Source organism: Pelodiscus sinensis, chromosome 2, assembly GCF_052426305.1.
Source record: "Pelodiscus sinensis isolate ZL-2025 chromosome 2, ASM5242630v1, whole genome shotgun sequence".
NCBI classification, from domain to species: Eukaryota; Metazoa; Chordata; order Testudines; family Trionychidae; genus Pelodiscus; species Pelodiscus sinensis.
Window position 1 is genome coordinate 60,864,576 of NC_143053.1, and position 72,089 is coordinate 60,936,664.

The window sequence follows — 72,089 nt, forward strand, 5'->3', positions numbered from 1 at the left end:
GAACTACTAAAACAGCTTCAAAATCCTTACTGCTGATCGCTGCATTTAATTACAAATAGGAACATTTGGAGATAGGTCACCATAAAACCCTTCTGTTGTCAAATGAGCTCAAATCTGATTTTTGTAATTATGTTTTTATACCACAGATCCTGTTGAATAGCTATAGGGAATACAATTTTAATAAATACTGATTAAATGCAGGTACATCTAGCTTCCTAAGAATATTTATGAATGTTCTTCACCACTTAAATCAAGGTATCATTACTATTTTTGGTTTGGTCAGTGCTGATTGTTCAACCTTAGTGCAAATAAGCTGAATAACTTTATGTGCCATGAAATATTGTTTTTTTCCCAGTGAAGCATAAAAGCACTGGATTTCAATTATTCATTATATCCTAGAACTGGGTATAGTACTGCAATCCTCTAGTACTGAAGCACTTTCATTATACCACTACGTGTCAAACTGAATACCATATCATAATTAACCCTCTTAAGGCAGAGTTTTAGTCTAAGAAATCACAACTTTTCTAGATTTTTTTCTCCTTTTCTATTATAATAATCTATTTCTAAGATCACATGAGTAATGGAAAAACAATGCTCTTCATTAATTTCAAAATGAAAATGATAAAAATACCAATTAATAAATGTATTTAAAAAGCATTTTAAATCAGTAACATATATAGTATATAAAACCCTAAAGCCCTTTATTTTCAGTTTTTACAGATTTTTTTTTCCTGAAAAGTTCCTGGGTTTTACAAAAACTATGAAATACTTTACATGAGGTAGCTATGGTTATATTTGTACTAAATTAGCCTAAGTGTAAATGTGTGGCATTATATAAGGAAATTAAGTGGCATGTTCATACATACACAATAGATGTGTATATGTACTGTTAATGTACAGTTCATTAAATAAACCACATCATTAATTGCTTGTGTTTTCAGTAGTCTCACTTTTTCTATTTGTTACTTTTTTCTAACTTCCTGTCTGCCAATGTGAACTGTGGTATGTACCCAGAAAAATGTGAAATTCATTTTTGCACTGATTTTCAACTATTTTTAATTATAGTAAAAAACATAAATTCCCAGGAAATTTTAAATAAAATTAAAACGGAAAATGAAGGGTCTTGAGAATATACTAAGAGAAATTACACTTTTGTATTCAGATATGTTTCTATTTTATTATAGATACTGTGTAGAAAGCTTTCTAAATAAATATGAATAGTTGAGGGAGTGGATTGATAAGCCTTTATTGATATGTAATATATTTAGTAAAGTAGATGACTAGCAAAAATAAAATAGATTCATGATTTCCAATATATTTACATTCAATATAGATTGAGCCTAATTTTGATTTACATTCATATTAGATCAAGAATAACTCTAGTAAAGACAATGGCATTATATTGATATAAAACCAATCTAAGTGTGAGATCAGATTTAGAATCACTTTGACTCAATAGCTATATTATGCATCTATCTCAGTGTATTTGTTGTTGGTTGACACACTAGTCCCTTGCTTTTGGGGAGAGATAAATTCCTTAGATAGACAAGATATGACCCTGCCGCAAGGATCTTGCAGTTTAAATATTGTCACAAAATATAAACAAAATTTCATGATGCTTGAACATTTTTGTATTTTATTTCAGTTGAAAGAGTATAATTTCAATGGGATGAGATGTATCTTCATGAGAAATTGCTACAGAGGGTGTGAACTAGAACCCATTTTACAAGGCAAATTAAAGAAACAGCCCTATTAGCTAAGCGTTTGAGTGGAGTACTTAATCCACAGCACTTCAGAAGTAGTTACATCCTGCTCATCTTGAGATACAGCTCACTAACTCAGGAACAAGCTCCAGTTCTAGCACAGATGTACCTGAATCTAGATTCCATCAGTGTAATAAAAGGATATACTATGCTTCCAGTGCAAAATTGTCACCAGAAGAGCATTTTAGTATTGGGGGGGAGGGATAGGGGTATTCAATGTATGATATTTGTATTAGAATTAAAGGATAAAGACTCATTTAAATCACATAATAGCTCAAATCCTGAAATCCTTACTCAGGCAAAAATTTCAGTATAGCTTTTCCTTAGAACTACTGAATAAATAACGTGAATCAGGATTTTAGGTATTAGCCTAAACTGAATTAAAGGTTTATGAGTATCAACAAAGTGTTTCCCTATACCCACGCAGCCTTTGGTCCCTGTACATAAGTCTTCTGAATAGTAATGCATATGCAACAAGGGTTACATAACTACTGCCTATAGATCCAAGCTACCCATTCATATGAAAGGCATGTATCTAATATAAATCTGAGTAGGTGAAAGAACAAATACTAGTTGCAAACTGATTTTTTGGGGTTGATTCTGGTCTCACTTGAACCAGCTGTACCACTATAACTCCACTGACTCTTTTGGAGTTAATCTTGAATTGCACGGGAAAAAGTAAGAAGAGAATCACCCCCCTATGTTGTTGTTTGGCTTAGGCCAGAGTTAAATATTGTTTGTAGGCCTTATAAAATGCTTCTTTCTTGTGTGAATACTAATTGCTCAATCCACCAGTCTGCCCTCACCCCACCCTTTTTTCTGAAATTTCTTAGTTTCAAAGGTGGTCACAGAACTATTCATATTTTAAGGAGTAAACAAGGAACAAGTTGGCTATTCAACTGTATTTGAACTTCACACTTTGGAGCACCTTATGTTTATTGCTATATTTCTCTCAAGTATTTTTATTCCTAATAAAGGTGGAATATAGCTTGTACTGAAGCTTTGGAGGCAATTTCAATATTGACAGCAAAGTAAAAGATTTTCAGAGTTCCTAGTTGTCATAAATCTATCAACAAATAAAAGTTCTGAACTGTGACTTTTAGCTGCCAAGGGCTTAGAAGATTCATGTTACACTTCAATGGTACTTTGCTTCCAAAATTCCAGTTATTGAGCACATGCCCATGGTCATAGTTTTATAATAATGCAGTTTGTGTACTGTAGAATATCATATTGCCATATTGCTGGTGACTGTGCTTTATGAGATTTGCCTCAAGAATGTTGACTCCGTCCCTTCAACTGCAACACAAAATATCACATGAAGAAATTAGCCCTAAGGAATATATTTAGAAGGAAATTCAGTATGATGTTTTGCATCATAATTGTTACATTTTTAATGTAATAATAAATAATACCACAAAATCAAAATAATCTCTTTGTCACCTGCCAAAGGGTATGACTGCATTTCAGAAATCTTTCTTCTGTTTTCTGTTGACAAGGAAGATGCTTGCATTCATATTAATGGCTGATCTGCTAAACATTTTGTAGTCATCATGTTATTTGTCTAATGTATATCAAAAGAGGTCCATCTCTTTACAGGGGAGAGGGCGGTCTTTAAATGTGATTGCAGAACAGATAATAACGAATAGTGCAAATGGTCTCAAACTAAAACCCACAAAGAAAACATCCCTGAAGTTGGGGTAGATTCATTTTGTGAGTTTGGCCTCTTGACTCCTTGATTTCTTGTCTCCTTGAGAATCTGTACACTATGGGACTATTCCAGAACACTGATTACTTTTGTATTTTTACTCTGGAAATTGAGTGCCAAATCTTGAATCCTGTACGTGGGGCTCTATGCTCCCCTCCAAGCTCATGTGCAGAGACAAAACTGCAAGGAGTTGTGCATATATGATATCTCTATCCTTTCACCCAAACCCATAGGCCATAGGTTGTTGCACCAGAAATATGCAAATAAGGATATGGGTGGAATATCGCCGAGCCTCATTTGCATACCTAATGAACCAGCATATTTGCAGAAGAGGCTCTTGCGCCAGAAGGAGCGTGTACACTGCCCCTTCTTGCGCAAGAAAAACCCACTTGCGCAATGCCGCTACACTGATTATTTTCAGGAATAACGGCATTGCGCAAGAGGGTTTTTCTTGCGCAAGAAGGGGCAGTGTAGACAGCTCCTTCTGGTGCAAGATCCTCTTCCGCAAAAAATGGCGGCTCATTAGATATGCAAATGAGGCTCAGTGATATTCTACGCTTAGCCTCATTTGCATACTTCTGACACAACAACCCGCCAGTGTAGACATTGCCATAGTGTCATTCATGGCACAGGAAAGGCACTGCGAGCCAGCTAGATGTCACCCACTTCTCAAATTGCCAAAGACAGTATTGTATTGCTCTGCTGTACTTCTTATATTTTGGAAAGCTCTTATGGGTGGCAAGCGGTTGGTTCTGAGCAGTAGCAGACCTTGCATTTAGAAATAGGAGGGCGTGGTGATTATGTGGGATCATCATACAAATAATTAAACATTCAGATTAGCCATATCTTTGTGAAAGACAGTACAATTCCTAGTTCTCTGTGCAAACAATGCTGTTTGTGACCTTGGCTCCTTGCAAAGCAGGTAAATTACATCATCTATTGGTTTGTTCATGCCTTGTGTACACTTTCAGGGTATGTTTATTCTGTGGTGCTATTTGGGGTTATGTCCTGTATCCTAAAATAGCATTTTCTGCATCTTTACAGCATGCCCGCTATTTTGAAATGCAATCAAAATAACGGGTAAATCCCTGTAAATCCTGTTTTATGAGGATTGAGGAACTTGATGGAATAGTGGTCTATTTTGAAATTTGGCGCTGTGTAGACAGCACCAAATTTTGAAATAGATATCTCAAAATAAGCTATGCAATTTGTGTAGATGCACCCTCAGTAAATAAGTAACTGTGCTCAGAGACAGAGAATTCTTATCAATGTAGCTAGAGTTTCAGTAACTATATATTGGATATAGTCTCCTTTACTTACCAGCATCTTCTCTATTACTAGTACTCAGTAAAGACCTGATGTTTATGTGTATAATATGTTGTTCAAGTTGTAGTTGGTTTTGCTGAAGTACACAGACAGCACAGCAATAACATTGGAGGCAACTTTACTGTAAGTTCCAAATTAGTTATGTAGCTTCATGAGTAAAATATCCACAAAGGAAAGAAATGGTGAATGTCTGTAATGTTGCTCTACAGACATCAGTGGAACTGCTATTATATGACTATGTTGGCCGAGAGTTTTCAATGGTCAATATTATTTCCTATTCCTTTTGCTTTTGTAACCAGTTTGTTAAATTCATCTTCAGACTTTGGAAGTTTTCATTTCACTATTTCAGAATCATAGAATCGCATGGTTAGAAGGGACCTCAGGAGGTTCTCTAGTCCAATCCCTTGCACCCATGGCAGAACTAAGTAGTATTTAGACCATCCATGAAAGGCAATTGTCTAACCCAGTGGCACGAGTAACCTTAGGGGTACTTGAGAGATGTCTGCGGGGTACTTCAACACAACTGAAATTTGGAAAAAACTGAATTTTTGTTTTAAGTTTTACAACACTTTATTATTTGTGTACTTTTTACACCAAAAAATGTCATCACCCGGCTGGCTAAGAGTAAGTTGTTTTAAACAAATGTGTTCCAAAGGTAGAAAAAAAATTGTGTGTTTGAAAACTGTAGGTACTGGGGTACTTATATTCTTTTTTAAAGGGGGTACTTTATAAAAAAAAAAAAAAAGGTTAGACAAGTGTTTCTCAACCTGATCTTAAAAATCTTCAGTGATGGAGATTTTGCAACTTCCCTAAGCAATTTATCCCAGTGCTTAACTTTCCTGACAGGCAAGAACTTTTTCTTAATGTCCACCCTAAACCTGCCTTGCTGCAGTTTAAGCCCATTGCTTCTTCTCCTATCCTCAGAGGTTAAGAAATACAATTTTAAACTGCTGCTTGTAACAACGTTTTATGTATTTAAAAACTGTTATCATGTCCACTCTCAGACTTTAAACAAACCTGTCTTCTCAATATTTCCTCACAGGTTAGATTTTCTAGTTCTTGAATATTTTTATTCTTCTCTGAACTTCCTTCAGTTTCTCCCACATCTTTCCAGAAATGTATCACCCAGAACTGGAAACAGTATTCCAGTTGAACCCTAATTAGCATGGAATAGAGTAGAAGAATTACTTCTCATTTGTTGTTTATAACACTGCTGCTAATACATCTCAGAATAATATTTGCTTTCTTTGCAACAGTGTCACTCTGGTGACTCATGTGTAATTAGTGATCCACTAGGATCCCCTGATACTGTTCTGCAGTCATTTCCCTTTTTGGATGTGTGCAACTGATCCTTCTTAAGTGAAATACTTTGCATTTGTCTTTATTGAATTTCATCCTATTTACTTCATACCATTTATCCATTTTGCCCATATCAATTTGAATTTTGACCCTATCTTCAAAGCACAACCCCTCTCTGCTTGGGATGCCTCTATGCCATAATCTAAATCACTGACAAAGAGATTGAAAAGAATCAGACCCAGAACTGATCCCTTTGGAATAGCATTTGATATGCCCCTCCAGCTTGACTGTGAACCACATTTACTGCTTCTCTCATCCACAAGGCAGATTATTCTTTTAATTAAAGCTATTAGGTACGTTTGGCACTGTTTGTTCTTGACAAATCCATGTTATTGCTTATCACCTTATTATTCTCTAGGTGCTTACAAACTGATTCCTTTATTATTTATTTATTATTATCAGGGCTTGACAAACCCCGGCGAAAGCTACTAGCCAGCCCCGCACCGCGCATGCGCCACATTGGCACTGCGCATGCACAAAGCACCGGTGAATGGGGCGCACGGAGCGACCGGATGAAATCTACTCACCATGGGCGAGTAGATTCCGCAGTTTGTCAAGCCCTATTGATTCCATTATTTCATCCTTCGTGGAGTTCTTTGTCGACTCTGTGTTCTTGTTTATTCTTTGCTGTTTTACTGTGATCTGAAAGTATAGGTTATTAATATCACTAATATCCCAACTTCTGTGAATAGTGACCCAACAGAAGAACTATCCACCTTTCAACTGATTTACAAAACATGTAAATGGTATCATGAGCTTTTGTGGGCACAATGAAAGCTCATGATACCATCTACATGTTTTGCTAGTCTTTTAAGGTGCTGCTAGACTATTCGTTGTTTTTAAATTTTTCCAGTTGCAGACTAACTCGGGTACCCCTCTGAAGCTATTCAGCTGATGTTGCTCATCATGGAAATATTATTCTTCTGTAGTCTCTCTAACATTACTGATGAAGTGAGGTATAACAAATGTGCAGTCTGGTTCTCATATGCGCAGCAAAACATCTTGGCATTCAAGAACCGTTGAAGATGGTGCTAAGACAGCTGTTAATGGAGAAGGCCCAACAGACAGTCAGAGTTCCAGTAATGTAGCAGATGTAAGTGGGATGTAATTATCAACTATGTTGCAGTAGAATTCAGAGACCTATTGGAGCCCTATTGTTGTAAGCCCAGAACAGACACAGACATAGATGTGGATTCTGCCCCCAAAAGTTTGCTATTTAAAGTCAAGATGAAACAAATGAAAAACAATATAAGGGATTAGGCAAGGGAAGATAGCCTAGGGTAACAGCAATAAGACAAGCTTCTGGTTTTACATAAGCTTCCTCAGTCCATAGTTAAATAATATTGAATGATTTAAGATTATATTTTAGAGAAATTGCCAGTTAAGGAGTTCCCTGTCAATCCACAACCCTCTGGTCTCCTATGTTATATTTAGTCCATTTTGGAAAAAGCAATTCGGGGTGCTCTGGCTATTATTTTTATACTATTTTATTGATTAACTTATTTATAGAAACAGCAGTTGTTCAAAGACAGATGAAATGTTGGAGTAGGTAAATTCTGAGATGCTGAAGATGGGGTAACCCAAGAGGATACTGCATGTACTGAAATAGGAGCAGATGTTAATAGAGACAGCTTGTCTGGTTGTTTGGATGATGATTCTGTAGCATGTATTGACGGGGCAAGTTTGTCAGACAGACTATATGTGAAACTCAGCATAGCCTATCGTTGTTAGGGCAAGGTGATATTTTGTTGCCTTCCATTGTGAACTGATTTTTTTAAAAATGATTTAGAATGAACCAAAACCACATTAGCTAGTACTGTCCCTTCTTGAAAAGGAAAGATCCAGACGTAAAACTATTTCCCTTTTATAAACAAAGTGTGGCAGGAAACCAGACTCTAGGATTTTATGTCCTATGAATATAGTTATTCTGCTCAGTCACCATGTCAGCTAGACTAGGAGGGACTTACGAGGAGCTTACCAAGGAAGAATAATCCCTCTGGGCAAAACACAAGGTTGACAGGTCATTCAAGAAAAAGCCCCAAAAGCCAACATATTTTGGGAGAAAAGCTTGCTCAGATTATGACCTATGTTTTAATTTTACATCTAGATGAAAGAAAGCCCCAATAAGTAGTATCTAACATGGTAGGATACCACCTGGCTTACACCAACAATCAAATTTTAAAGTAATATCTAAACAATCCCACTTTAAAATGAAACATTCATTAGCATAACAAGAAGTGGCTTTTTAAAATAATCTAAATGCCCCTACAGATGTCCCTTTTCTTGTATGAATCCCCAATGATATTAAAGAATCCATGAGTTTTTCAAGACCAAAGACCTCTAATAGAAAAATGAGAAAGTTGGATGGAGTTGGACACACAGACGACTGAGGAATCGCACAGACAAGGGTCAGAAGGGTTAGTGTGGGTGGGACAGTAGGGTGGGGGCCCAGGAGCTAGTGAGGTGACAACATAGAGCCAAGGCTGAATGAGAACAGGGATTCGGGGCCACATACTGATGGGGAAGAGGGTACAGGACACGTAGGGATTGAGCAGCTATGCTTGGATGAATGGGGGGTGGAGGTGCAGGGACATGAAAGGACAGGGCAGATGTGTGTGAGAATTGGAGAGGCTAGGGGGTCAACCAAGTTCTGCCCAGGGGAAGTTCCCCACCTCTCTAACAAACTCTCCTCCCCCCCCAGGACAAAACCCTTTTCCATACTTCTCCTACTCACATCCCACAGCCCTCCAAGTTCACTCCCAGGCTCCTTCCCCGCAATTTCTTTTCTGTCCCTCACTCCATTTCCCCCTGAGTGCCCTATTTTTTTTTTTTGGCACAGAATTCCTCCAAGTGTGGTACCACGTTTCAGCCTGAACTTTCACTCAGATGTTCTCCCCCACCCCACTTTGGTCAGCTACTTTTGCTTAGTTGCTTTGTGGAAGAAAGGTATGACACAGGTGAGAAAGGTAACGCAAGTGGTGAGGTCACCTGAACTATATGGTTTTCATAGCATTGGGGGACTATGGAATATTTGAATATTTAAATGTGTGTATGTGTGTGTGTGCAAGTGCACATTTCATGTTGATTGGTCAATAAAAGCAGTTTAGCTGGTTTCACTTTTGCTTATAATCAGTTTCTTATCAATTTTACTTGCTGGCACTAGGGCAATATTCTACTTTTTATATTGCAAGCACTGCAGAGGAATATTCTAGATACAGTTATGTACATTTCTATGATGCTTCTTGTTAGCATTGAATCCACACAAACTGGTTTTCACTGAAATAAAAAAAACATTATTTTTGTTGATACTAGATTTTGTAAAACTGTTCTTACAAAACCTCAGTATTGCTCCTAAATTAATCTGAGAATCATATTTGACCTCTTTCTCTTTTTCCTCCTACATGAAAGCTGTTGCCAAACCTGCTCTATCTGTTCTTCCATTAAAACACCTCCAATATTTGTCCTTCCTTTTCCTCATGATTCTCAAACTCCTGTCTATGCCTGGGCCATTTTGATTTAATTTCTGTAATAGCCTTCTTTCCATCATCCTTGCATCTTCTTCTCACTACCTTGTAGTCCATATAAAATCTCATTGCTAACATCTTTTTCCTCGCTTACTGTTACCTATTTCCTCCATTCGTGTTCTCCCATTCTTCTCATTGTGTCTGTCTAAACTGTCCCTTGTGCTCAGGATAAACTTAAAAACCAACAAATGGTCTGTAGCACTTTAAAGACTAACAAAACATGTAGATGGTATCATGAGCTTTCGTGGGCACAGACCACTTCTTCAGATGACCAGAGTTTTGAGTTTAGGATATGCAGACCCAAAATAAATAGGGGAAAAGTGGGAAGGAAAAAAAGGACCCTCTGTCCCTTCTCCCCTATTTATTTTGGGTCTGCACATCCTAAACTCAAAACTCCAGTCATCTGAAGAAGTGGGCTGTGCCCACGAAAGCTCATGATACCATCTACATGTTTTGTTAGTCTGTACAGGATAAACTTAAAAAACAACAAATGGTCTGGTAGCACTTTATAGACTAACTCGGCTACCCCCAGAACCTCGTGCTCAGGGCAGTCTTCCAGTTACTGGGTGCCAGCCAGCCACCTTCTCATCATTCAAATCCTGCCTTAGAACTCATCCTCTGTGAACGTGCAAATAAGTGCTTACCAAGTATAAAATATGTATTATAAACTGTATGACAGAAGAAATACAGAAGGCAATGTACATGGTTAATTAGACCACAACTTCATTCACTTAAAGTATCTGTAAGCACCTGGCAATAGATTGTACAGAAGGGATGTTAAAATTCGGTTAAATAGGTAACTGTGTCACTTCTGAAAATCTCAGAGGTGACTCGGTTATGCATTGTGCTTACACAAACTTATATAAGCTTTATATTGCAGAGTCGGCAGCAAAGCCTCCATGGGAGTGGGGCCAATAACTCCTGCCATTCTGGCTTCCAGCAAGGCAGCTTCCCTGCCGCAGAGAAGCCACCTTCCCAGGAGCCAGGTGGGCAGTTCCTGTCAGCTCTGCTCTCTGGGATGTGGGCAGGCTGCCCTTGCCTAACATAGCTGCCTCCCTGGGTACTGGGTGAGCGTAATTGACACTGATAAGCAGTTTATCAGTTAAGTAGTTAGTCAGTTACACTCTACCATCCTTATTGTACAGTGCAGCTCATCATCCTTTTCTTAATAATTTCCAAGTAATCCCTGACCTGGTCCTACCCATCTTGTGGCTGGGCCCCATTACCAACTCCACTGAGAGTTAAGGGGACACAAGAGAGGTAGTTGACTCCCTGGTTTAAAGATATAGAAGATCCATTCCTCAACTCCTTAATGACTTCTTTGCCTTAAATGTTCTTCCAATCCATTTTAGCTGATAGCTATACCTGTTCCACACCGAATACGTTCATTGGACATCTGCCCATAAATGTTATATATTAAGTTGTGACATTAAACCTAATCTCCTGCCACACTTCACATGGCCCCACATCTACTGTGAGGAAGGTGAAAAAACAGGCCCTGCTTTGGCTAATCCGTCAGAGAAGGAAAACCTCCTTTTCTGCCACCAAAGAAATAGGGGCATTTGCATAATGCCCACAGATGATTATGGAGGGACCTGCTTCTCTCTCAGATTTCCAAGATGGGTGTTGTCAGCCCAGTCCAGGCCAGCAAAGACTTTTCCAGAGCTGCAACCCACTCTTCTGTTAACAGGAAGGGCCGTGCTCCCCCTGACTCTTCCAGCAGCTTTCTGCTCTTCCCTGCTCTATCCAGTTAGACTTTCTCCTTATTCCCCCTCTGCTACCAGTTGCACAGGAACTCTTAATAGGGTAACAACCCCTTTTGTTTTGGCTAGTGGAACAAGGACCGACTGCCTACAACACCTCAGAGATAGACAACATGTACCAATCAGCATGTGCAATACATAACTTATGTAGGTGGCTCCTCTTAGAAACAACGCGTCTCCACCTGGCAATATGGTCTCTCTTGGTTTCCTCTTGTGTCCCACTTCCCTGCGTGTGCCTATTGTCATTTTGATTATCAGTCTAACTTGGACTCTGCTGTTGGAAATAGGTGGGCTAGTGAGGATCCTTACACCCCATCTAGACAGTCTCATCGATGTGAATCTCACTCCACGATGGTGCAAAGGTCTGTACTACCACATCTATTTGGCTTGTCAGGGCCTTAAGATAAAAGCTCCTGAGGGCTTTGATATTTACATGTAAAGTGTTGTGCATACCTAACTTTACTTCAGTGGAAACCAAGTGTTTCTATGTGCAAGCCATGGCATAGACACTAAAAAAAAATGGAGCTGAAGTCTATTAGAATTCATTAGCATCAGCTGGCATTTTCAATGGTATAGTCTAATTTGCCTATTTCATTTATACTACTGTGTGTTTACATATATGACTAATTACATATAGGCTTTTAAAATCTTATTTATATTTATACTGAATGTTGCCTTTCCCAGAATGTTTCTGTCCTTTCATATTGCTTTATGTTGTGTCCCTTGAGCCTATTCTCTGTAAGTGTGAAAACTCAGGAGGAGAGTTCACAGCACGTTGATGGCCTGGAGATTAAAAGTCTGTCTAAGGACATTTCAAAGTTGTAAAGGTATTATTCTCACATGTACTTGCTTCTCAGAGGGTGTGAACAACAGCTACTCATCAAGCTGGTGTAGTGTGAAATAGTTTCCTGTGAAATGATGTGCAGACATATGCAGAAAGCCACATGTACCCTACATGCACAGACTCCGTCCCTGACTTAAGAGCATTGGAATTGCTACTAAAAGAGTGAAGCAGGGCTATTGGGCATCCAGCATTTTAACTATGGGTATGTCTACACTACAAAGTTAATTTGAACTAACGGACGTTAGTTCGAATTAAGTTTGATAGGTGCTACACTAGTGCTCCGCTAGTTCGAACTTAATTCGAACTAGCGGAGCGCTTAGTTCGAACTAGGTAAACCTCATTCTACGAGGACTAAGCCTAGTTCGAACTTCCTAGTTCGAATTAAGGGGTGTGTAGCCCCTTAATTCGGACTAGTGGGAGGCTAGCCCTCCCCAGCTTTCCCTGGTGGCCACTCTGGCCAACACCAGGGAAACACTATTGCCCCCCTCCCGGGCCAGGTGCAAGCCTGCCAGCACCCAGCCAGCAGATCCTGCACCTGGCATGGCTCGAGCCACCCACCCGATGCCCCCCAGCCCTCCCCCTCTTCCCGGGACCAGGCTGGCGGCTCCCGGGAGCTTGCCTGGGACCGCAAGAGGCAGGCACCCGCCTGGGCTAGTGCGGACATCGTGGACCTTGTCCACGACCTCGGCACTAGGCACAGGAAAGTGGCCGGCTTGGGCAGGAGAGCTGCCAGCCTGGCCACCCAGGAGCAGGTGTGCATGAAAATCAAGGTGGTCCACTGAGACCCCCGACCCTGAGCCCTGAGCTTACAATGGCCGTCCTGGGTCAGACCAAAGGTCCATCTAGCCCAGTAGCCTGTCTGCCGACAGCGGCCAACCCTAGGGACCTTGGAGGGGATGGACCGAAGACAGTGACCAAGCCATTTGTCTCGTGCCATCCCTCTCCAGCCTTCCACAAACTTTGGGCAGGGACACCACTCCTACCCCCTGGCTAATACCACTCCATGGACCCAACCTGCATCACTTTGTCTCACTTCTCTTTAAACTCTGTTCTAGTTGTAGCCTTCACAGCCTCCTGCAGCAAGGAGTTCCACAGGTTGACTCTTTGCTTTGTGAAGAAGAACTTTCTGTTACTAGTTTGAAGCATGCTACCCATTCCTTTCCTTTGGTGTCCTCTAGTCCTTCTATTATGGGAACTAATGAAGAACTTTTCTTGATGCACCCTCTCCACCCCACTCATGCTTTTATAGACCTCTATCATATCCCCCCTCCATCTCCTCTTTTCTAAACTGAAATGTCCCAGTCTCTTTAGCCTCTCTTCATATGGGACCTGTTCCAAACCTCTGATCATTGTAGTTGCCCTCCCCTCTCCCACCCTCTCTCTTCCGCTCTCCCACCTCCTTTTCCCAGTCTCCCCCAGTTTTGTTCAATAAAGAGAGATTCTGTTTTTGAGCACAATTGTCCTTTATTTTATACATCAGGAAGGGGGGCTAGGGAAGGGTAAGTGGAAGGAGGTGAGGGGGGAATGGGGTACGAGCCCCCGATGGGGAGGACTGGGCTGGGTCTGCTGGCTTCTGGGGGTGGAAGCTCTCCTGCAACCCCCCAATTGCCCCCTCTCCCCAGATGGCAGCCTGCGGCAAGTGCAGCTGGGCTGATGGCCGAGTGCTGTGATGTGCCCAGTGTGGGCACTCAGGGCACTCCAAGCCAGGACTGCTTTGCAAGCGGGGAACCCCTGAAAACTGTCTGTCCGGGGTGGGGTTCGGGTCCCTTTAAGCACAGCCCTCGGCTAGCCTGAGACAGCAGTTCCATGCTCTAAGTCCTCATCTGATGCCCTGCCGGCACTGCTTCCGGCCATCCTTAACCCCGGTTCAGGGTCCACTTAATGTGGACATGCTAGTTCGAATTAGCAAAATGCTAATTCGAACTAGTTTTTTAGTCTAGATCCGTTAATTCGAATTAGCTTAGTTCGAATTAACTAATTCGAACTAAGTTAGTTCGAATTAGCCCTGTAGTGTAGACATACCCTTCCAGTGTAGGATCTGCTGTGCAGCAGTGCAGAATGCCACTGCCAAGGTACCAGACTAGTGCTGCTTTCACTCCTCCCTCCCCCCATAGCATGTAAAGAAAAGACAATGTAGTCATATAGGGTATGTCTACACTACAGCGCTAATTCGAACTAACTGAGAGTGCCTGGGTGTGCTGCGCCCCTGGGCACCCAGCGCATGCGCGGCCCCACCCCTGAGGCATTGGTGCATGTGCAGCCCTGCCCTCGCCTGGTCTGGCAGCCCCACGTGGCGCCCCCTACAATCGGGCACCCCGGGCAGTAGCCCGGTCAGCCTGTAGCTTGGGCCGGCTCTGCCAGGGTGGTTGGGCAACTCAAGCCCCAGACTCTGCTGTGCTGGGTATCTTGACCACCGGGGCCTTGGACCCTGCCACATTGGACCGGTGGCTGTTAGCACACAGCTGGGCCACAGCTGTATGCTAACTGGGCTGATGGGTGAGAATCACTGTTTTATAAATCAATACAGAAATGAAATGTAAGTACTACTGACATTTAGAAAGGAAGAAAAATTATTTTAATGTACCAATTTATATCTTTGACTTCTGATGACAGTTGGCATTCAAAATAATTTTGTTACCTTGATTATGTTACTTTTGTTATACACTGAATCTTCAAACAATCTTTGGTTTAAATTTGATTCCGAGCAGTGGTCTCCTCTTATATTTCTCCATTATCCCAGTAGATTTCTTGGCTGTTTGGTGCTGGCAGCTCAGCCTGGTTTTGTCATTTTTTAAATTTTAATATTTTTTGTAGTCTTCTTTGGTTGCATATTGCCTGCTACCCTGTGTTCTGCCATGCAGTCTGCCCACCCCTTTCACATGGTTCCAGGCGGGAATAATGAAGAGAGAGCATTTCAATAAAGACAAATCTGAATGCTTCAAGAAGTTTAAACAAAGTTGCTGTGCCATAGAACATAATGGAAAATGGTGTGTTGAAAACCTTTGCTCCATGCTTTAGCCATTTTCTCATGTTGTTTGATGAGCTCCATCTTGCAGTTTTTGTCCATTTATGTGCATGTCACTCTGGAGTTGCTCAGTCCATGTGATGTCTATAACAAATTCAGTTTCTTGTTCTCAAGGGCTCAGTAAAGGAAATGAAATCAAGCTGGAAAAGGCAATCTGAGACTTTAAAGATGCTGATGTCTGGGATTCTATCCACTCTCTCTGATAGCTTATGATGCATGTCTATTGGGATGCATTCTACATGTATGGTCTTAATGGTCCTTTAATTGTCTAGGATACTCGGATACTGATAAGCTGTACTGACACTGCAGCCAAAATTCTGTTATTAGTACCCGTTTCCAGAAGACAAAACTTGACAGAAAGTTTGGTTTGAGACAAAAACAACTAATGCCAAACAAGTGGTTCTCAAACTATGGGGCTGGCCTCCCAAGGGAGCCATGGGACTGTGCCAAGGGAGCTGTGTGTGTGGTTTTATTTTTTTAAAGAACTCTGGCTGTCAGCACCTAGGTAGCTGGAGCTTGTTCAAAAGAGCCGTGCACACCCAGATGGTGGGGATAAAGAGGAAAATGGAGCCCTGTGGCAGAGGCTCTGCCACCTACACCAAGCTTGGGGTCTCTTCCCTGCCCCAGTCCCCCAGCTGGAGTCAGCAGGACTTCAGCTGTCAGCCCCAGGATGACAGCAGCAGCAGCACAGAAGTAAGGGTGACAATGGCGCACTATGATGTCTGTGAAAAATGATATTGATGAATATAGCTCTTCACATTGCCACTCCTACTTCTGTGCTGCTACTAGCAAGGTGCTGCTGTTCTCCGTTCTGCCTTCAGAGCGAGGTGGCAATATATGTACTTGTGAGGGAAGAGGCAGAAACAACTACAGACGTAAAAAAGGAGGGGGCTGATTAAATAAATTTGAGAACCACTGTGTTAGAGTGTTTATGCCCTTCCAAGCTGGACCAAGAAAATGAAACAAAGCTTGAAATAACATGCCCTGAAACTCCTCTGTTATCTGCATACCTGTGTGTGATTGCTCACTTAAGTCAAAATTTGATTTCCCGTTACCCTTCTAGCTATTGGGTATTGCCACTTAGCCGGCAGAGTTAAGGAGTAAAAAGCTTAACTAGTTTTAAGAGGAATCTTGATAAATGAGCTTATATTTTGGACTGGGATTATTGCCTGTGATACCAAGGGTCTGGACTTGATGACCCAGGAGGTCCTTCAGGTTCTATGTCCCCTCTTCCTCTGCGTAATTGGGTGGATTGGATGCAAAACGTAGGTCAGTACAGATGGGTGAGTTCCATTTTGCAGATGCAATTTGTACCCCAGAACTTGCCTCAGCAATTCACCTGGACTGATGGATTAGAAAAGTTGCACCTCTGACTACCTTGCTTGTGACTACAAAGGAGAAAGTCCTCTGACTTTGACCTGCAAAAATGCAAGTGCAGTTTTATGAGTGTAATTTACATACTCAAACTTGGAGGCTAGATTTTAGCTCAGATGAAAATACATCCCCTAACATCCAAAGATTTGAAATTGAATGTAGCTGTGGCGGGGTGGCCCCGCCCCTCCCGGAAACCGCCGGGACGCCGCAATCGCGGGGGAAGGACTCACCCCCCGGAGGGGAGCAGAGCACCGCCCGCCGTCCTCAAGCGGGGGCGCCGGCACACCGGCCGGGTAACGAGCCGGGGCCGGCAGGCAAGGCAGGGGCGGGGGTGCCGGCATACCGGCCGGGTGACGAGCCGGGGCCGGCCGGCAGCGCCGAAAGGGGGCGGAGCCGAGCAGGCGCGGGGGAGCTGTCAGTAGGAGGACGGCCCTGGGAGGGGCCGGAGTCTGATGAGGGGGGTGACGTCATCTGCCTGCGCCCGGCGGGCAGTTTAAAAAGCGGCAATATAGCAGCCATAAGGGGGGACGCCGAGGAGACGTACCCCCCCCGTAAGCCCGCGAGCGGGCGGCAGTATTGGAGGCCCTGGGCAGGGTCAGAGGAAGGGCCGAGGTGAGCCTATGAGACCCGGGGGAAGAAGCAGCCCAGGGCGGGGACGCGGACCCTGAGGGCAGGGGAGTTTAGGGGTCTCGACCCCCCCTGCTAGGTGGGGGAGTCTTTTCCCCGACCTTAGGGCCCTGGGCTGGGGTCCGGAGAGAGGGCGGGCCCGGACCCCCTTCCCCCAACCGCCTAACCAAACCCAGCAGAGTCGGGCGCGTTAAGGCGCCAACATTCAGAAAACCGAGGGGGGCGGACGTAAGCCCCTCCGCACAGGGGGAGACCCCTACACGTGGTGGAGAATGTGGGCATAGTGGACCCCGAATCGGGGGTTCGGATAAGAGGAAGGATTAATGAAGTCTTGATTGCCAGGAGACAATGGAAGCCAACAAAATTCTGGAATGGTGGACCGAGACCCAGAAGGTACAACAGCAGCAGCAGATGCAGGCGCTGCAACAGCTCCTCAACCAGCTCCAGGAGCGTCAGGAGCAGATGGCGCGAAGCGCACCAGTGACGGTACCGGGGACAGTAGCAGGGTCTGGAGGAGGAGAGGGGGTCGGCACCCAATTGCCCATACGGCTAACGAAACTAGGGCCGGAAGATGACCCCGAGGCATTCCTGGTTACGTTCGAGAGGGTGGCCGCTGCCGCAAAGTGGCCACCCGAGCATTGGGCCACCCTCCTCGCACCGTACCTGTCAGGGCCGGCCCAGCTAGCATACCGAGGGATGTCCGCCAGCGATGCCTTATGTTACTATAAGGTTAAAGAGGCTATTCTGGACCAATTGGGGGTGACTCCCGAGACCCACCGCCGGCGGTTTAGGGAGGCCAGGTACGACTCCCGCGAGCGACCACGGGCGGTGGCACAACGGGTTAAGGAAGCAGGGATGAGATGGCTGGAACCAGAGACGAAGACGGGGGCTCAGGTGGCGGACCTCGTGATACTCGAACAATACGTCAGCATCCTCCCCGCGGAGGGGCAGCGGTGGGTACGGCGGCACCTTCCGGAGACTTTGGATGAAGCGGTGACCCTCATGGAACACTACTTAGCCGCAGAGGGGCCAGAGGGGAAAGGAACCGCTGGGGCACCGAGAGAACCCCGAAGGAACGAGGCGGGGATGGGTAAGCCCACGGGAGCCCCACGGGCTGCGGAAAGCGCCGGGAGTTCCCTAGGCCCCCTCCCGACGAGGAGGTTGGCACCCCGGTGGAACCGGCCGACCGGTGAGGCCAGGGGGGACCGGGCGACCGAAACGGGACCGGGCACCCCGCCACCCGAGGGAGCTCCGAAGGTGGTCTGCTACCAGTGCGGCCAAGAGGGCCATTATAAGCGGGACTGCACCCTGATGGACTGCACCTTCGGGCAGAGGCGTGCTGGGAGCACGGACAGGAAGGCGGCCGGCGCAGCTCAGGTAATTAAACGTCTGTGGGTTAATGGGAACCCGGTGGAGGCCGTCCTCGACTCGGGATGCGGGCAAACCATCGTTCGAAGGGACGTAATACTCCCAGGGCGGGCCCGGGGTGCCCCCATAGCCCTCCGGTGCGTCCACGGAGATATTCATTACTACCCTACGACCCGGGTACGGATAGGGGACGGGGAGTTGGAAGGAGATTGTGTAGTCACCGTCGGCCCTAAGTTAGCGTACCCCCTCCTGCTGGGGCGGGACTGGCCCGGCCTGAAGCGACTCCTAGGACAGTGGGACAGCGGAACCCAGCCTAAAAGGGAGCCAGAAACAGGGCAGGGGACCTTGGTAGCCCAAGGAGAGCAAGATGAGGGGGGGGCCGAGCCAGCAAGGACTCCGGACGCCGGGACACCGCCCGCCAGCCGGCTTGATGTAGAAGAAGGGGACTTCCTCACTCAACAACGCGAGGACCCCACACTACGGGCGGCCTGGGAGCAGGTGTGCACTACAAGCGAGCCACAGGAGGGGGACCCACCCATCCAGCCGGACGGGCCGCGATTCGAGGTAAAAGACGACCGCCTGTACCGGGTGGCGTCGGGGGAACTCCCTGGGGAAGAAAGGTGGCAGCTGTTGGTCCCAAGACCGTACCGGTGGAAGGTCCTGGAATTGGCCCACGAACACCCGTGGGCCGGGCACCTGGGCAGGGAAAAAACACAATAGAAAATACTCCAGAGATTCTATTGGCCGGGGGTGTACCAGGAGGTTAAGAATTTCTGTAACTCCTGCCCCCAGTGTCAGCGGACAGCCGGGGGCCGGGTCCCGCCAGCTCCCCTGGTGCCCCTGCCGGTGGTAGGGACCCCCTTTGAGAGGGTAGCATTAGACCTGGTAGGTCCGCTCGAGAAATCTGGGCGTGGACATAATTACATCTTGGTCATCGTAGATTACGCCACCCGGTGCCCCGAGGCAGTGCCCCTGAAAAGAGCCACCGCCCCCGCCATAGCGGAGGCATTAGTTAAGCTATTCTCATGGGTCGGGCTACCCAGGGAGTTACTGACAGACCAGGGGACGAATTTAACGTCAAAGGTTATGACGGAACTGTGTAAGGTCTTGCAGATCAGGAAGCTCCGGACGTCGGTATATCACCCCCAAACCGATGGGCTGGTGGAACGATTTAACCGCACATTGAAGGGGATGCTGCGGAAGTTCGCACAGGATGAGCCCCGGGAATGGGATAAGCTGCTGCCGGCACTGATGTTCGCCGCCAGAGAGGTACCGCAGGCATCGCTCGGGTACTCCCCCTTCGAGCTGTTATACGGGCGGCGACCACAGGGGATCCTGGACCTCGTAAAGGAGGGATGGGAGACGTCAGTGTCACCTGCCTTGGGGGCCGCCCAGTACGTACAGAAACTGAGGGGAACCCTCCACGACCTAGCGGGCCGGGCCCGAGCGAACCTAGAGAAGGCTCAAGAGGGGCAGAAGGCCTACTATGATAGAAAGGCGCAGGTGAGGGAGTTCGAACCAGGCGAACAGGTTCTACTATTGCTGCCCAGCGGGGAGTCTAAGCTCCTGGCCCACTGGCAGGGACCTTTCCGGGTAATCAGGAAACTTGGCCCGGTCGACTATGAGGTTCGGGTAGACGGGAACCGCCGGGCAACCCAAATTTATCATGTCAACCTCTTAAAGAAGTGGCATCCACGGGAGGCCCTCCTGATCGACCCTCGGGACACTGACATTGAATTGGGGCCGTGGGGGGAGCCGGAGGTGAGGATCGAGGGCATACAGGTCGGAGAAGAGCTCCCGGGCCCAAGGCGAGAACAGTTGCACCACCTGCTCGACCAGTTCAGAACGGTACTAACCAGCCGACCCGGACAGACCTCGTTGGTACAACACAAGATCGAGACTGAACCCGGCAGAGTGGTAAGAGATAATATGCGCCCCCTTCCCCGGAAGTTATGGGGCACGGTGAAAGAAGAACTCCAAGCCATGTTGGAGTGGGGGGTCATACAGGAATCGCGTAGTGAATGGCGAAGCCCCATTGTTTTGGTACCCAAAACAGATGGATCGACGAGGTTCTGCATTGACTTCCGCAAAGTCAACGCGATCTCGCGATTTGATGCATACCCCATGCCGCGGATAGATGAGTTACTGGGACGCCTGGGGAGGGCCGCCTATTTGTCGACCCTCGACTTAACGAAGGGATATTGGCAGATCCCCCTCTCCCCCGAAGCCCAGGCGAAAACGGCGTTCGCCACCCCCTTTGGGTTGTACCAATTCAAAAACATGCCGTTCGGACTGCATGGGGCCGCGGCGACTTTTCAGAGACTCATGAACCAGGTCTTAAGGGACCATCAGGACTACGCCGCGGCTTACATTGACGATATCGTGATATTCAGTGACTCCTGGGAGAAACACTTAGAGCACATTACGAGCGTATTAAGGGCACTGAGGGAAGCGGGACTCACGGCCAACCCAAAGAAATGTCAATTTGGGAGGGCCGAAGTTTCGTATCTGGGGTACACGGTAGGGAGAGGGAAGCTGAAGCCTCTAGTAGATAAGGTCCAGGCGGTACGGGAACACCCCACCCCAACGACAAAAAGGAAGGTACGACAGTTCCTGGGATTGGCGGGGTATTATAGACGGTTTATCCCGAATTTTTCCTCCGTGGCCGCCCCACTGACAGACCTTACAAGGAAAGGACAACCCGAGAGGGTGAAGTGGACCACGGCGTGCGACGACGCGTTTCAGGAGCTGAAAGACCGGTTGATCCGGGCCCCGGTGCTGGCCCAGCCCGACTTTAACAAACCTTTTACCTTGCAGACTGACGCGTCAGAAGTGGGGTTAGGGGCGGTACTGACGCAAGAGGAGGAGGGACAGGAGCACCCCATCCTCTATCTGAGTCGTAAACTGTTCCCTCGGGAGAAGGGGTATGCGACGATTGAAAAGGAGGCATTGGCCCTCAAGTGGGCTGTCGATTCACTAAGATACTTTCTTCTAGGCGATGAATTTACCGTGGTGACGGACCACGCCCCGCTGCAATGGATGCAGCAGATGAAGGACACGAACCCACGGATTTTGAGATGGTACCTCAGCTTACAGCCATACAAATTCCGAGTCGTGCACCGCCCGGGGTCCGCCAACGGGAACGCAGACTGGCTGTCTCGGTCGGCGGGAAACACAGAAACCAGAACTGCGAGTATGGCACTAGACTTAAGGGGGAAGGTGTGTGGCGGGGTGGCCCCGCCCCTCCCGGAAACCGCCGGGACGCCGCAATCGCGGGGGAAGGACTCACCCCCCGGAGGGGAGCAGAGCACCGCCCGCCGTCCTCAAGCGGGGGCGCCGGCACACCGGCCGGGTAACGAGCCGGGGCCGGCAGGCAAGGCAGGGGCGGGGGTGCCGGCATACCGGCCGGGTGACGAGCCGGGGCCGGCCGGCAGCGCCGAAAGGGGGCGGAGCCGAGCAGGCGCGGGGGAGCTGTCAGTAGGAGGACGGCCCTGGGAGGGGCCGGAGTCTGATGAGGGGGGTGACGTCATCTGCCTGCGCCCGGCGGGCAGTTTAAAAAGCGGCAATATAGCAGCCATAAGGGGGACGCCGAGGAGACGTACCCCCCCCGTAAGCCCGCGAGCGGGCGGCAGTATTGGAGGCCCTGGGCAGGGTCAGAGGAAGGGCCGAGGTGAGCCTATGAGACCCGGGGGAAGAAGCAGCCCAGGGCGGGGACGCGGACCCTGAGGGCAGGGGAGTTTAGGGGTCTCGACCCCCCCTGCTAGGTGGGGGAGTCTTTTCCCCGACCTTAGGGCCCTGGGCTGGGGTCCGGAGAGAGGGCGGGCCCGGACCCCCTTCCCCCAACCGCCTAACCAAACCCAGCAGAGTCGGGCGCGTTAAGGCGCCAACATTCAGAAAACCGAGGGGGGCGGACGTAAGCCCCTCCGCACAGGGGGAGACCCCTACAGTAGCCCTTAGAATTGAGCTGAGACAACATGGTTTCCAAGTATATGTAAGTGCTAATTGACTCTCAGAATTTGGATCATGTCAGAAGAACCCAGGAAACTACAGACCGGTCAGTTTAACGTCTGTCCCAGGGAAGATAATGGAGCGGGTAATTAAGGAAATCATATGCAAACACTTGGAAGGTAATAAAGTGATAGGGAATAGCCAGCATGGGTTTGTGAAGAACGAGTCATGCCAAACTAATCTGATAGCTTTCTTTGATAGGATAACGAGCCTTGTGGATAAGGGAGAAGTGGTGGATGTCATATACCTAGACTTTAGTAAGGCATTTGATACGGTCTCGCATGATATTCTTATTGATAAACTAGGCAAATATAACTTAGATAGGGCCATGATAAGGTGGGTGCATAATTGGCTGGATAACCGTAGTCAGAGAGTTGTTGTTAACGGTGCTAAATCCTGCTGGAAAGGGATAACAAGTGGAGTTCCGCAAGGGTCTGTTTTGGGACCCGTACTGTTCAATATCTTCATCAATGATGTAGATATTGGGATAGAGAGTACGCTTATTAAGTTTGCAGATGATACCAAACTAGGTGGGGTTGCAACTTCTTTGGAGGATAGGGACATAATTCAAAATGACCTTAGCAAGTTAGAGAAATGGTCAGAGGTAAACAGGATGAAGTTTAATAAAGAGAAATGCAAAGTGCTCCACTTAGGAAGGAACAATCAGTTCCATACATACAAGATGGGAAGCGACTGTCTAGGAAGGAGCATGGCGGAAAGGGATCTAGGGGTCATAGTGGACCACAAGTTGAATATGAGTCAACAGTGTGACGCTGCTGCAAAAAAAGCAAATATGATTCTAGGTTGTATGAACAGGTGTGTTGTAAGCAAAACTCGTGAAGTCATTCTGCCGCTCTACTCTGCACTAGTTAGGCCTCAGCTGGAGTACTGTGTCCAGTTGTGGGCGCCACATTTCAAGAAAGATGTGGAGAAATTGGAAAGGGTACAGAGAAGAGCAACAAGAATGATTAAAGGTCTAGAGAACATGACCTATGAAGCCAGGCTTCATGAACTGGGCTTGTTTAGTTTGGAAAAAAGATTCAGGGGGGACATGATAGCGGTTTTCAAATATCTAAAAGGGTGTCACAAGGAGGAAGGCGAAAATTTGTTCCTCTTGGTTTCTGAGGACAGGACAAGGAGTAATGGGCTTAAAGTGCAGCAAGGGAGGTTTAGATTGGACATTAGGAAAAAATTCCTAACTGTCAGGGTGGTCAAATATTGGAATAAATTGCCAAGGGAGGTGGTGGAATCTCCCTCTCTGGAGATATTTAAGAACAGGTTAGATAGATATCTGTCAGGGATGATGTAGACGGAGCTTGGTCCTGCCTTGAGGGCGGGGGGCTGGACTTGATGACCTCTTGAGGTTCCTTCCAGTCCTATGATTCTATGATAACTTCCACACTAATTCAAGTTTTCTCATAGACTTCAGTGAGTCTACTTCTGTGAGTATACTGAAGAGGATTTGGTCCTTAGTGTAGACAACACATATCATAACAATGAGCTCTAATCGAGCTGCAATGTCCAATCAGTTTGCCTATGTCCCACAGTGATAATTACTAACACCTTACTAACAGCAATGGTGCTGCTTAAGCTGATCAAGGAATTTCTTTCTGAAGTTGCCATTTCATTCTTCATTGATTTTGTGTAGTGCAACCAATTCTAGCCTTTTAGTGGAAGGCTTCCTATTTGGATTACTTGGTTGATCTAAAGACTTCAAAAAGGGAGTGGCCATTCCCAATGGTTGTTTTGAATCTGCCAACATTAACTTATTAATCAGTGAGTTAACACAGCCAGCAAAGCTGTCCATGCCAGGTGGAGAGATTTGCTCTGCCTGAATACTGTCAGACAAGGAGAAAAGGGGCGTCATGAGAATGGATGAAATGCAATATTCGTCCATTGGATGCAGAGATTTAGTGCACCACAGAATGTGAAAAGAAGGATGATATGTTTCTTGTGGGGCAGCAGTGTAATGAAAGCACTCAATTCCGGATAGTCTATAAGACTTGATCATCCCTCGCCCTAATGTGGCTCTGTGGGGAAGTACTGGTAAGTTTTTCCTCCACCTGATTAAATGCTGCATGAAAGCTTTCTGGAGTGCAGCTATGAGTGCAGGTGAGATAAGGGAGCTATACGTCCAGTGCTCTTTCTGTGAGCAAGGAAGTGGATATGGGTAAGGAATGGGCAGAGCTATAGCTATTCCCCACCCATACCCCCATCATCAGCTCTGTCTATGCGGAGGGTAGGAGAGAAAGTGATTCTGAATCTCAGTTCCTTCCCGGTATGTCTTGTAAAGCAAGGCATCTGCATGACACAGCTAAAATGGGGGTCAACTGAAAGATTACCTCTAGCCCATGAACTGGGAGTAAAGTGATTTACCTAGATAGCTGCAAAAACATACTTCTGATACTTGGTATTTAAAATTGTTCTACTTAGATTAGGAATCGAGTTGCCTGGAAAATCCCTGGAACATAATATTTACCAGATGTTCTCAGCTCTTCTACTCTGGTATCCCACCATGCCTCTGATGGTGCCTACTGTGTTGCCAACTCTTGCAATTTTATTCTGAGTCCTTGTGATGTTTGGTGAGTTTTTTCACCGCCCTAGTTTTAGAATAATGTGATTTACATGATAAAATCTTAGCTTTTATTTAAAAGCAAGTTTCTAACACTCATGATTTAGGCAACAGGCCTGAGCGTATGAGCCAGAAGGGCTCAAAACCACACAGAATGCCAATAAAAAGCACCCACGACTTACTGGTTTTAAAATCTCGTTATTTTAAATCCAATATATGGATGCTGGAGTAGGGATGGGGCTAGGACAAGTCATGAACAATTTTAAACCTTTGAGGTTGGCAATACTGAGTCCTTGATATTTCAGGGAAGTTCCCTTTTATTGAAGTTCTCCATCAGAAGCTAGAGATGGAAAAAAGATGTGTCAGGTCATCTAATCCATTCCCTTCTGAAGCTGAATGGTTTTCTATAGGGTATTCTTTAACGTTTTGCTCAGTTTTAAATGACTGAAGAGATGGCAAGCAAGCATCCAACACTTGTTTTCTTTATGGAGATAATTAATAATAGTGAATTTTATTAATAGACCTTTTAAAAGTGGCAAGTTTCATCAAATGTATTTAATCACCCCTCAAGTACTGTGATGTTCTGGGTGCTACCCAGATCCAGTCAATAAGCATTTTTGTGAGTGCCTGCCCTCTAAATTAATGCCACACAGCTATGTTTCAGATTGCTGACACCGATAGCCATCTCTCAAACATAAGGGCTCACCCCATCTCTCACCAGTCTAGTTACTCTTTGGAGCATAAGAGTAAGAACCTTTCAGTCCTGAGTCGTCTTCTCTCTCCTCTCCCCCAATTCCAGTTTGCTTTTGCACATGATGCTCTCTAAAGCTTGCACACCAGAGACCTGCCTGGGGTAAAATTAATCAAAACATTTATTTAATTGAAAGTCCCCAGATTCAAAGATGAAATAGTAAGAGAAAGCAAACATAGACAAGTTCCATAGAAAATAAACATGCAAAAATGTAACATCATGCTTTACAATTCATAGTCATTAAAATCCCCTTTTAAATACAAATTCTGCATTGCATTTGAATAGTTTCTGAGCATGCCCCTAAATCCAGCAATCACAGACAGTTTCCTGCCTAGAGACTGTCCCTCAGTTTCTGGATTCCAAAACTCAGTTTCTAGCCTCCTTCATAACAGGCTTTTTCCCCTTTTACCACCTCTCCCTTCTCTCCTGGCATACTGATTAATGCGTATTCCAAGGGGAAGAAAATTTCCTCTTCCCTTGGTAGCTGGAATGTCTGAGTCTTTCCAGTACCACTAAAGGTGCATCATTGTTCACTTGTTTTGATCCTTTGACCTTTACATCTGTCCCTGTTATATCCTTGGTTGTTTCTGGGCCTGGTGGATCTTCCCCAAAGGCTAGGAGAGAGTCATTTAGCTGTGGATTAGCTTACGCCCACCCACTTTGTGGAAACCAAAAAGGATTGTCTTTTCCTGAGTTGCACACTGGATTGTTATTTGAGTCCAGTTTTGTGTAAGCACCTGGTCTGGGAAGTGCCTCTCCCCGTCTGATCACTGCCCTGCTGTGAGAAGGAGAAGAAGTTTATGCGCACAATTCTGTCTGTGCACCATGATCTGTATACATAGCTCATAATATCCATCAAGTCCAGAACGTTACAAGCTTTCATAAAGAACCTTACTTGATATATTTTATAGTACACAAACATTATTTACAATCCGTTGATTTAGCTACTCTTATGTGGGGTTTAAAGTTCCTGCTTTTGCCCTGGGGTGTCCGGAACCTGATTGTCACATACATCAGGGATGTGTCTACACTAGGCCACTTATTCCGGAAAATCAGCTGCTTTTCCGGAATAAGCTGCGAGCTGTCTACACTGGCCCTTGAATTTCCGGAATAGCAACGATGCTCTACTGTACAAAATCAGCCGCTATTCCGGAAACACTATTCTGCTCCCGCTCGGGCATAAGTCCGTATTCCAGAAAAGCTTTTCCAGAAAAGGGACAGTGTAGACAGCTTTTCCGGAAAAGCAGAAGAACGGAAAAAAGCGGTTTGGACGGCGGGAGACCCCGTAGAAGCCGCGGTCTTCCGGGTAACCCGAGGTCTTAAAGAGCACAGACGCTACTGGCCGCATGTGGCAGGAGCCTGCAGGAGACCACCCTTCCCAGCTCTGCCACGTGCCAACTGTGCTGCCCAGCCACCTCACAGCGCAGGCATGGCAGCTCCGGGTGGTCAGCCACCGTCACACGGGGCAGGGGAGGAAGCCCCCAGGGGCCGCAAACGCAGGGCCCCATCCTGGACCCCCAGGGAGCTGGAGACCCTCCAGGACTTGTGGGAGGAGGAGGAGGGTCTCCATGACCTGCAGTTCCGCCGCCGGAACGCAGACGTATACAGCCATCTGGCACGGAACCTGGCCCAGCAAGGACACCCCAGCCGCAGCTGCGAGCAGGTGCGGTCGAAGGTGAAGGAGTTGCGGCTGGGGTACGTGCGGGCCTCGGAGGGGAGGGTAGCAGGACCCGATGCCTGCCCCTATTTTGAGCGGCTGAACTAATTTCTGGGCCAGCCAGCCCTGCAAGCCCCAGCTGTCCCTGTGGACACCTGCCCGCACCCCCCCATCAACCGTCCCACTGAGCTGGAGGAGGGAGAGGACAGTGGCGGCGCTTCAGGAGAGGAGGCCAGCGTTGCCACCCAGCAGGCCCCCTCCAGCAGCTCCTCTGAGGCCGGGGAGGAACCCACTGGTGAGTCTTTGCAGGTTACACTCCCGGGGGGCGGAGGGCGGGGGGCGGAGGGCGGGGGGGGGGGGAGAGCCAGGTGCCCGGAGGGGGGAGGGGGAGAGCATGTCACTCAGGCCACGTGAGCTGCACGCTGCATAGCATGAGGCAGTTAGCAGCACGTGCAACCACGTGCAGCCTGGTGACCGAGCGGCAGGTGGCTGTGGCAGGCAGCTGCAGGGCACGCCTAGGACCGTGCTGCTCACACACATTTGGTGGGACCAGGGGGAAGGGTGGATGCTGGCTGGAACCGGCCAGGGCCCCAGGGACTCAGCCCAGAGCCCGCAGCTGCAGCAAGGGGTGCAGCACAGGGAACGGCACACTGTCCCATGCCTCGCTGTGAGGCACAGCCAGCTGCTCCTGGGAAAAGCGCAGTGTCACAGTCCTGTGACCGTGGACCCCCACCAAGCCCCTCACCTGCTCCCGGTGCCTTGGCAGGTTCCCCGAGGGAAGTCCCCACTGTGGCCACACCTGTCCCTGGGCTACTGGGCTTGCGGGAGGGATAGTGGGAGGGAAAAGGGCCCCTGAGTTTTGCTGCAAGGATGGGACATCCCCCCACCCAGTCACTCTTCTGGTTCCGTCCAGGAGATATCCCATGCGAGGGGATCTGAGAGCTCAGACCACCATTGACAGATGTGCTCCCAGGCACTGCGTGGGGATGCATCTCGCTCCCTGTCAAACACCAGTGATTAGCCCAAAGCTTTTCACAGTCTCCACCGGCAGGAAGTTCCACAGGTGAACGCAGCACAAGCACCCTCCCGCCCTCCACGGGGCCAGGATACAGACCGGTGCTTACAGTACCGGAGGGGGGACCCTACTCCAGGGGCGGTCCTCCTTGCCAACATACAACACGGGAGCAGGAGGGGAACCGAGTGGGCCCAAGCCACACAACTGTGCGGTCACCTGGGCTCCGGGGTGGAGGGCATGAGGTGTGGGGACAGTGGATGGCCTGCCTGACTGACCCGTCCTTTGTTCTCTTCCCTGCAGCGGGACCCAGCACCAGACCCGCGACTCCAGCAGCAGCGGCACCCCAGCTGCCCAAGCCCGGAGGCCGAGGCTCCGACACCGGGACCAGCTGCTCCGCCATCACGTCACCGCGGTGGAGGGGATCCAGACCTCAATTGCGGAGCAGGTGCAGGGGGACCAGGAGTGGCGGCAGGAGGGCTGGGCTGCCTTCCTGGAGGAATGCCAAGGGATGCGCACCACAATGGGCACCCTGACGGCACATTTAGTGCATGCCATTCACTATGGCATGGCCGGACCGCATGCCCCCGCCATCCCTCCTGGAGCACAGTCCATGCCCCCTCCTATCCCTGCTCCTCTCCCAGCCCCTGCCCCTGCCCCTGCCCCTGCTCCTCTCCAGCCCCTGCTCCTGCTCCTGCTCCTGACCCTGCTCCTGACCCTGACCCTACTCGTGCTCCTACTTGTGCTCCTACTTGTGCTCCTTGGCCACCTCATCGTGCAGCCTGCCCTGACGCGGTCTGCCCAGTGTGGGCAGGTCCGCCCCTGGAGGGGCGCTCACAGGGGCCACCCGTCCCAGTAACTGCCCCCCTTCCTCTCCCAGTTAAAGGTCCCCCCCCGTTCCAGTTAAAGGTCCCACCCCCGTTCCAGTTAAAGGTTCCCCCCCCTCCTTTGTAAATAAAAAGTTCTGTTTTCATTTGAATCTTGTGTGGTTATTGTGTTCCTCTAGTAACTGTAAGAAATGATGTGAGATGTCAATTAGCCACTTCAATTTAACAGGGTTACAAACTGTGGACAACAAATTCATGACTCTATCACGGGGGGGGGGGGGGGGGGCTTTTTCAGTGGTCATTGGTTTGTGGCGCATAAAGAAATACTGAGAGTTTTCAGTAAAGATGTAAACCACAAACTATATTTACATAGCAACAAACAAGCACAAATGGTTAAAAGATGCACAGTACAGATTCTGAAACATAGTCTAGGCGCAGGGAGGACGATTGGTGGTGTTGCTGGCCACCTCAATTCTTTGGTCCTTCCGGGCCTCAGGAGAGGAAGAGCCAGGAGATCCGTCAAAGATGGCACTGATGTGAGCCTTCCGCACAAGTCCCAAATCCTGTTGGCCGTTCTTCAGGACGGCGATGGTGGCCTAAACCCTAGCCTAACTTAAAAGAAAAACCCTAACTATGCCCGATGCACCCGACGAAGTCACTATGACAGCCGATGTGCTGTGACCCGACGCTTTACAATTGGGGGGGGGGGAGGTAAGGGGAGGAGGTGGGGAAGGGTAGGGGATGGGCGGGAGTAGTCTGAGGTAACCCAGGCGACCCTACTATGGGGCTTGGGCAAACATGTCCACCAGGGCCTCTCTAATGTGCACCGCCTCCTGGCGCGCCTGGCGGATGGCAGCTGTGTCGGGCTTGTCCAAGGTCTGTGCCTCGGCTGCCACCCATGCAGGGAGGAAGGCCTCCCCACTGCGCTCCACAATGTTGTGGAGCACGCAGCACGCGGCCAGTACCTCCGCTGCATTCTGCTCACCCATGTCGAGACGGGTGAGCAAACAATGGAAGCGGGCTTTTAAGCGTCCAAAGGCCAGCTCCACTGGGTTTCGGGCCCGGTTGAGGCGGTCGTTGAACCGGGCCCGGTTCTGGTCCGGCTGCCCCGTGTAGGGCCGCATGAGCCAGGGCATCAGGGGGTAGGCCGCATCCCCGACAACGCAGATGGGCATAGGCACATCCCCGACAGTCAAGTCCCGCTGGGGGAAGTATGTGCCCGCCTCCAACCTCTGAAATAGTCCTGAGTTCTGGAGGATGCAGGCGTCGTGTGCCCGGCTGGACCAGCCCCCATAGATGTCCACGAAGCAGCCCCAGTGATCCACGAGGGCCTGCAGAACGATGGAGCAGTACCCCTTTCGGTTCATGAAATGGGGCGCTCGATGCTCCGGGGCCCGGATGGGGATGTGGGTGGCGTCCAGGGCTCCCCCGCAGTTGGGGAACCCGAGGGCAGCGAAGCCAGCCATGGTATCATCCACGTCGCGCAGGCGGATGATTCGCGGGAGCAGGACATCATTGATGGCGTGGACAACCTGCAGAAGGGTGCAGAGAAACACAAGGGAACACATCACATACATCAGGGGTGAGTGTGCGCTCCCTTGGGCCCCCCCCTTGATTCCCTCTGTCCACACACACACACACACACACACACACCCCAGGGCCCCCCTCGCCCCCCCCACCAGCGGGCCTGTGCAAGGGAGGGACGGCCCAAACCCCTGGGCGACCCAGCGTGGAGTCTTGGCTGGGACTGGAGTGCAGCACCCTCACCCCATCCCACTCCCCCTGGGACTTACCTCGATGACAATCACTCCGACGGTGGATCTTCCCCCCCCCCCCGAACTGGTGTGCCACCGAGCGGTAGCTGTCCAGTGTGGCCAGCTTCCAGAGCGCAATGGCAACCCTCTTGTTCACGGGGATGGGTGCCCGCAGCCGGGTGGCGGTTCTCTGCAGCGCGGAGGTGAGCCAGGTGCACAGCGTCAAGAAGGTCCGCTTTCTCATTCTGAAATTCCGGATCCACTGGTGGTCGTCCCATCGTCCGAGGACCACCCAGTCCCACCAGTCGGTGCTGGTCTCCAAAGTCCAGATGGGCCTCTCCACAGTGGGGTGCTGATGCCACACGGTTGCCAGGACCTCCCTGGTGAGGGAGTCCAAGGCGATCTCTGCCTCCTGGAATGTGTACAGCAGGGCACCAGCCTGCAGCAGAGCTCCAGGCACCTATACAGCTCCAACAGGGGCCCGAGCAGGTACATGGCCACCCACGGCTCCATAGCAGACAGAGCAGGGCAGACAAAACAAAACAAAACGCCAGGAAAAGCTGTTGGGGGGCCAAAGGGTGGTGTCCCCAAAACTCACAGGGCAACCACCGACCCTGCGAAGGGTGCCAGTCCCTGGCAGAGGTCCTAAGGCACGGGAGCACGAGACCAACGGCTGCCCGGCGAGACCCCTTTAACCACGCGTCTGGACGGAGCTCCGGCCCCACCCCTGGTAAGGTCTGGTGGCCTTTGCCCTCTTCAAAATGGTTCCGGGCTTTTGCTTTTCCGGAAAAGCGCGCCGCCAATGTAGACGCGCTTTTCCGGAAAAGCGCATCATTATCACGAAAACTCCGCAGCCAATGTAGACGCTCCTTTTCCGGAAAAACTGAAAACGGAATAGTATTCCGTTTTAAGCATTTCCGGAAATTCATGCCAGTGTAGACGTAGCTCTGTTGTTTGCTATCCGAAACACCTTTCTTCTTGGCTGCTACAGCATTTAATATATGCAAGAGTATATTGAATGCTTAAATACTGAATCACGAGTTTGATTCATGACTTATATGTCTGCTTTTGCTTGCCTAACTGCACTTGTTAATGCTCACAGGGTTGCTCAGGCATGTTAAGGTTGCTGCTTCATTGCTGGAGGAAGTTCTTGAGGTAAATCATGAACTGCGAGTGATTATATGGCTTGTAAAGAAATACTGTTATGTGAACATATATTGCCTTTTCAATATCATTGAGTGTCACCTTTTCCCATTATAGGATAGATAATGAGGAGTATATGATCAGTTCTCAATGTATCCAGGATCCTGTGACCATCAACTACCAACAATTATCTCCTGATTTCCCCTTTAGTTTTTGCTGTATTATTAGCAATTCAATCTTATTTTACTATTATGACATAATGCATGTTGTCAAAATGCACTGTGTTTATATGAGTGAACTTTACCAATTTTGTGCCCAGAAGAAATGTTGAGTTGATCAAGAAAACAAAAACTTGGTGGAGTCAAACTGAGCAAAATAAAGAATTTCTTTCACAGAGTGTTTGATTCTGCCACACTGTCACACTGCCACACTGTCACAGCAGAACCTTAGATCCTGACGTGGAAAAAAGAGGGCCTGAAATATAGGCCCATGAATCACAGGCATAGTGTGAGACCTGGGGCCTAGGTAAAAGTGGTGAGGACTTTGCTAAGACAAAGCAAATTTGAGCTGTGAGCAAGAGGCAAGCCCTGCTCACAGAATCTGACAGGAACAGGCATGATATTGCAGAAACACAAATACCTAAGAGGTAGTAGGCAAAAGCCATGTAAACACATTACGGAAGGGTGATACCAGAACATCTCATTAGGAAACATTTTGGTACCAGCACACTCCCCATAGATAACAGGAACATACTTACCCAGATTCAGAATAGGGGTCAGGATGACAGCATGATGGATAGTGATGTTTTGATGAAATCACCATGGTCCAGATAATGGGTGGCATCTAGGTATACCCTGATATGTCAAAAGTGATGTGTAACTTGTTTGCATCTGCGTATAAAGATGTATTTTAGGGGGCTGACCTTGTTCAGCCGAGGTGATAGTGGAAAGTCACATCACTGTCTGAGCTGAGTCCATTGTCACAGGCACACATCCTCATAGAGACCACCAGGTGCTCTTACTGTGCTTTGTTTACAATAAACCTAGCCTGGCGCCTTCACACCTTATCTGATTCTGTGGGTTCTGTCAGAGTCTGCTTTGTTGGCTATCTGCACAGTTGTGGCAGAACACAGAGGGAGCACATGCATGCATCCAAACACTTACCAACATTTTACAGTGCAAGGTATCTGTCAGGACACCACACTGGTGACATCTCACAACACCAGACACTGCCATTTTTTCTATACAGGTGGATGTGTCTGAAATACAAATTGCAGGATCAAACTTTTAAACTGCAAGTATCCTCATTCATTTTGCAGGATTAATTAGGGAATAAGGCACAATACAGTATGAATAAAGTTAGACAGAATATGGCCCTCAATAAGTGTTCATTTTTTTCAGACAGTAGTTTGATTAGGCTGAGGAGGACATGGGAAAAAGAAAGTAGACCAGAATTCTAACAGGGAATTTAACAGCTTTAGAAAAAAACCAGCCCATATTAATTGTGGCAGTGAGCCCATTTTCAAAACAAATGATCCTATCCCCAAACATGGCAAGCACATTTCACATTAAAGCTTATAATAGAAATAGTGACAAAGGAGACTTAGACATAGGACTTAGATAAAACAGCCCCCAGCAAAGTAAAATGGTAAAAGTTTAATATGTTAAATGAGTATTACAGTTTGTTAAACATTTATTCACTAAGCAGAAAGATAGCATCAGAGCAATCCTGTATTAATCAGTCTACTTTGCACTCTTGGTTTCTTATCTACAGGATTTCCCTGAAGTGAAATAGAAAAGAACAAAATAGTGAAAACAGCTCATTTGGTGAAATTATCATTAAACATGAATGCTATTGTCTGTGATCAAGCATTATTCCCATCAAAAAATGAATCCCAGAGCTGTTCTTCATGATGCATGGTCTCTCATATCTGAGTCTCACAGTAGAGTGGGGCTTATGTCTCCAAAATACGACGGGTTTCCTTTCCTCTCATCTCTTCCCCAAAGGAAACAGTTTTTCTCATCTTTTTGCTTTTTTCACCTCTTTCTAATCCTTGTATTATTTTCAGTCACTGGCAGTGACAGACTGGGGCTATGGCTGCCCACCTTTGTGTGTCTCCCAATTCAAGCAAGTATTTATTAAATGGAAATGGTCATATGTTTTAGCCAGATTACTCTATTATTAGCCCCATTTTCATCCCTTCCACTGTAATACAAGAAAGAGATACTGTTACTGATCAACAGTATGGATTGCCTGCTAGGGGAGAAATTTCTACTCAACCTTATCAAGTAGTTTCAAGAGGTAGTTTTGAAGTTACAAGTAGAAAAACCCATTTGCTAAATTTAGAAAAAAATATTTTTTCCCATTTCCCATCTTCTGAAAAGTGTGTTCTTGGCTCGGCATAGACAAGCACTCAGACAAAAGGTACATATTTTCAAAATGTAAAACACACAAGCAATGTGTTCACGTTGACTGTTACAAATGTCTTTATCTCTGGCACAGGAGACTCCATTAAACTTTCTGCTTTGGCAGTGTGTTGTTGAAAACATTGTCTGCCAGCAAGATGATACAGGAAGCCACCTGTCACTGCTTGGCTTGTGGGGATTAACCTAGGCCTAATTTTCAGATGGACTCAGTAATATATGGAAGCATATTTATTTGTGTGCCCCAAATCTACAGACAAAAAGCAAGGACTTGTGAATGAAGCTTTAAGTAGATGAGACTGAGAGTCAGCAGATCTGGATTCCGTTTCTAGCTCTGTCACCAACTCGCTGTTTGGCCTTAAACAAATCACTTAGAGGCAGGTTCTGATCCTCTTACACATGCTGGGTAGCAGCTTGCTTCAGTTATGGTCCTACTAAATTAATTGGGACTCTTTGTGGAATACGGCACTTTTCAACTTAAGTAAGGATATTAGAATCTGGCCCTTCACCTGTCTGAACCTATTTTCTTTAATGGGGTTAGAGACTGGAGAGCAGGGGTGAAGGTGAAGTGTAGGGATAATTATGTTTAGCTATCTTTTACAAAGCTGTTTGAAGTCGATGGCCATCAAGTGCTACATAAGTGAAAAGTATTGTTTTTGCTGCTGTTAACATTACTTTTTTTGTTCTTGCTTAATATTGTTAGTTGTGTATGTAAGTACAATTATTTACAAATGTGTGTTTAAGTATGTATAAACAGATCCCCCTGCATGTTTTGTGGATATTTATATTGGGGGAGAGGGGGAGGAAGAACATAAAATTGGACTTGAGCTAACACTACCTATCATTTATGGAACTGACTTGAGCCCATTTATTAAAATGCTGTGGGTTTTTTTTTTCATTTACACTGGTGAGATGAAGTTTTCTGCACACATTACAGCACAGCAGTGAAGTTTATTTTTTGCCTGCTCGCTCTAGGACTTCTGTTATACAGAATTCAATAAAAAGAATGAGTGATTGCAAATTATGGGCTAAAATTCCATTTGAGGGATTCTGCTGACATAAATATAGCAAGCAAATCTTGATTAATCTGTTGAAGATCTTTTACCACTCCCTTCAGCAAGAGATCTACAGTTATCAGAATCATTTGATGGAATTAAAGTGCAGTAATTCAAAATTTATCTCATAGTTCATATAATGCAATGATCTGAGCTCTTGAACCAAACCCTAAATGGTCTTCCTTTCCCACTGCTCCTTCTCCTCCACCCATCTCTTCTACCTCTCATCACTGCCCCACAAAAAATGAGTCATAACGTTAGTTCGAACCAAGGGGTTTGATCCTGAACTAATGCATCCAGGAGCGCACTTCCTGGTTTGAATCAGCTGTTGAGCAGAATAATGCACGGGCCAGATTATGCTAATGAAGCGCAGGATATTTAAATCCCCGCTTCATTAGCAATTTCGGTCTCCTACATTTGCATGCCTAGCTCAAACTAGGGAGCAAGTATAGACGTACCCTCAGAGTACATCTACACAGCAGGGTTAAAGTTGAATTAAGATATGCAACTTCAGCTATGTCAATTGCATAGCTGAAGTTGAAATAGCTTAATTCGGTTTTTGGTGCTGTCTACACAGCAGGAAGTCTAAGGAAGAACACTCTTCCTTCAACTTCGCTTATCTCCTCAAAAAATTAGGGTTACAGGAGTCTGAGTAAGAAGTTATTTTAATAGCGCTGCTGTGTAGACATAGCCTATTTGTTGTATAGTGATTGTACTGTTGGTGGCAGTAGCTGTGTTTACTTGTATGTCTCTTTATAACAGCCTCACTTCCATAATGTGGTAACAGCTGAAAAAAATTGTTAATTTTCAGAGCCACTCCATGTATTATTGTTTGGCTAAAGTCATGTGTAGTGAAGGAATGCATTCTGCTTTCTTCTGCGTATAGTTCTCTACCTGACCTATAAATACTCTTGCTATTATGCTCCTGGACCTATCTAGAGTACAGAATAATGATTGTGCTCAATTACACAATAGGATTAAATGTTCATTAGAGAAAAGGGTGAAGCCAATGAGCTCATGCCTGTTTGTGACCAATGCAGGATCTTAACCCAGATTTCTAGAAGTGCAAGACAAGTGTATTTATCAGGATACAACTACACCTCAGTGGAAAAACCTACAGTACTGAGGTTTAGAGCTCATATTAGTTGACTTGGGCTTAGGTTGTGGGGCTAAAACCAGTAGTGTAGACTTTTGGGCTCAGGCAGGAGCCCAGGTGCTGAGAGGCTCCCCCAACACAAGATCTCAGAACACAAATTTCAGCTCATGCACCAATGTTTACAGTGCAGTTTCATGCAAGCCTGAGTCAGCTGACCTGGGCCATCTGCAGCCATGCTGCAGGTTATTACTGAAGAATAGATGTATCCTGAGTTACATCACTTTGTTTAGTCCTGTGTTGGTCTGGGTCAACATAGATTGACAGTGTCATTGAATTTTATTGAACAATGTGAAAACTCACTTGCTAATTTTATTGCATGCCCTCATCACTTGCATTCACAGTTCAGAAGCCTTCCATTGTTGTGAATAACTATTGGGAGCAATTTCTGGCTATGGTCAATGTAGAGGTTGCAGTCTTCCACCGACAGGTGTTCTTTCCTAATTGCTTCCATTAGTTTCTCTTTATTGCAGGGCTTCATCGCCCGATGAATGTAGTGCTTCAACGAATACCAAACCAGACCTATCAGCTTCAGTGTGCAGCACGATAAACAATGCACTCATCAAGCACAGCCTTCTTAAAATGCTCTAGTCAAATGGACAGCTCTTATTGCACAATGAAATAGATGTTATACAGGATGCAAAATCTACTGGTGCATAGTTTGTACCAATGCCTGCAAATGTTCTGACAGAAACCTTGATTCCCATGGAACACAAAGCAACAAACTAATGAATGAGTAACATCACCTCACCTTCAAGTGCAAGCCTTTTCTAAAGAGTGACTGAAAGAAGGGAACCATCTTGCTCCATCGTGCGGTAAATGTGAGTGACTGGTAATTACGAGGGTGCAGACAGAGCCCTGTATGTACATGGGGTGATAATGGTGGTGGGAAAACATTAAAAGAGGCCAACCAACCAAGATGCCAGACAGGTCGATTTATACCCAGCATATCCCACAATGGTTTGCAGTTGCACAGGATTGTGCAACATGTCACACAAAAAAGCCCTGTGTGGGATCTGCTGAGGAATCTGGGTGCTGGGTTATGATGAGGTGATACTGGGAGCATTAAGGAGAGGACGTTGTATTCATCTGAATACAGAGGGCTGACTGTTCGGGATTTGCCTGGGTGCTCCCTCTTTGCCCTGTCTACACCAGGGAGTTATTTTGAAATAACTTCCCTTATTTCGAAATAACAAGCAGAATGTCTGCACTACCATGCTGATTATTTTGAAGTAAGGGGCTGGTTATTTCAAAATAACACCTGCTTTCCGTGAGGAATAACGTTTAGTTCAAAATAGTTATTTTGAAATAGCAGTAGTGTGGATACTCCCCAGAGCCATTCAAAGTAATTACTGCCCATTGTTTCCTTGGACTCTAAGTCAAGGTAGGGTATCCACATTGAGAGAGCCTGGCTCAGGCTAATTTTGAGGTTTCCCTTTAGTGTGGACACACTATTTCAAAATAGTTATTTTGGGAGTTATGATTTTGAATTAAATTATTTGAAATAATTTCCTAGTATAGACATGCCCTTCCTGTCCTCTTCAGCATCACTAACATGGTCATTAGTAGTTTGCCCTTCATATCAAAAGTCATCATCTAATATTTTCTAGCTATTGGAAACACTGAAAGTCAAAAAGAGTCCTACAGTTTTGCAGATGCTAGGATATTATTCTTGTGCTGCACACGAGCTAGTTCTACTGTGCTGCTTTCACTTACTGCCTCCTGTGCTGCCACCTGCCAGAGCCAGCCCGCCTCATCTGAGTGCCGTCTGGCATTGCTGGAGCATGAGGGGCACGGCCTCCCCGTGAAGGTGGAGTATGTTGGCACTGCAGGCCAACAACAACCCTTCATGCTTCAGTGTGGCTGGCACCCGGACTCAGAGCAGAACTTTTTTCTTGGGTCCAAGTATCTAAAACAAAGCCCATTGCAATACATGTATCAAACCACATATAGTTTTTTTTCCTAAAGCTGCTAACACAAGTAAAATATAAAATATGTACTGATGCCTAATGCTGTTTTAGATATAAAATATTATAATCCTTTAGCAGCTATAGAATGCAAACACTAAACCTTATTTAAGATCTGGTGTCAGTGGATACAACTCTGTTGAAACCACTGAATTGCTTATGCTAGGTCTGAATTTATCTTGTAATCTTCAGTCTGCATGTCTGATATTATAAATTTTGTATAATAATTGCTTAGAGGCAAAGGTAAAACGACAAAGTACAGTCATTCCAGGATTTTGGAGGAGCTCAGTGTAAGATCATTGAAGGAATGATTGTATGGGAGCTTGGGGGTATTGGTATACAATCAGAGGAACCGGAATACAAGACAGGTCTATTGACCCAAAATATCCTCAGGAACTTGCCCCATGTGTGGAAAACTGGGGGCTGGGCCCATTTCTCTAGCCTTCCCTCTTCACTTGTATTGATGGTGATCATGATGCTAACTTTTACAGGTTCAAGCTGAGATTTTGTTCCCTATCTCTATATCTGTTGAAGTCTATTTTGCTGAAGCTTTGGTTTTCAAATATTTGAATTTGAGCCAAACCTCAGATAATCCAGAAAATCCTGAATTTAAAAATAAAGTTTCTCCATCATTTTTGTCCTAGGGTCCTTAAAGTCATATAGCAACAGGGATGCTAATTTGGAAGAAACTGGTAGGGGTTTTGCTGCTGCTATCGTTTTAAATGTTATACATTCATTTTATTTCTAACTTGTCTGCCCTGGGTGATGTGGGATGCTGTTGGATTGGAACCAAGTATTGGCATGTAGCCTTCTAATCCAGGGTGGGAAGAAATAAATCCTAAATAGTGCTGGCTGAACTATTTATACTGAGAATGTATTCAACAAATTTCATCCTTCTTTCTGTCTGTGAATTATCCTCAAACAGGCTTCAATGTTTTCTAGATTTGTTTGGTATTTGAAATTGTTTGAACACATTACACATAAAAATTATAATTTGGAGGTTGTTTGCTTAGCATTTGTTGTGACTTTTCACTATTTGTGATGTGTAATGGGTTCCCTAACTATATTGGATCTTGAAAATATTCCTGAACAAGAGAAGGGTCATTAAAAAGATTCCAAGATGACTGCATCTACATTTAATGTTCACATAATATGAACATTCTTGTGAACAAAACAATCTCTAAAATGAATGTTAATTGAAAATGACTAACAATGGGGAATGTGTGAGTATGGTGATAGAAATAAATGTTTGTATTGAAATTAATGTTAGAGAATATTGTTTTTCAGTCTGTACTAAGCACTGAGTATTTCAATTGCCAGTAAATACTGAAAATTTGCCATGGGTCTCAGAGAAAACCAACAGGAAAAAACCAAAAATGGCTATTCAACAGGATTTGCAGCACACATAATACACAGCTGACATAGCTACTTCCTTCAATTGGTGTTAAAAATAGGCAGTTTGCTTGTCTTGACAGACAAATAAAAAAAAAGCACCAGTAAAGAACTAGGGTTCATCTACACAGCAGTGATATTTCAGAATAACTGACATTATTCCAAAATAACATAGTCCACATCTACACGACAGGCAATACACTACAAGCAGGTATACTGTCAACATACTGTCAAAATAATGTCGAGCTGGAGGTTTTCTTACTCTGACTCCTTTAACCCTCATTTTATGAAGAGTAAGAGAAGTCAGAAGAAGAGTGCTCCTTCTTGGACTTCCTGCTGAGTAGACGAAGCATCAAAAGCTGACATCAGCTATTTTGGCTTAAGCTACGCAATTGATGTAGCTCAAGCTGCATAGCTTATTTCGACTTCAGCCCTGCTGTGAGGATGTGACCCTAGTTATAATTTCTCAAGCTGTAATAAATGCCTGAAACCTTTTCTTTTCTTTTCTTTTCTTTTCTTTTCTTTTCTTTTCTTTTCTTTTCTTTTCTTTTCTTTTCTTTTCTTTTCTTTTCTTTTCTTTTCTTTTCTTTTCTTTTCTTTTCTACCAACTTTAATGGCTAGATTTTAGGTCTCTTATCATATATTTAATTAATGACAAATTAACCTTGGATTAAGTATGTTTTTATTATTTTTAGTAGTAGCAGTAGTATTTCTTTGCATTCTGATAGCATTTGGAGACCGCAGTCAGGATTAGGTCCCATTACAAACCTAAAGAAATGAAAAATTCCTGCCATGATGAGTTGATTGCCTCAGACTCAGATCCTGCAACTGGCAGTAGGTGGACTGCTACATTCATATGGAGTCCTGCTGACTTCAGTGGAGATCTGCACAGGCATAGCCCTGCCCTCATACTCTGTCAATTGCAGGGGGTGGAGCCTACAAAGAAGAGACACAGACAAAGAGTTGATGGAAGGGGTACAGTGTACAAGCGAGCGCATAGGGTCTCATATTGCCTGAAACCAGCATATGAAAAATGCGTTCTTTAAATATACGATTGAAGCTTTTTCCCTTGATTACACTCTATGCAGTGTATTAAATTTGGTAATGCATGATGCAAATAGTGCAAGTGAAAAGGAATAGTTAAAAGATTTGACCTTGATCTTGATCAAATCTAAAAATGACCAAAATAATGGCTACAAGAAGTATCAGCACTGGGCAAAATGCTTGTCAACTTACTGCTATAAAGCATGTGGTCAAAAGACTATAAGAGGAAGGTGACAGAATAAGGCAGTACCTCATTTTCATATTAACTGTGGATAATTTCAGAAGCTTTGGGATATAATTTGGCTAAATTTTATACTTGGGCTTATATTTTAGAAATTATCCTGTTGGGGACCATCTAGACCAGCAGTTCCCAACCTTTTCCAGATGGGAAACCATTTTGACAATTCAGGAAGACTTGGTGACCCAGGGCAATTCAAAACAGGTGTGAATGGCTCCTTAAGAGCCACTTGGGGAGACACCTGGTGACCCTTTTGATATGTAATGATGACCCATATTTGGGTCCTGACCCATAGGTTGGGAAACCCTGATCTAGACAATATTTGAACAATGACTGAGTTCATGGTAACCCTGATGAAGACTGAAGTTGGGTAAAAGTCCTGGACAGCATTACCCATGCAACATGCTTCTGGTTTGCTGCTGGGATCATCTTTCTGAGAGGTAGGGACCTATTGATGTGAGAGTAATCCACAGCCAGATCAGAGATGCTCATTCAGATGATATGACTCACCTCACCCTTCCAGTCTCCTTAGGCTTCCAACCTGCCCTTGATCTGGTTCTGTTTCTGGTCCCAGCCTTGTGTGAGCCTTGTGCCAGCCTGCTTTGGCCTTGCTTATGCCCTGTCCCAACTTCTGCTTTAGACTTTTTCCTGGCCTCCTTTGTCCCTGTACTTGCCTCCTGACCCTCAGACTGACTCCCACCTTGGCTTTGATCTTTGGCCTGCTTCCTGACTCTGCAAATCTGATTTGGCTTGTCCATAGTCTCTGACTCTGGTTCTGATCCAGCTTTCTTAGACACCAGTTTCAGTGTTGCTCTCAGCCCAGTCGCAATCCTTTGTCTGGGTTTCATGAATGCTCCAACCACACCAGGCCTGATTATCTGGAACCCAGAGCCTGACAAGAAGTTTGCTTCTGCCAGCAATCTGTTTCTAAAGGAGCTGAGGTGAGGGTAGCATCTACATCCTGTGAAAAGAGCAGAGCAACTACTTCAGTTCCCAGTTGAGGGCTATTCTTTATGGAAAGAGTGGAGTAGTAGCTCCAATTCACCGCCATCACAGCCAAAAGGACCGAGCCAGGCAGCTGTGTGGCCCAGTGAAAATTTTGAAGTGGGGAGCAGTGTTTCTTAAGGAGAAGCAAATTAACAGATGTTTCAGTTAGAGGGAATAGCCTGAAGCAGCGGTTCCTAACTGCCAGTCTGTGGCCACAGCCGTGAACCACTGGCTTCCAGCCCGCAACATGGCATCAGACCACGCCCATGGGGGTGGGGTTCAGGTGAAGTGGGGTGGCATGAGGTCCCATGGGCAAGGGGATGGGGGCATGGAAGAGGTGGTGTGGAGCCCATGTGGCCTGGTGTCCCCATGGCTTTTGGTAGGGGTGAAGGTGGTTGCCACAGGCTGGATGATGGATTTCACCAGCACTTCTGGGAGGGGCGTACACAGGGTGAGCTGGGACATAGGCCATTGCCAATCCCATGCCTTCTGTATGGTCTGGCCGTGGTCACAGGTGTGTTGGCAGCAGTGCGTGTTTCCGTGGGGAACTTCTCCATCATGCGTGCTCCCAGCCTGGGCTCCTGCCCGAGCCTGGCAACACAGAGTCTGCCCCTCTAAGGGAGCTGTGGCCCCTCCCTGATCCCATAAGTGTCTATCATCTGGTTGCCACTAATGATCCTGCTCATGAGATACTCAGCTGGTGGGGTGAAAATAAATTTCTCACACTAAGAAATATAAGAGTGGTGGCGGGGGAGGCTCAGGGCAGGGGGCTGGGAATACAGGGGGTTGAAGGAGTCAGAGCTGGAGTGTATGAGAGTCCTGGGGGGCGAGAGTCAGGGTAGAGGGTATGAGGTTTGGTGGACTGGCTTCATTTTATTTGCATATTTATCAGGCAAATAATGAATATGCAAATATGTTACGAGTATAAAATGTTACAAGTCCACCAAAAGTTTGTGGATGCGTTTGCCAGTCCATGGTATAAAAAAGGTTGGGAGCCACTGGCCTGAGGGGTCAGGAGCCATTTTCTCCATCTGCTTCAGTGCTCTGATCAGGTCTCCTTCTCTCAGCATCTAAGTTGAAGGTCACTAGAGCAGGACCAGCAGCAGATCCCAGAGATGCCTAGGCCATCTGGAGACAGATTTTCCTTTGGACTTCCAGACCATCTGACTAAATACAGTTCTAGGGAAGTAACATCAGCAGCCACTCATTGTAAGGAGGTTGGGACTGTGATTCCAGCACTTTAGGGTAATACTGTTGGAAATGGTTAGATTGTGAGGTTTATACAAGTTTACCCTGTCATTTCCCTTCCTTTTTGTCTACAAAGTTCTCTTGTTTAGAAATCCTGTGGTCATTGTGTTTGTGAGTGCCTAGAACTGTGTGTGTGTGTGTGTGTGTGTGTGTGTGTGTGTGTGTGTGTGTGTGTGTGCGCGCACGCGCGCGCGCACATACAGTTCCCAGGTTACTGAATGTGGTCTCAAGCCACAGTAGTTTTAGGAAAAGCCCTGTGAGTGGGAGACCCAGCCCTTCATGCTGCTAGTCCCACCAATTACAGTACTATTAATTAGTCTGCATTTCTGTGGCTGGATGTAAAGTCAGACTATTGGGTCCAATTGCTACCCCCCAAGAATACAAAGAACACCTCCATTCTCTCCTCCTTGTCACTCTTTATGTTTAGGAAAAGCTTGCTGTCAAAACCAAGAAAGCCATATTTTGTTCTCTTCCAAATCCCTCTCTCAGATTGATCTCAGCCATGATGACTATGAAGCGTTACCAGCTGCCAATGGCTACAGAGATGGAGCAATGAGACGAATGCCCATAGATGCAAACTCCCCCTCTGAATGGTGGGTGATCGGCCCTTGCTCCATCGCAAGCCCCACCCTGCCCCAGCTCTGCTCCACCTCACCTCCATTCCACTCCTTCCCCCAAACCGCCATCCCACCTCTTCCCACCCTCATACTCACTCCTTCCCTCTCCCTTCTGCGGCTTCTTTCATGTGGCAGATCGGCTGTTTGTTTTACTCTGGAAGTGCTGGGAGAGCGAGGGAGAAGTTGGTCAGTGAGGTCACTGGCTCATGAGAGGCACGGGGAGAAGGAAGCAGAGGGAGAGCTTGGCAACACTGGGTGCTCCAACCCACTAATTTTTCCCTGTGAGTGCTCCAGCCCTGGAGCAGACATAGAGTCAGTGCCCATGTTAGTGGCTACAATCCAAATGAGCTCATTTGATATGCTCACTGCCCCATCACCACCTAGTCCCCTTTCTCTGTTTCACACAGCTGTTTGTGTCTTGTGTCCAGAGTGCCGGCATCTGGGACAGAGACTGTTCACTCATTATGTCTGTACTGCATATAGCACAATCTTCTCTCTTCCCCAATCTGGGTCTGATTTTTACAGAATTCTTCCAAAAACTCATGATCATATGCCAGCCTGTCATGCAGATGGATTTTTCTGAAATCTACCTGTACCTGATACTTGTATTCAGTCTTTGGACTCTCCTGTGGTCAACTTCCATCCATAATCATTGTAAAAGCCACCCTACATGATGTAGCCATCAGATCGCTGCTAGATATACCCAGGCCAAAGTAGTCATGTAGTTTCCACAGCTTGTCTGCAATTGGCTCCATCCACATTAAGCCCTTCACAGCATCATTTTGTTTTCTATCTTGGAGTATCCAACTATTTTTCCTTTTTTACCTCTTCATTTCTATGGGAAAGAGCATATTGATTTATTTTGCTTGTGGCTAGCCAAGTGTCTGTTTCATACATTACAATGGATCAAAAATTTACAGTTTTATACACGCTACCGTGTTGCTTCATTGGCATCCTTTTTGTCACACCATTTGCACCCAAACATCTTTGGTGTGATCCTAGGTATTAAAATTCTTTTAGGGTATGTCTACACAGTAGCACATACCTTAAAATAAGCTGTGCAATTTGAGATATTTGGAGTGGGGACACAGCAGCTGGGGCATTGATGGATGCTTTTTCTCCCCCTCTCCCAGCTACCCCAAGGCCAGGGTGGAAGGGGAACTCATGTGAATACATCTCTGAACTCTCGGTCTTCAGTGACCAAGGACAGGAACTGAGAGTAGGGGGCAGTGAAGAGAGAGGGAAGTGGTACCTTAAAGAAATATTTGTTTTACACCACAAGGTGAGAAACTGAGTCGAAGGACACTGCCCAACATACTCTAGGGCGGGTGTTTGTTCATCGCCATATGCTTTCGAATCTTGGATGTGGTATTTTCTCAAATTAATGCTGGGTCCCTTTCACCATTTTCTTAAAAGCTTTTCTGCTATACACAAAGTCAGTGCACCTCTTAAGAGGTACACAGGGATGGTATTTGATTTTCCCAGCTTACTGGATGGGATTTGAACTACTTCTATTCAGTGTTAAGAGGAACCCCTAGATATTAAACTCTGTCCTCACTGCTGCCAACTCCACCTGGCAAAAGGGTTATTTGTAAAACTTGTACTTTTGTTCAGTCAGTCTAGCATCAATTGATTGTGCTTTTAGCACATTTGGTGTTGGTTTGGTCAAAACTTCTTAATAGGCTAGATGCTAAAAATATTTTTTTAAAACCCTGAATGCAAGGACAAAGAAAGTGGAAGACCTAGCTAGATAATACTGGATACTTGACTACAGTATTCCTGTGTTTGACTTAGATAATTGCAAGCTTTTCATTTTAAATAATGTTTTCAGGCAGTAACGATGAGCAAAAGCAAAGGTTGGTATTCAGATGGATTCTAAAACAAACGAGGCATTTTTTAAAATGGTACCAGAAATGCATCAAACTGTCCTCTGCCGTTTTTCAACTAGACTCCATATGGACCCTCTCCCCATGTAAAATAAATCAATAATAAAATAACATTGTGTACGTGTGACAATTTGCATGTGAGTGACTGTAATGTGCACTGCTGTAAAGCCACCAGGAAAGTGAATGATTGTTCATTGCCTACACAATGGGGCCTGGCTTTCCCCTGGGTGGTTTTTCAGCAGGAGAACAAATATGAGGGATGAAAAAATAAACTCACAACAACAACCACTGTTGAGGTTAGACTAAGTAGGCAGTGAGATTTTTTTAAACCCAGGATTACAGCTCCAAGAGAAGTTGCTGTGTGAGAGGTGAGAGAAGAAGTGTTAGCAGCCTCTTCCTTTGCCCTCTATATCTTTTAAATAGGTGGTGAGACATATGTCACAGGAGCTGTGCGCGTCAGGGAAGTTTTCACTTATTTCTTTAGTCTAGAGGCTCACCCTGAGGAGTTTGAAATTCAAAAGGATCTGTCAGGAGCCAGAGCGTGGTGCTTCAGTTCCTGCTTGGGCCTGATGACATTGATTTGTGAGCATAATGCTTGACAACGGGATGTGTGACAGATAAATTTTATCAAAATTAAGGCACAATTAAACATTTCATCTTCCTAATTACTGGCTGTAGATTCAGCCTGATGACCATGTGCTGTAAGAAATCAGCGACCATTACACATTTTAATGGAGCACAGCTGTCTTACAGCTTGGTAATATTTGCACAGTGCCACAGAACTGTAATTTATGATAAAAAGAAAAAATGTGTATTGGCTCTTTTTTGCCAAAATAGATTAAGGATTCATATAGTTTAATGAGATTTGGACCTAGCCTTGGATTATCGTTATAAATGATTTATGTGCATGTTGGTGGACTCCTGTAGTTTTGAGTTGATTTGTGTTTTGGTCGACCAATATGTAATTCAGTATTTCCTGGTGTGCCAACATTTACATTTTACCCTCACCCTTCAATCTTATTTTTCTGCCATGACTTAGAGAGAAGGGCAAGAGGAAAGTTAAGAAGGCATCAAGGCTCGGTTGCAAATTGTCTCTTTTATAACAAAATTGGTCTCTCTAGCTGAAGGGACAGGTTGGGGGACTCAGGGCAAATGGGAAACTTGGGTTCCTGTGCGTGAAACAGTCTCACTTACGTAATCTGGAAACCTAGGAAGCACTACTCCCTCCTGCACAGGACTAGACCAACTTGAAAACTGGCATATTTCAAGCCAAAGAGATCCCAAAGCTTCCTTCTGCTTGGTATGACCCACAAAATTGTGGTTTGGGTGTTTGTCACCCCGGATATGTATTTTACTACTTCCACTGTTAACCATTGGTGGAAATAATGTTCAAAAGTTGTAAAATATACCTTGTTTGAGTGCCTCAGCTATTGTTTTCATATCTATCTTAGTGTTCTCTTATTTCTCTGAGAAATTTTGTTTCAGATGTTATTTAGAAAATGTATGGAGGAGGAGGGGGAAAAGGTGAAGTTAAATTTATATATACTGTGTTGTGTGTGTCTGTGTGTACGCGCGCGTGCGCGCGCATATGCCTTCCATTTACATGAACCACATTCATCCCTTGTGTCACTGTCTGCATTTTGCATAGTTATCATTAGTATTGAGTTTGGCCTGGATGTGTTCCGAAGTCTTGAAATCCATATGTACAAAGAAAAGGAAAACTCAATTCTAATTTTCATAATAAAATTCCTGTCCAGGCTTGATTTACTTCAGCACTCATATGCTGGAATGTTTCATACTGTACCAGGTTGCATATGCTTGCACACTAATTCTCAATTGCCGTATGCAGTTTGTGACAACCATCTGCTAAGACCTCCCTTGGAGTGCTTTCTCCCACTCAGCCCAGCTGAAATAAAAATATGGACAGAAACAACTTCTGCAGGGAGATGAAAAAGTTAATAGGGGACTTGGAGTTATACAGTATATCTGATTTGCATTAGTGTTCCTGCAACGTATGCCCTGCTTATAAAATATTTCTGAAGTATAAAACATTAACTATAACAGAAAACTGTAAAATGAAGCTATGGCTTCCTTTGACAGTCTTGGATGTGATAGAAAAGTAATAATAAAATATGTACACACAGCATACGTGTGTTAGCTAGCTCCCACTAGCAATTCTGTAACAGCAATTCTGTTAAGCTGAGTCTTATGTATAGAGCGCCTTATCACATTAAAGCATCCTAACACAGGTGGGGGTTGAGAGGTGAGAAAAAGAGGGTGTGGGAGTAAAGGGGCTGAAAATCTGCTCTGTTACATCAATGTAAAATCAGCAATAAGTCGATTAAAGCCAGTAGAGTCTGGTTCTCAGAAGTACTGAGCATCTACATCTCCAGTTGAAATCCATAGGCTACATATGTAGCATGTTGTGTAGAGTTATGCCACGTTTTTACCAGTCTAACAGAAAGCAGAGTTTGTCGAGAAAGAGGAATGAAAACAAAACTACTTATTTGAAACCAGACACAATGGACCTTATGCTGATGTTAGACACAGCCATGTAAATCAGCAGTTGCACCCATGTGACTTCAATGTAACCGAGCAGAGAATGAGGATCAACAACTCAACCCCAACACTCAACACTTAAGAAGAGAACTAGTGATTAGCTTTCCATTGTCACTGGATGAAGGCGCACCGTAAAAAGAAAATTATTGTGTGTATATAGAAAATTATTGGTTTTAATAAAAAAAAAAAACATGCCTTGACCTCACATTTATGGAATGGGTATTTTTTGTTATGTCTTTCTAAGATGTCATCAGAGTATTGGCCAAAATTAGGGATCCTGATTATGTCAGGTGATAACTTGGGTTATAACGAATCAAAATTCATCATGATTTTATGGTCCCAGATTTTGTAAGGCATTATATATGAAAATCTTAGGGTAGAAATGAGCTTTAACTACTGTTAAGAGCTTATTAATGTAGTTTATCCATGATTGATATCATAAGTAATGTTATCGATATGTCTTCTGTTGGTTATTATCTGAACAGCTTTAAATGTAGGCTATCAGTTGTGTGCACAAAGGGTTGCTAGTAAACAGCACATTGTGATAATCAAGGTGGGAAGAGTTTTAAAAAACTGTATGTTAGGGTTTCATTAGTCACAGTAGTGGCTGCATATTTAGACGGAAGATGTAACCTCTTCCTTAAACGACAATTATTTCAATAAGTATTATCACAGAAAGTAAACAAACCTCCCTTTAAAATGCTTTCATATTTTGTAGATAATGTAACTATCTCTTGTTTATTATTGAAATGTTAAAATATCTGAACACATGGAGAGATTCACCATGGAGTCTAGACTACAACCAAATATCCAAACTTCTAGCAACAAATGATGGCTTATAGAACCATAGAATCATAGAAATGAAAGGGACCTAGAGAGGTCATAAAGTACAGTCCCCTGTCCTCATGGAAGGACCCAATCCAGTGTAGCCAGACAGACCAACCCCCCATCTTATCCATCTTATTTGCCTCTCTGAGGTTCCTGAAGCATACAGGGCAGAGAAGGAGCAGTAAAATCAGCATAGTCTATGCTGGCTCATCTGATCCTGAGAAGCTGAAAACATAGATATGAGGAGAGAGAGAGAGCGATTAAGGCAATAGGCTGGCCTCGAGGCTGTGAGAACTGCCCAGGCTGGCACCCATGTTGATTCGAACACACACAGTCCCTGGGAGAGGAATTTCCCACTGAGAAAAGAATGCCCAGTACTTCCAATTTAGTTATCTCTCTTACAAGTGTAAATTAAGTTCACAACTCCCTTGTAAGAACTGGTCTCACAAAAGACAGACCAGCACCATTTGGCATGACAGATAAGAAAGAGAAATACGTGACCCCATGAGTATAAAGATGGTACAGCAGCACACTCTCTTTTGAGTGTCATTCTACCCTCTACCTGCTGGTCGGGTTAGGTGTTTGACCTCCCGAGGTTCTATGGGGACGCCCACCTCGTATTTTCATCTTTCCTAGGAATTGAGGGACTGGCCCTGGCCTGACACGCTGGAGTCAAGAGGCACAGAAGGGGGTAAAAATTATACCTGGATGTGGTCCTCTGTCTTAAGTGTACACAGACTTAGAGCTCTTTAAAGGTTAAGCTGTTACTTGGTACTATTATTTCTGTTTTCCTATCTTTATCTTCCTTGTAACCATTTTTAAGATCTATATTTTGCTAGCAGTTAAGAAATAGAACAATAGCCATTGCAACCATATGATTTATAAGCTTCCTCAATAAACCTGTAACTGTTTAAGCTTTAACCTGACTCCTTCAGTTGCTGTAACAGAACCAAGCACAATTTAAAAGAACTTCAGCCGGTCTTAAGGGACAGATATAGGGAGAGCTTGGGCGTTTGGATTTGTGTCACACCCAGGTGGCAGAATCCACTAGGGCACTTCTCAGCCTCCCCCAGGCTGCCCTCTGCGAAGGAATCACAGATTCTAGCAGCTAAAATCTGAAGTGTAATAAGCTCTCCCTGTACACTTATTGGGCACCCGTCAACCTCCTCCAGGTTGCCTGCTGCAAGGGACCCCGGTCTCAGCAGTTAAAGTCTCGGGTGTATAGCACATACATACTGCCCTGACCGTCGGCTGACATCCAGTCTAGACCATCCCTGATAGATGTCTATTTAACCTGCTCTTAAATATCTCCAGAGATGAAGATTCCACAACCTCCCTAGGCAACTTCTTCAAGTGTTTATCCACCCTGACAGTTAGGAGGTTTTTCCTGATGTTCAGCCTAACCTCCCTTGCTGCAGTTTAAGTCCATTGCTTTTTGTCCTATCATTAGAGACTAAGGAGAACAATTTTTCTCCCTCCTCTTTGTGACACCCTTTTAGATACATGAAAACTGCTTTCATGTCCCCTCTGTCTTCTCCTTTCCAAACTAAACAAGCCCAATTCTTTCGGTCTTCCCTTTTTGGCCTTATTTTGAAAAGTGACAAGTGTTTGTGGATGCCCAATTTGAAATAACTTGCAAACCTCTTTCTAAAAAATCAAGCTGGACACCCAAAAACAGACACTCCAAAATCATCAGTCATTTAGTCCTTTGTTTTTCAGACCATGTCTTGTAAAACAGGGATAAGTTAATAGCTGCTGAGGATAGTTGGGTACAGTAATATATCTTATTGGACCAACCTTTTTTGGGGTGAGAGACAATGCTCTTTAGCTCTGCTCAAGGTACCCAGAGGCCACAACTACACACAAAGTAAGAAAGATTGTTTAGCAGAAGATTGTTTACCAAAAAACCCAACAAAAATAGCATTTCAGATGTAGAGGGCAATTAACATGTCAATAGGTACACCTTGTCACAGAACAAAGGAAGAGGTTAGTGGATAAAAGATTGTTGTAATGAATCATAAAACCACTATCTCTATTAAATCCATGATTTTTAGAGTCCAGCAGGATTATGAATGTAAATTCTCAGGTTCATCTTTGAAAGGAGTTGTGCAGATTTTCTTTGAGGATAAGGACTGAGAGGTCAGATATAGAGCGATCGCGCTGTGAAAAGTCCATGGGTGAAAGAATGTTTTTGCCTTTTATCATTTTTCTGTGTGAGTTCATTTCTGAGCATAATGATCTTTTTGATTTCACCCAACTAGTTGTTGAAGAATTTAGTACCCTTGGATGAGTTATATTACTTGTTGTGATAGACATGTATGGGACCCAATGATCTTGCAATATATGTTGCATTGGGTATTGATCATTGTAATTGTGGAGTTATAGCTGCAAGGGTTGCATATGTTTTTCTGGCAGGGTCTGGTGCTTCTTTGAGTTGCTGTGCTCTGATCTGTGGAGAGTTTGCTTCTGAAAATGAACTTAGGTAGGGGTTATTTGAAGGCCAGAAGAAGAGACTCCAGAAAGATTTTGTTCTGTATGCAGTCTCATCATATATGGGCTTGTGACGGGGCAGCCAGCCTCACCTTGCTGCCCTGCACTGTCAGGAGCGGCGGGGGAACCGCAGGAGAGCCTGAGACTGCTCCGACCGCGGCGGACGCGGCCATGGTGGTGGGGCCACAGCCCGGACCGGCACGCCTGGATGACGTCACCCCGGGACTCCCGGGGAGCCGGATGACACGACCGGGGGTGGATCCAGGAGAGGACGCTGAATGGCGGCCCTTTCAAAAGGGCCAAGAGGGACAGGTGAAGGGGGTGAAGCCGGAGGAGCGGAAAACCCCTGCGGAGGCTCGGAGGAGGGAGCATGCGGTGAGTCTCTTGCCGCGATGGGGGGTGAATTGATTCGGACCGGGGAGAGAAGGACCAGGGCAGGGCCGTGGACCCCGTGAATGGAGGGTTAAGGGGTCTCAACCCCCTCCATTGGCAAGGGAGAGCTTCCCCTGCCTTAGGGCCCTGGGCTGGGACTCGGAGAGAGGGAGGGCCCGAGTCCCCTCCCTGGTCTCCCTGTGCGACCCACCTTGCGACCGATCCTGGCAGCTACACCAAAAGGTTGGTCAGGGGTCCCTCGATACGAGGGGACCGTATTGCCCCCTCCCGGACTTGGGCGAAGTGCAAGAGACTACTCAGTTACAGGGCTATAATTGTTTGATGTCACACTTATCTCCACGGAACCAATGACCACTCCAGACACACCAAGAAATAACTGACAGATGCTCAGATACCAACAATATGCTCCATGGAGAATGTCTAAGTTCAAGCCCACCAATGAGGAGGAGAGGGAGCAGTGATTCACCACTGTGGCAGTGGTGGCACCTAGAGTCCCAGGTCCTTCAAATCGCCACCGGAGCACCATGCAGCAGTTAAAGGACAGGCGGAGGGGGCAGATGTGTTGCAATGTGGGTAGTGCTGAGGGCTGGCTTCCCCAGCTCCCATCCCTTCTGCCTGAATCCCCGCCCCTTCTGGGAGTGTGGAGTTGATCCCCGCACACACACTTTGCCCAGAGACCCAGAAACTCTGTTGGCCCCCCTGCCCAAGATATATACTTTAATGTACTCAAAATAAGTGCAGGGTTTTTTTGCCTTCATCAAATAAGGACACTCTACCAGAGAAATAGATTGCACCATAGAATGTGAAAGTATTTGAATGTGCCACCCAAATACTCTTTGCAAATCTCCAATAGAGAAAAATTCATAACTCTGCTTGACTCTAACCATAACAGAAATACTTCTATGATTCAAAACTGTCTGTAACCCATTAACCTTCCTTTGTGCTATGACTGCAGAGGTGTTAATTGCCCACTTATCTTAAATGGCCTCTTGCAAGAATGTTTATTCCTTATGCCAAACAATCTATCACACCTTGTATTTACCTGTGACACTCTGATTATCTTTTCCAGACCTGAAGATGAGCTTCCTGCAGTTCAAAAGCTTGTCTCTTTCAGTAACAGAAGTTATTCCAATAAAAGATATTATCTCACTCATGTTGGTGCTCTGATATCCTGGGACAATATGGTAATAACAACACTGCAAACATTAATTAATTCTTAGCTTTCAAACATTGCAGTAATAAGTGTGATAGATACCTGAGGAAATAAGGGAAAAGAGATAAGCTACACTCAGCAAACGACATGACATTTTATCTCCTCCCCCCACAGAAATTAAGCATGATTGCCTTTTTTAAGTTTGAAACTGTCATATGTTAGTCCATAAAGGGACTAATATGTGGGGGTGTCAGGGCTGTTCCTCTGTCTGTCACCCCTAGTGCAGAAGATAGCCCCCCACAAAGACTTTAAATATACCTTGCCTTCTACAGGTTCTGGCTACAAAAACTCCCCCAGAGTCACAGATTCACTGACTTTAGGGGAGAGGTAGCTGCCACCATCAAGTGATTTTATCCCTAAAACCAGGGGTGAACACTTGAATTCTCCTCCGGGGAACCCCAAGCTCTTTTGCCCCAAAAGAGCTTGAAAAAAAGACAAGAGAAAAACAAGCTGCAGTCTCTGGTAGCTGACAGACCAGCCTCAGGTAGGCAAATACACACATTGGACCCCTGTTACTCTTCAGAATACAAGAATCAATTCATAACCTTTAAAAAGTGATTTTTATAATTCTTAGAGGGTAAATGGAGAGGGGAGGCATAGATTCACATAGATCAGTTCAAACCAAACCACAAAATAAAGAAAATAACCTGATAATGACTAGGTTCACTTTTCCCCTTTTCTTACTCATGATCTTCTCTTGGTTCAGTCCACTTCCATGCCCTGAATTCCTTGGAGGCATCGTAGTCCTGTCTGGGTTTAAATCATTCTGTGTGTCTCATCTTCTGGTTTAACTCTCCCACACAAAGAAAACAGGCAGGGTATCTATATCCAATTCAAATTTCAGCACTGTATCTTGATTGGTTCTTCTGGTCCCTTACCAACACCCTTGATAGCTATTTGAGTTCAACCCCTTAGTCACTGGGTGCAGGCCAGCATTCCTGCTATCCATTACATGGGGTATTTTGAGGAGTAGTATTTTTATATAATTTTAAATAGTCTAACTGCTTGACCAGACTGGTTATTTCAAACAGGCAATCTGTGGCAGTACTCAGAGATCAGCTAATCCATAAATTTTGTTACAACAAAACTCTAGTGGTATTTATAACTAAAATATCTGATGCATCAATAAAATATTTCAATTATAGCATGCTGACAAAACACCACTTCCTCTCTCTGATCTTTATATATATTTTGCTAAGAATAGTGGCCAACACACCCTTGGTAACATCTTTTAACATCTTCCAAAAGCTGAACAGAGGACCTGAAAAACTTGGAGCAGAAATTTAGGAATCCAGATTGAGAAGAGAGGATAGAAGATAATAGGTGGACACATGAATAATTCATGCATTACCTGAAGTTCAATTCAAACTTATTCAAAAGAAAAGACTCCTTAGGACTTACCAAATGCTAAAATGAATGAGAAAAGCCAGATTCAAAGCAGTGATACTTTTGGCACCAGGAGGGTCAGCTGGTACGTTTCAGGGAGGTAGCCATGTTAGTCCACTTCAGCAAAAACAAGAAATCCAGTAGCACTGTTTATTAGGGTAGTAAGGCATATGCTTTTGTGAGCTACAACTCACTTAATCAGATGCTGAAGAAGAAAGAAAAAGATAGACTGCCTTCTCTGTATCTAATTAAGTGAGTTGTAGCTCACGAATGCTTATACTCCAAAACTCTAATAAATTTATTAATCTTTAAAGTGGCACTGGACTCCTTGTTTTAACTGGAAAGTTGTTACACAGGAACCGGTTGCACCCAATGTGTGAGAGGAGGTGATACAAAATAGACTTAGGCTATGTCTAAACTGAACAACAAAATTTCTTTGTTCACAGGTGTTAACATGACACTCCTGCGAAAGACAAAATGTTTGCAGAAAACAAGAGCTAGTGTGAATGGTGCTTTGCAGGCAGGACTGCCTTGCTACTGATAAAGCTAATGTCACTTGTTGGGGTGGAAATATTTTGTCAACAAAAGAGATGAAAAATAGCAGCTACTCTGCCTGACTCAGGGCATGTCTACACCACACAGTTTTGTCAGAAAAACGGCCATTTTTCCGATAAAACCTGAGTTATGTCCACACTGCAATTGCGTTCTTCTGAAAGTAAATTGGAAGAACAGAGGGGCCTTTCCAGTGTTGGTAATCCTCTTTCTACGAGGAAGAAGCTTTTTTCCAAAAGTGCTCTTTCAGAAAAAGGCGTGTGTTGACGGGGAAGAGGATGTTCTTTCAAAAGAAGAGGAAAGAGGAAAAAGCACAGGTGCCCTGGTAATCACAGCTTAAATGTGACATAGTGTCCATTCAGTGTGGACGCTACTTCGAAAAAGCAGATTGCTTTTTCAATGCGCTTTTGTGTGTGGACGCTCTCTTTTGGAAGAAGTTTTTTCGGAAGATCTCTTCCAAACAAAGGTTCTTCTGAAAGAAGCCTGTAGTCTACACATAGCCTCAGAGGTGATTGGTAAGGAGATAATATGGGGGAAGGGTCCACAGGTCACTTGACCATGGCTCAGCTCCACTTCTCCTTCTTCCTATCCCTGTTCTGTCCTGTCCTTCCCTCTTCCCTGCCCTTGCTTTGTCCCCACCCTGTGTCTTCCCTACCCTCTCCACCAAGTGCTGTGACCCAGGATACTAGCAGGGCTGGGGAGCCCAGCCCCCCCATACTCATCAGCAGCAATGGAGGAAGCAGAGCAATGAGGCCCCAGCTCACTCTGTTTCCCCAGCCACATTGCTCTGTTTCCCACTGGTGAGTGTGGGGGCAATCTCACCCCTCCCACAAATGACATGGCTGAGAGAGCATAGGGAGCTGGAGCTGTATTGCTCCACTTCCCCCACCCCTGCCACTGAGTGTGTGTATGGGGGGAGGAAGAGCTGACTCTGCTGTAGGTGCCAGGGCCTCTCCATTAGTCCCTTCAGACACCCAAGGACTCTGGCTCCACCGACTGCTGGCCAGTCCCTTGCCTCTCCCACCCACAGCATTTGGGGGAGGAGTTGCCCCATCATGCATCAACCCTGGCCCAACTTTTAGCAACATGGCTGTGTGTCACTATGTCTACTCTGCCATTTTTTTCTGCAGAATATATGCAAATCATGCTCTAATTTGCATATCTTCTGTCAATCCTTTTTGCGGAAGAGGTTTGCCGCTAAAATACCTCGTGTAGAGGTTTACAGGAGCTTGCAAAAAAGGGTTTTTTCCCCGACAAATGGCCCCATCTACATGGGGCTTTTTAGTGGCAAAACCTCTTCCACAAAAAGGCTTGGCAGAAGATATGCAAATGAGAGCACGATTTGCATAACTTCTGCCGAAAAAACTCGGCAGTGTAGACATAGTCTAAAAGCTGCATAGTGTACACAAAGTCTAAATGTGGCTTAGAGGAAAAAAACATCCCTAGAGATCCAACACTTGTGACATTAAGTCATTTTAGGCACCTGGGAATCTACAAGCAACTCCAGAAATGTCATTTATGGCAGCTGTTGCTTTTGTAACAGGATGATGTTACAAAAATGGAAGTCATTAAAAAAATTAAACTGCACTTTCTGGTTGCCCGACACTAAGGCAACGTCCTTGGTTTGGTTCACTGGATTGAGGGCCAATCATAGCCAGCATACTGCAGCTCCCCACTGATGCCATGGAGAAAAATCGAGCGAGGAAGAGAAAGCCAATGATGTGGCGCAACACCAAAGGTGCAAGGCTTTGCTGAGTGCTGCTACATAGATGGGCAATTTAGCTATTTCTTTGGAAAATCAAGTTCTTCTCTTGGTTGGGCACCTTTAATTGATTCTGAAAAGTATAGAAGGGTAGAATTGTGTGTTCTTGTCTGTTGCTAGTGTAGAAGGGGAATCTCGTCAGTTGTTTCAGCCTGTGCTGTTTTCAGGGCTCCTGCAAACCTCAGGGTCAGTCAGGCCACAGACATGGCTTAGCCAGATTTTTTAAATCTCTAGGCACAGTCCTAACAACTTGTACACATGCACACATGAGTGCTCTGTGGTAAGGAATGGCTCAGTCTGCAGCAGGAATCTCTGCTGTCCTCTCAGCCACAGAAAGGGTTAAGGTGAGGTACCCCAAAACGTATAGACCGAAACGAACAACTGGAATAAACAACTTGCATATCACCTTACGTGTTTTGTGATGTCTGTTTGTTACCTCCCCTTGGACCTAGCACCTGATGTCTTGGACAAAATGCCCCTATTCCTTCTGTCAAATCATCTTTTCTTATGCTAGCTTGGGGTATACCTGTACTACCCTCCTGGCATGTATTTATGTACAGCTAGTGACTTAGGAGTGTCTATAGCCTGACTTCGGCTTCTAGTCTCTGGTTCAGGCCTAAGGTCTTGCCATAGGCCCACTACTCCAGGCTTTCTCTCTATTAAAAAAACCACTTCAATAAGCCCTGGAAAAGAGTTGTTTTTCTGACATACACACATCACTATTTCTCTGTTACTCTCTGCCTACAGAATATGGGTTAAAAGCAACCTGCCTAAATGGGATGTTGTGGAGACTGACCATTTAGGATATTTACAGCACATTAAAGATATAAAACATTATGCAGTATAAATGTTAAGTATTGTTGTTGCTGTGGCTAAATTTAAATTTTATTTAATCTGTAGCATTTTGTATTTATGTAGATACTTATATTTGGGAGATAACAAAAGAACAGCTAATAACATTCATTCCTCTTAATTGGCATTATTCTATTACCTACCCAGTTATCTGTGATATTACCAGACATGAATTAAGAACCACATTGATGCTAACTTTCAAGTTTGCATTGACATACATTGCATGTATGACTTTTTTCTTCAAATATGTGTATAAGTAGGTCATTACTCCTGCTTTGTTAAATAGCTTAAAGGTGATCTTCCTTTAAAAAAAAAAAAAAAAAAAAAGTCTAGCTTCGCTGTATTTTTAGAAACCTATTGAACATGGACTATGGGTATGATTTTTTTGGGTGAAGTTCATACCTGCTATATGAATTTCTCTTTGGAAATGTGGGAGAACTTAGAACATTTTAATTGCCCTAGGTATTGCTTATTGGGACAGAGGCAAAGTTGGGGATTGAACAAGGTCATCTTGACTATCAGTCCAGTGCCCAAACCATTAGACTGCTCTGCTTCCCATTTCTGTTTGGGATGATCTGCTATAAAGAGTAGAATGGCATGTACGGTATAAAAGTTCATGGTTATATAATCAAAAGAAAGGTGTGACCAGGGAGTGCGTTATAAAGATACAAGCTCCCTTAAAATGCAAACACACGGGACTACAGGATTTACATTAGGGGTAAATCCTGAGTAACCCTATATACTTCAATGGACCAATGGAAGTGGGATCAGAATCTGGGCATGAACCATTAGTTTTATGTTTTATACTGATGTAACTTTGCATTACGATGAGGGAAATGTATTGCAAACTGTCTACATCCATGTATTTCAGCATCACTGGCTAGTGTCACCACTGAAAGCAACTTAATGATTAAATCCTGACAAACTTGCAGCTGATTAGTTCCTCTTACCAAGGAGGAGTTACCATGACGATATATCAGTCTTTTTTTAAAGTAATACATTGCCAATTGGTGGTCTATGGGCTGCCTTTATATTTCCATCATCATATCTGTGGCCTTCAACGCAACAGCTGATAAACCTTTTGTCAAGACCCAGACATATAATCAATGTGACAGTATTCTTCATATTTTGAATCCTAGAGGACTTGGAAAAGTTTAATGCAGCTTCCAGGTAAAGTTCTATCCACATGGCTGTGTCCCCTGAAGTATTTTCCATAGAAAACCATCCTCCCTCCATATAGACATGCCCAGTGTTTTGTTCCACTTCACATTTCAAGAAACTGAAAAGCTAAGCAGGAAGGGTAGGTATGATACTATATAAAATACAGACTTCCTAGAGATCTGTTGTCATTATTAAATTGATGCAAGAACTGTAGTCAATTTCTTTACCCAGAAGAAATGTCTGAATATGTATGAGGACTACCATTACCATTGGTGGCTCCCTCTCATCAAAACACTGATAGGGTATGTCTACACTAGCCACCCTAGTTCATTCAAACTTGCAAATGAAGCCTGGGATTTAAATATCCCGGGCTTCATTTGCATGTTCCCGGGCGCCACCATTTTTAAATGCCCAGTAGTTTGAACTACCTGCCCACGGCTACACGTGGCACAGGCTAGGTAGTTCGAACTAAAGCTCCTAATTCGAACTACCGTTACTCCTCATTGCAGGAGGAATAACAGTAGTTTGAATTAGGAGCTTTAGTTCAAACTACCTAGCCCGTGCCGTATGTAGCCGCGGGCAGGTAATTTGAATTACAGGGCATTTAAAAATGGTGGCACCCGGGAACATGCAAATGACTACATTAGCCACCTTCATCCGAACTAGGGTGGCTAGTGTAGACATACCCGTAGAGACATGCCTGTGGGGAAAGGGTAGATGAGAGCAAGAGGGGGAGTCATAAGAAGAGATACAATCTTATATTAATGTTCCATTGATACCTTTAGATTTATTTGAGAAACAAAGGGTTTGGTTCTGATCTCATTTGCATATGTTTATACACTGATACATCTTAACTGACTCTATTAAGTTACTCTAAATTCACATGCATGCAAGCAAGAACAAAATCTGGCCCAAAGTTCTTTAATTTTCAGTGCTCATCAAGGAGTGCTAATTAAACATTAAAATGAAAAATGTCACACACATTGTCTATATTTTGCTTTGGAAGGGAATATTCCTAAGGCTTGTGTTTTCTGGGCTTCTCATAGTTAAACCTTTTACTTATAATTTTATTGTATAAGATCCAATCTCATTACAAGCACTAAATAAATAATGTATACTTATAATTATTACTGAAACAAAGCAATTTCAGCCTGTTCACTTATTGCTAAATAGGAATTGTATCCAATACGTCAATCTGATTTTTAAAATATCAAAAATTTAAACAATGCAAAATGGCATTATCAATCATGAGAATCCACTGATATTGGTCATTAGATTTTTGAACCATGTTTTTAGGGCTATTAACATTGAAAAGAACAAGACACTTCAGCTGACAGTGCCTGCTGCTACAGGAATCTAGTAGAGATAAATTGTTTATTTTAGGCATACCCGGTAAAGAAAGTAACAGAACTTCCTTTAAAACATGCATTGGACCTAGTTAATTACCATAGGTTCTTTCCAGAAATTACACTGCAGGTACTATATTGCAGAAATAAGCTGACCTGTCAGGTTTTTGGCAATTTATGGAGCTGGTCAGCCTGTACGTTAGTGCAGTTTTTTGTTGCAATGAGATGTAATGGCTTTTCAGCGCACCATAAGCACAGTTGTGACCACAGGCACACTTGTGTCATTTTGTGTGCAGTAATGAAGCCTGACGAGTGGTCTCCTGCTTGCAGATAGCCGGCTGTTGTCCTAAAAATGCAAACCATTGCCTCGGGCCATGGAATCAGGAACAGGCAAAGGACAGTGGCACAGGCAGGGCTCCCCACTGCTCATTCTCCCTTTAGCACACTGTACTTGGATGCAGAAGAATAGTCTTTACCCTTGTACAGAAGGGCACCACAAGAGAAAGTGATAAAAACAATAGCATGAAGGCCATATTTGAAATCAGGTTTTGCAAAATTGCTGAGCTGCTGTTTGAAAATCATTTAAAAAAAATTCCTTTGGCAACAGTGGTTTTCTGCCCCCCATGCACAATATGTAGTTAGAACAGAAAAGCTATGACTTCAGCATAGTTTCTCTGCCTACATAGCGACAGACAGTATGCAAAGTAAATCTCAGGAACAATCCTAGCCTTTTTAATGGCTCATTAATATTCCAAGGGACAGGCATGCCAAGAGTGCACTGGGGTTCACATTTTCCAGAATACAGTCGGCTCATTTTCTTCACTAGTTAAAAATTCTGGGATCATAAGAATGCTATTTCACACTAGATAGCTGAGTACTGTGGGAAGTCCTGTTTTCATGAAAACTGTGAAGATAAATCCGTCCCGAATCATTTCCAAATTAGGCCTTGTCCTGAAATCAAACGTTTTGTGACTTAATTAGGCTTTGCTGTTCTGCCTTCTAGACTCTCCCTCCCCCTCAGGCTCCTTTCTTTCTCCCCTTCTTTTGAATGTAAATGCAGCTCTGCAAGCACTCTGGACTCATGTAGCAGAGTATTCCATACATTGTATAGTTTTGTTTTAAATTGTGTATGAATGTCCCAGTTTCTATTCATGCAGTCAATGGTTTATATGTTAGTGTTGGTAATAAATGCTATAATTAGTCTTAAAAAACTATTTCAGTTAGTTTTCTCAAACTTTTTCACAAATTTGCTTCCTCATTCTCATAATTTTCTAGAAAATCCTCCTTTTATATTTAAAATGTTTGTGCTTTGGGAATTTTTAAGGACAGTATAGGCAATATATCTATGTATGTTTAGATCTACTATATATTTGAGAGATGTTTGTTTGTTTTTCTAAGAACTCCTCCTAAACGATAAGAGCGAGGGCCACCAAATTTGGAATACAGCTTCCTCCTGTCATAAGCAAACCCTTACCTTGCTTTAAATTGTACCAGGAAAATGGGATGTGTCTGAAATGGGGTTACTTATCATAAAACCATACAGAAAAGTGACAAAATCACTAAGCCGGTGAAACAGGGTGGCAGGGGGTATTCCTCCCCCCAATCCAGGTCTGCCGCAGGGCTGAGACTCCCATCCCCAGGTGTCCTTTAGGGAGGGCAGGGGGGCTGAAGCTTCCTCCTCTCTCCAATTTGTATGGGGACATTGCTGGTGGTTCCCTTTTGGCAGGGAGTGAGGGAAAAATGAAGTTTGCTGCATTCCTCACTCTGGCTGGGGAGCACAGGGGCAGATGAGCTGTGCACTTTGCTCTTGCTTCCTGACAGGAACAGAAAGGAGAAGAGCAAGCAGGCATGGCAAGAATCTCGAGAGGTGGAGGGGTGGGGTTTCAGCCCATAATCTTCCCTGCCCACCCCCAATATGCACTCTCATACACGCACCAGCGTGCACTCTCACACACATACACACACAGAATCCCTTGCTCAGAACCCCTCCTTAAGGACTAGAGCAACACTGGGTAGATGTGCTAGTAGACATAGAGAGCGAGAGATGCAGCAGTGTTAAATTGACCACAGAGCACTCTTCCATTGACTCTAGAATTCTAGCTCCCCGAGAAAAGTAAAGGAAGTCCATAGGAGATGCAGCAAAGGGTAAACATTGCAGCAAGGTGACCTAAGCAAAGAGGACTCCAGCAACATTATTCACATAGCTGAAGGAGCATAACTTAGGTAAACTTAGCCCAGTAGTGTAGACAAGTGCTAAGACACTGCCATACTTCCAAAATTGAGGAGGGGGGAGAGGTGGGGATGTGAACAGATATTTCCTCTGAACTTCAAGTTTCCATCTGACTAGCTGGCTTGTGCCTTGATGCTCATGAATTCTGCTTTTCTAGTGCCTTTTTAGGTCCTGAGTCCCTGGTAGCTTTGCAGATTGGAGATGCTCTCATTATGCAACTCCATTAGAGTGCCTTTTTTTTTTTTTTTTTTTGGTTGGCATTATTTTAATTTCTGTTCTCAGGACTAACAGTGAAGGTGGTGGTATTTGGGTACAAATTGTGAATTCTTGAAAATTGAATGTTGGGCATAAGCAACATTGAATTATATATGAGAGCTTACAAAAGTCAGAAACTGCAATATTAATTTCTATTGTGACATTAACTCAGCCACATGGTTCACATGTAATATTTTATATTCTTTTTATTCCCCTTCCATATCATAATTTAATACTGGTATATTATGTTTAAGCTGTTAAATATAAACCAGAAAGCATACAGGATGTGCAGTTTTGCTTTGGCAACCTTTGCTTATGTACTTTGTGACTTTTTATATGAACTATGGAAAACTAATGTTGCGTTAACCTAGTATTTGAGTATATATAATGCAAAATACTTGTAGTTCTGGGACAGCAGCTATTTCTATGGATACAGTATGTTGAACAGACATAGAACAAAGAAAACCAAAACAGTTGGTACTCTGCTGTCAAGGAAACAAGCTGCTCTTTCTGCTTAAATATCTCTTACAAAACTGGGGGGAAAAAAACCCTTCAGTAAGGACTTTATTAATCAGGATAAAGTCTGTCTTGTAAGCAATCAGAAATTTCAGTAACAGATAATGTTATGTCTGATACTGATAAATGACAACACCTCCTAGCAGCACCTTGCAAATTGCCAAGAGGTGATTTTTTATAAATACACATTTTTAAACATTCTTAAATGGAAATATAAAATACATTTTTTGTGCATGGTGGGAGCCCAGGAATGAACTGAAGACATTTTTGGCCATTTTCTATTTTTGAGTTAAGTGCCAAATATTTATTGAGATTAAACTCTTCTTTTGTTTTCATTTTTGTAACTCAAAATCTGTGTTTGTCCCCCCCCCCCCCCCCCCCCGGGGAAGTTTGCCACTGACTCCTGAAGTAATCTTATACCCTCTGATTGGTTCAAGAAACTGAAATTTTGCAAAGCACCAGTTTATGTCAGGTAAATATACATGGACAACTATTTAAAGCATTTAAAAGCTTCAAAGGTGTAGCCATTCATACTTCAGAGGGGTTATACTCCAGTCATCTGAAGAAGTGGGTTTTGCCCACAAAAGCTCATGATACCATCTACATGTTTTGTTAGTCTTTAAGGTGCTAATAGACTATTTGTTGTTGTTGTTTTAAGCATTTAAAGCATTTAAAATAATAGTTACTGTGTTTATGTAATGAAAAGATTCATTCAAGGTATACAAACATGTTCTTTACAGACACATCTAGGTGATTGCCACAGGAGAGTAGGACAATTAAAAAACAATGTTTATGACATGTCCAAATTGGAATTCTTGCTGCAAGATGTTGTGTGAAAGCATGAGATTATTAACAATACCTTTTAAAATTCAAACCAGTTTCAGGCAGAGAAATGTGAGAACAATTCATTCTAGAACTAGCTTTGCTTTCCTCTACTCAAATCTCATTGGGAAGGCCTAGCGACAGTGTGAGATCATGCACATTGGCATAGGTTTACTCAGGGTACTCATAGGGGTGCCTAGTGGTAATAGGAAAGGGAAATAGGTACTCAAAGGGAAATAGGCCTAATGGTAATACTGAAAAAATCACAACTATGTAACTTTTCCTAGACAATGTGGTTCTGACTTGAAATACACAAGAGTACAGTAATCTCACAATGCACATGGATACACAGCTATAATCAGCTGTGACTATCTAGCTTTGACAAATGTTCATGGAGCTGAGTAATCATTTGAATCACTGCTGGTTCAGAACTCCAGGTCAAATTTGAATCACAATACAAATAATGGTCAAGTCAAATGTCTCACAAACTTCTATTAAGAGCTGTCTGTCTCAGAGGGTATGTCTACACTACAAAGTTAATTTGAACTAACAGCCGTTAGTTCGAATTAACTTTGATAGGCGCTACACATACAAACCGCTAGTTCGAACTTAATTCGAACTAGCGGAAAGCTTAATTCGAACTAGGTAAACCTCATTCTACGAGGACTAACACTTAGTTCGAATTAAGTAGTTCAAATTAAGGGCTGTGTAGCCACTTAATTCGAACTAGTGGGAGGCTAGCCCTCCCCAGCTTTCCCTGGTGGCCACTCTGGGCACCACCAGGGAAACTCGTCTGCCCCCCTCCCAGCCCCTGAACCCTTAAAGGGGCACGGACTGACTATGGTGCCCGTGCCAGGTGCAAGCCTGCCAGCACCCAGCCAGCAGACCCTGCACCTGGCACGGGATGAGCCAGCCACCCGCTGCCACCCAGCCCTCCACCTCTGCCTGGGACCAGGCTGGCGGCTCCCGGGAGCCTGCCTGGGGCCGCAAGAGGCGGGCAGCCGCCTGGTCTAGTGCGGACACTGTGGACCTCATCCAGGTTTGGGGGGAAACCTCCAACGTCCACGACCTCCGCACTAGGCACAGGAAAGTGGCCGTCAAGGACAGGATAGCTGCCAGCCTGGCCACCAAAGGTCACATGCGAACCCAGGAGCAGGTTTGCATGAAAATCAAGGTGGTCGAGTGAGACCCCGACCCTGAGCCCTGAGCTTAGAACATAAAAACATAAGAATGGCCATACTGGGCCAGAACAAAGGTCCATCTAGCCGAGTAGCCTGTCTGCCGACAGCGGCCAGCACTAGATACCCTGGAGGGGATGGACCAAAGACAACGACCAAGCCATTTGTCTCATGCCATCCATCTCCAGCCTTCCACAAACAGAGGTCAGGGACACCATTCCTACCCCCTGGCTAATACCACTCCATGGACCCAACCTCCATGACTTTATCTAACTTCTCTTTAAACTCTGTTCTAGTTCTAGCCTTCACAGCCTCCTGCAGCAAGGAGTTCCACAGGTTGACTATTTGCTTTGTGAAGAAGAACTTTCTGTTATTAGTTTGAAGCCTGCTACCCATTCATTTCATTTGGTGTCCTGTAGTCCTTCTATTATGGGAACTAATGAAGAACTTTTCTTTATGCACCTTCTCCACACCACTCATGCTTTTATAGACCTCTATCATATCCCTCCTCAGTCTCCTCTTTTCTAAGCTGAAAAGTCCCAGTCTCTTTAGCCTCTCTTCATATGGGACCTGTTCCAAACCCCTGATCATTTTAGTTGCCCTCCTCTCTCCCAGCCTCTCTCTTCCCCTCTCCCACCTCCTTTTCCCAGTCTCCCCCAGTTTTGTTAAATAAAGAGAGTTTCTATTTTTGACCACACGTGTCCTTTATTTTGTACATCAGGAAGCAGGGCTAGGGATGGGTAAGTGGAAGGAGGTGAGGGAGGAATGGGGTACGAGCCCCTGATGAAGAGGACTGGGGTGGCTCTGCGGGCTCCTTGGGGTGGAAACTCTCCAGCAGCCCCCCGATTGACCCCTCTCTCCCGGATGGCAGCCTGCAGCAAGTGCAGCCGGGCTGATGGCCGAGTGCTGTGATGTGCCGAGTGTGGGCACTCAGGGCACTCCAAGCCAGGACTGCTTTGCAAGCGGGGAACCCCTGAAAACTGTCTGTCCGGAATGGGGGTCGGGTCCCTTTAAGCACAGCCCTCGGCTAGCCTGAGACAGCAGTTCCATGCTCTAAGTCCTAATCTGATGCCCTGCCGGCACTGCTTCCGGCCATCCTTAACCCCGGTTCAGGGTCCACTCAATGTGGACATGCTAGTTCGAATTAGCAAAATGCTAATTCAAACTAGTGTTTAGATCTAGATGCGCTAATTCGAATTAGCTTAGTTCGAATTAACTAATTCGAATTAAGTTAGTTCGAATTAGTGCTGTAGTGTAGACATACCCTAACAGACTTTTCATCACCAGCAGTCTTAACATGGGTAATATTTGGTACTAGATTTGCCCAGTGTTGCTCGGTGCCTTAACTCAATTAATTTTTGTTTTTCTTCATTTAAATCATTGCTCTGGGGGTAGGGCTGGGGAAGAGGGGTTCAATATATGGGCTGCCCCAGGGAGATAGCACTACCTCAGCCCTCCCTCAACCCAGCAGCTTGGGGCCAGGTGAGAAGCACCTCGCCATGGCTGCTTCAGCTTCAGCAGGTACAGCCGGAGGGGAAGCGGGGGAAGGTGCATGTTACCTGGCTGGGACAGGTCCGTGTTCCTCTGACCACTGTGCTTCCCAGTTAGATTGAGGAATGCAGCAAACTATGCACTTTCCCCATACTCCCTGACAAAGGGGAACAACCAGTAATGTTCTCATATGAATCAGGGAGGAGCTTCATCCTCCTCTGCCCACCCTAAAAGAGACCTGGGGGTGGGGGGCTCAGGACTGGGGAACTCCCACATTGGGGGGGCACACCCCCAGCCAGCCCCTTTCACCTACCTGGAGATTCTGTCTCTTTTCTGTATGATTTTATGCGTCCCTGTATACATTGGAGGAGGAGGTTCTGCTCCCACCCCTCCACACAACCACACCCTGACTTTGCTTTAAGTTATAAGCAAGATAAGAGGAAGTGCATACCAAATTTGGTGGTCTTAGCTCTTAGCATTTAGGAAGAGTTCTAGAATAAATGGATGGACAGACAGACATTCAGGCTGTGTCTACATGGCAGAGCTTTTCTGGGATACCGGAAAAAGAAAGTGGACATGTTCTTTCAGCATCCCTGTATTCCTCATTGTATGAGGAAGAAGGGATGTTCCAAAAGAGGAAGTTTTTCTGAAATTTGGCCCTGTGTAGATGGACCAAATTTCAGAAAAGCCTCTTCCGAAAAAAAAGCGGAAAAAGATACACAAATTGTGGTTTGCAATTTGTGTATCTTTTTTTCACTTTTCTTTGCAGTCTAGTCATCGTCTCACTGCTCACAGACCAATTCATTTTCTCAAGTATATAGTTGATATTTGATTTTTCATATTTAGGTGACTGGGGATTGAAGATTCTTAGATAGGAATTATCAATAGGTGTGACAATCAATCGATGTTATATATGAGAGGGGACTGTAGAATTGGACCCTCTCTCTGGCCTTTATATCATGCTCCTTCCTCTAGTATAGCTATGATGTGTGTCTCAGGTTCTGGAATACCTTCCCACAGGCACTGTTCTTGAGTAAATTCTGCACCTTGATAATCATCATCAAACATTTTTTTTATTTTTGTCTTAAAAAAAGGGAGTTGACAGACTGAAAACAAATACTTTTAAATAGTATTAAAGTCCCAGCCCTCATTTAAAAGAAAAAAACCCACTGCAAAGGATTCTAATATCAGTTCTTAATAGACTTTAAAGTATCTTTTTCAAAACCATTTGGATTAAGAATTTTTTAGAATAACATGCTTAACTTTGAATTCTGTGGCTTTTCTTAGTTTGTATAGCAACTTTATTGTTGTCATAAATCTGTTTGTTTGGGGGGTTGTCTGTGCACTTCTGAATATTTGATCTGAATGTAATAATTTCCATGTGTGAAATCCTTTATTAAAAAAACCCAATGTATCTGATACTTACTGCGCTTTAGTACAGCACAGCTTGGTAGCACTAGGTACGTCTTGTTGAAAGTATGTCCATAAATATGTCCCTTGCAGCACAGAACAGCTTGTTAACTTGGCAGTCCTCAGCAGTTTGCTTCGAAAAGTTTGCCTCAGATGTGATAGTCCAAATGTAGGGCAAAACTCAGAGTAACTTTTTAGCTAATTTTACCAATTGACATATTCTTACCAGTTTTAACTGCCTACTTACTTTAACAGTGTCTACAAAGCTGTTTCTGCTGTATTCTAAGAAGAGCTTTCAAATGCCTTACTGTACTTAATGGGCTGGGACAAGTGAAACCTGTTTCCTCATGTACATTAAAACTGGACTTAGTGACCACCTCTGATGAGAGACCACCTGTCACAAGTGACTGCTTATGGAGATCACAGAAAGTTTTGTTCTCTATATTTTAACTGTGAAGAAACTGTGAAGCATGACCACCTGTCATTTGCAATCAGTGACCACATTTTAAAAACAAACCTGTAGGAGAAACCAATCTTCCTTACTTTTGCATTGCTGCTGGTGGCAGCACTGCCTTCGGGGCTGGGTAGCTGGAGAGCACGGAAGTAAGGGCATCATGGTATTGGGTTGCCACCCTTATATCTGCACAGCTGCTGCTGGTGGCACTGCATTCAGAACTGGGTGCCTGGCCAGCAGCTGCCACTCTCCGGCTGCCCAGCTCTGAAGGCAGCAAACCTTTGAAGAGAGACCATCTCTGACAAGTACCCTTTTTGCAAACTCCCACGAGTGGTTGCTCTAAGATGATATTACTGAACATCTATTTTCGTGATGGAATGGTGTATTTATTTAACAATATACAAATAATATGAGCAATACAGTGCCACTAAAAGGCTGCAAGCTATTCCATTGGAAATAATATTAAGATGAATTATACAGTGTTTTCCAAATAAAGAGATTTACAAAAGTTGATTATCCTTATGTTACACATTGAGAAAATGAAGCACAGAGGGAGTAAGTGACTTTCCCATAGTCATTTAGGTGATCATGGTAGATCAGCTGTCTGGAGTTCCAGTTCCCTAATTGCCTGGCTATGGTGTATGTAGGTTAATAGAAACATTTAATATCAATGAATGTTTAACGTATTTTGTATTATGGTGAAAAATATTTTGCATGTTTAGTCCTGTTGAAACCTTGTTCACTCCTCCCTCACTCTTAGAACATTTTTGAACAGCGTTGTTCAAACTCTTCAGGCATGAAGATTATAAGTATGATGCCCAAATGACATCTATGCTAAATAAAATACATTGGGCTGACTTATGGGAGTACAATGAAACCCCATTTTGAATACTCTTTATTTTATGTCTTTCCAACTATCTTCTGGTTTAGCCACATTAGGCCTGTGAGCAAAGATACTTTAAAGTAGCTTACAATGGTTATCTAAGTGAAAGATAATATTCCATTGTCATTATTGTCTGGGTCTCATCACTCCTCTGGGCATGCTCCTTAGAATAAATTAAAAGGATCCACTGAGAACCATTTTGCTTTGGGTTTATTTTTTAATGATTGCCAAAAGCTATTTGCTAGAATATTACAGAATGTTTACAAATGCCTCAGGAAGAAAACAGCAGAATGTGGAACTAATTGCGTTTATTCAAGATAATTATGAAACACAAATGACCATTATTTACAACAAGTCCCCTGACCATTGGAGTTTGACTCGTGAGACTGGGATCAAACTCAGTAAAGGAAGGCCTTAATGTTAAGCTAAGCTGCTCATGTATACTTCACATATCCACCTGTATGGCTGGAGTCATTCTTTGTTGAACAGCATTCCTGTACCAAACTACAGTGCCAATGAATAAAGTTTACTATTATGAAGAACAGTATGTTGCCAATTTCAAAAAGAAAAGTGACATTTTCTAGAGGGTGTCAAAGGTGGGATTTTTCAGAAATGCCTGAAAATGGAGATAGGCGCACAGATCCTATTGACTTAGCTGCTTTTGAAAATTCCAACTGAAGACAGGAAAATAAAAGATACATATCTGTTCTGTGCCACCAAATGTAAAGGCTTCGCAGCATAGTAGTGGAATAAGAACTAACACATAGCAACAAGTTGCTGATATTATTTTTCAGGGCCTTCAATCCTGTAAGAGGAATATAAGACATACAAATATGCCCATTAACTCCACTGGAAGCAAGAAAGAACCATTCTATATTAATTATATCCAATGTTTCCTAACCAGCTGGCCAGCCCCTCTCTAAGGACCAATTCAAATGACTAGCCAGTTTTTATTATGGTATCTTAGACAGGATAATAGTGATTCAGTACTGTGTTGGCCTGGAATTTCATAAAAGCAGGTGGAAGGATGCAAGTGGACAATCATTTCAATTTTAAGTAAAACTAGATTTCAGTATAGGGGTCAATACTTAACTGGCCTTTTTGTTGTAGCTGGCACTACCGTGTGCTACTTGGTTATTCTAGAAGTTTCTCTATCATATAATATATGATTCTCAACTGGATCAATTTTCTTGCCTGAGCTGCATTCTGCATGCTTTATTTTTGCCTCAGCTATGGTGGAATTGTTTTGGTTGTGATCAAATACACAAAGTGTGTGCAGACCTTATACTTCTACCCTAAAATTTCTTCACGTTATAATTCTCATGCAGGGCAGTCAGTGGTAAGTATATTTAACAGCATAACAGGCATGAAACATTTTGTATATGTATGTAGGTATCAACTTTAATAGGTTTGGTTGGCATCATTTTCTAATATCATATGTTAAAACTATGGCTCAGCAATTAACATAAGATAGTTGTCTATCGACTCTGAATCTTGGGGAATATATTAAGGGGAAAATATTTTGGTGAAATCCAGCCCTACAGAAATCGCTGGGGGCGCGTTTACACTGCAGAGCAAAAGTCGAATTAAGCTACACAACTTCAGCCATGTCAATTGCATAGCCGAAGTCAAAATAGCTTAATTTGGCTTTTGGCGCTGTTTACACAGAAGAAAGTCTAAGAAAGAACACTCTTCCTTCAACTTCCCTTACACTTCTTGAAGTGAGGGTTACAGGAGTCAGACTAAGAAGTCCTCCATTTTGACAGTATTTTAAAATAATGGCTTCCTGTGTAGATGCACATTTTGTTATTTCAGAGTAATATCAGTTATCCTGAAATAACGCTGCTGTGTGGACATACACTGGGAGTTTTGTTATTGACTTATGTAGGGCCA